The sequence below is a fragment of the Ochlerotatus camptorhynchus genome, unplaced genomic scaffold (assembly GCF_037179485.1).
Source record: "Ochlerotatus camptorhynchus isolate MF236.1 unplaced genomic scaffold, CSIRO-AGI_Acam_v1.1 ptg000411l, whole genome shotgun sequence".
Lineage (NCBI taxonomy): Eukaryota > Metazoa > Arthropoda > Insecta > Diptera > Culicidae > Ochlerotatus > Ochlerotatus camptorhynchus.
Window position 1 is genome coordinate 1 of NW_027040897.1, and position 72,089 is coordinate 72,089.

Genomic DNA, 72,089 nt, shown 5'->3' on the forward strand with positions numbered 1-72,089 from the left:
ATATATATATTAATATATATATATATATATATATATATATATATATATATATATAGTATATATATATATATATATATATATATATATATATATATATATATATAAATTAAAATGTTTTGGCTGTAAAATACCTCTGGATAGTTCTTTGAAAATTTGTAGTAGATGTCGTCTTCAAGTTTACCGTTTGCCATCAAACAAAACGCCTTCGAATGACGGAATGCAGCAAGATCTGGAACAACCTTCTACCAGTGGTGTACGCTCAACAGCACCCATAGATATCGAGAGTGAATCTATTGTGAATATCATCCCATCGGTTACGTCTCTGGCTTCATCGACTTCAGCAGATTCTGTTGTTAATAGAATCAGTTTGTCCCATAATATTGAGACATTCAACCAAGGCATCATGGGTATCCATGTATCACCGATTACGACAAAGAGGCTGAGAAGCGCGTGTTATCCTCAACAGAAACCAAAGAAATCATGGATGGGGTTAAGCGACACATATTCGATCTTTCGGAAGATGATGACCAAGGAATCCTCAACGCCAAGGCTAAGGATTACGATGAAATGATGAGCCAACTAAAGGAAAAATACGCAGATTCGGAATGCACTCGAGAAGAAAAGACACAAGTATTATCCGTATTACCGAAATCTTGGCCTGTACAAAGAATCATGGATGAATTCGGTGACAACAGATATAAAGGGTGATACGGTCAAAATTTGGTCAATATCAACTTGACGTATTTCTTTCAATTTTGCATTTAAAAAACCTGAACACCCCTCATTTTGAAGGTGTGTGTGTAGAATGTTGCTCCTATTTTGATTTTGGAATTCACTCTTCAGTTGTCAAAATGCCGTCCAAGCAAGAAGAGCAGCGTATCAAAATTTTGCTCGCGCATCGCGAAAATCCGAGCTACTCGCACGCAAAGTTGGCAAAATCGCTAAAAGTTGCCAAATCAACCGTTACAAATTTAATTAAAGTGTTTGGGGAACGTTTGTCGACAGCCAGGAAGTCTGGATCGGGGGGAAATCGAAAACCGGAAGCCGCTGAGACGACAAAGAGAGTTGCCGGTAGTTTCAAGCGAAACCCTAACCTCTCTCTCCGAGATGCCGCAAATAAGCTGGGTGTATCGTCTACAACCGTGCATCGAGCCAAAAAACGAGCCAGACTATCGTCTTACAAGAAGGTAGTGACTCCAAATCGCGATGATAAACAAAATACGACGGCCAAAGCGCGATCCCGGAGGCTGTACACGACAATGCTGACGAAGTTTGACTGCGTGGTAATGGACGACGAAACCTACGTCAAAGCCGACTACAAGCAGCTTCCGGGACAGGAGTTTTATACGGCAAAAGGAAGGGGAAAGGTAGCAGATGCTAATGAAGCACATGAAACTGTCAAAGTTCGCAAAGAAATATCTGGTTTGGCAAGCCATCTGTACCTGTGGCTTGAAAAGCAGCATTTTCATAGCTTACGGGACTGTCAACCAAGAAATTTACGTGAAAGAGTGTTTGAATAAACGTCTGCTGCCTTTCCTGAAGAAACACGGTTGTTCCGTACTGTTTTGGCCGGATTTGGCATCTTGCCATTACGGTAAAAAGGTCATGGAGTGGTACGCCGCCAACAACGTGCAGGTGGTTCCCAAGGACAAGAACCCTACCAACACGCCAGAGCTCCGCCCAATTGAGAAATACTGGGCTATTGTCAAGCGGAACCTAAAGAAGACCAAAAAAACTGCTAAGGGCGAGCAGCAGTTCAAGGCAAACTGGCTTTCTGCGGCGAAGAAGGTGGACAAGGTGGCTGTACAAAATCTGATGGCAGGGGTCAAGCGTAAGGCCCGGCAATTCGGATTTGGAAAAGCGGAAGCCTAACTGAATATTTTTCCTGAATTTTATACTAATTGAACTTGAAAAAGAAATTTAATTTGATTTTTTAAATAAACGATTTCACCGATTTACACGCGTTTTCCCTTGACCAAATTTTGACCGTATCACCCTTTAGTTACCGAGGGGCGATCAACTTCATAGCTGAATTGTAAATACACACTTCGGAAAATTCACAAAAAAAATATGTAAATGCGTACACGCTGAAACTAAAAAAACTCTAATAAAAATACTAAAAAATACCTCGAAAATACATTTCATAATGAATGTAATACACTTTAATACAAAAATACACAAAACTTAAAAATACATAAATACGAAAAAATGAATCGAAAATACTCAAGTGGACAGCCCCTCGATAGTTACTCATTAATGGGTAACAGATGTTCATTAATGGGTAAAAAATCTACTCATCAATGAGTTAAGCCACTTTTCTTCAAAAGTGACGAACCAGCCAGTGGCTGAAAGTCACTCTAATAAAGAAAAAAAAACTTTTCGTCAAAATGAATATTTTTTACCCATTGATGGGAACTTTCAAGTTAACGTGTAAACCTACTAAAATGGGTATACTAAGTTGGGAGTGACAAGTTGACAAATGGACAACATCGACTTGAATCTGATCGGTCTTGTTCAGGCCAGTGACAAGGCCTATACCAACAGCAGCGTTTGACAGTAGGCAGCATGTCCCGGGCTCAAATCATTTATTTTGCTGTGCTGGGCCCGCTGTCACTGTATAACATGTTGCCTATGCGCCTGCCACTGGGCTGGTCTTGTTCATTTGTCAACACGTCTCAATGATGCCATATATATTTGTTTATTTGTTTATTTGTTATGGTTGCATCAACAGACTAGAAATAGTCCCAATGATGTGTCTTCTGCACATGAAAAAAGTTGTCACTGCTTTTGAATTTTATCCAAAAAATATCAAATGAAGTATTTCGTGAAGCTACAATTAATGCAATTGTTAATATATGTAGGGTAGGTGTACCAGTTATGGCCATACGTTCCTATTATGGTGTGTTCCAGTTATGGCCTATGGAATTCCCATAGGCCATAATTGGAACACACCATAATAGGAACGTATAGCCATAACTGGTACATCTACCCCAACTATTTGTATATCTAATGGGATTAGAAAAATCGTTATTATAATTCAAGTTACTAGGGTTAAAAAAGATAGTTTCCACCTTTATCGTGTACAAAAGTCTGCAGACTTTTACATCACATCAGTGCTAACATTTGAAAACGGCACAAAAGCCATTTGTAAACAAATGGTGTGTGGGCCCTTTACTCACTACTTGAAGTACACCCACGCGACACAACAGCAACATCGGGTAGGGGAAATTTTCCCCTTCCTGTCGATGCTGTTGGTTTGCGTGGGCGTTGTTCGGGTAGCGAGTAAAGGGCCCACAAACCATTTGTTTACAAATGGCTTTTGCGCCGTTTTCAAATGTTAGCACTGACATGTACATTGTATCACGCTAACTTGAAAGTCCTCATTAATGAGTAAAAAAGACCTATTTTGAAGAAAAGTGGCTTAACTCATTAATGATATAACAATTTTACCCATTAATGAGTATCTGTTACCCATTAATGATTAACAATTACTCATTAATGGGTAACAGATACTCATTAATGGGTAAAAAATTTACTCATTTAATGAGTTACGCCACTTTTCTTCAAAATGGGTCTTTTTCAACCATTAATGGGTACTTTCAAGTTAGCGTGTATCTGGCATCGTTGACACCTGGGACGTTGACAACCCGCATAAGCGCGAACCATAAATTGACCTTACCGATAATGGTTATAAATTGTTTATAATCTCTGCTAAACTTCAACTGAAATGGTTATGGAACTTTACATGAACGTTTAATGATAAAGTTTTAACCTTAAGTATTATAGTTTTTTGGAAGTGGACCTTACAAATAATGGGTTGTTAAGAACCATTACCATTCAAAATTCTTGTTTTCTCCATACATTTTCGGAAAGAAAACTATACTAAAAGCTTTTAACTTATGGTTTGAGAACATTAATGGTAATGGTTATGGTAACCAGTAAGGTCCATGAACGGTTTTGTAACATCGATCAACTTTATGTGGAATATATCGCGAATTGGTTGCCGGTAAATTACTGATTACCAATTCACGATATATTTCACGTAAAGTTGAGCGATAATACAAAACCATTAATGGACCTTACTGACTACCATAACCATAACCATTAATGTTCTCAAACCATAAGTAAAACCGTTCTAATATAGTTCTTTTTCCGAAAATGTATGGAGAAAACAAGAATTTGGAATGGTAATGGTTCTTAACAACCCATTATTTGTAAGGTCCGCTTCCAAAAAACCATAATACATAAGGTTAAAACTTTATCACACAAACGTTCATGTAAAGTTCCATAACCATTTCAGTTGAAGTTTAGCAGGGATTATAAACAATTTATAACCATTATCGGTAAGGTCATGTGATGGTTCGCGTTTATGCGGGAAGTCTCTTCCAACTTATTGTACACGCTATTTCAATACTCCCAAATTTGGAAAGAATCCACCCAGATTGGTCAAAACTAAACCTACCCAACAATGGGTAAACTATGTTGGGAGTGACAAGTTGACAAATGAACAAAGTCGATCGGATTCATGTCAATGTTGTCCATTTGTCAACTTTTCACTGTCAACATAGTTTAACCATTTTTGGGTAGGTTCTGTTTTGATAGATCTGGGTGGATTCTACTCAAATTTTGGGGTTTTGAAATAGCGTGTATGCAACTTCGTTCCCCCGTTTCCTCGCTCGTTTCATTTCGATACCAGAATCCCACTCCACAGTCCCTGTGGAAACAAACCAACTGTCATTCGGGGGCCCTTTCTAGTACCCGTCTGTCACGGGAAACATGCACGCTCGTTCAAGAATACTCTAAATTGAGTGGAAAACCACTCAATTTCATTAAAACTGGATCTACCCCAATTTGAGTAACTTAGTCAGAACTCAATTTTGAGTGAAACTGGCGTATATTTATGTTCGAGCAATTTATACTCATTTCCATTAGATCAAAAATGTAGTAAAATGGGTGAAAAATAAGCAAATATGTAATAATAATTTCTTTTTTTCTTTTTGTGATTGTGAAGTAAAAACGAAAAACATTCTGTTAAATTAAAAAGAATCAGGTGACTTTATTTCATTCCATGCTCATGTAAGTAATGTGATATAACAGGTCACAGAAACAAAAAATCATCTCATTCTCGATCTTCAGTATGTGCTGCTTCTTTGAATGAGGCGGCGAGTCTGTTGACCGTCATTCGTGTGCTGTAATTCAGTGTCTTGTAGAGAACGATGGCCAGGGAATCGATCATCATAATAAGTCCAGTAGGAACTTTAATTCCGAAGACCGGAAAATTTTTAAACAAAAAATCGATGCCGTAAATGAACGATTTCGTTTCCACGTAAACTTGGTTGCTAGTCACCAAGTAAAGCTTTCCAGCACTCCTAGGATTGGCAATGCATACGATATGCGGGTGGGGAACACTATTGAGTGAGGACATGTGATCCATCAATGCGTTTTCTGAAGGCTGAAATGCCGTAAAGTAAATGTTCATTAAATTTCACAAATGCAATGAATATCTGAATGTTTCTTACCGCTACCCAATAGACCAAAGGATGAATCGTTCGTTCCTCGTCCATCGACGGATTCCATTTTACTGTTCGGTGGTTTCCACGAACTGGCATCTTGTCATTAAAACTCAGTAATGCCCGGATGTATTCTGAAATTTGAGTGGGATTAAATTAGTATGCAATTCAAATACAGCTAGGATGTGTACTTACCATCCTGAACCTGAGCGAATTTATAAGAGGCTTTGAATAAAATTCCTGTATAATCAGGTATTAGATCACATCAACCGTGGCTGCAATCTGCTCCAGTTTTCTTTCAAAATTGTAATTTTGGTTTTAGGTACCGGAAAGATGAACTTCGTGTTTATAACTTTTTCACAAACGCCATTTTGATTTTTGTTTTGAGTCAATTAACAAGCTGAAAACTCATAATTGAGATCCAAACTTATTTATTTTTTGTTGAGTTGATGTTACTCAAATTTATAAATCTAAACCACTCATTCGTTGACGTTTCAAATGAAGATATAAAAATGAGTAACTCCAACTCAGTTTTGAGTACCCTCGAACGAGCGTGTGTGTAATCGGATTCTCAGCCGTGCTCCTTCTTTAAAGTCTTTTCGTCTTGTCAAGCAAAGAGAGAAAATTTGCAGGTTTGTGGAAATTTCCTAAAAATTCGATTTTATTATTGTTTTTGGCCATTAATTGTTGGTTAACGGTACTCTGAACACAGATTTCATCGAAAGCTAACGCAGGCAAGTGTTTTTACCTCGATAAGCGTCGGAAAATGGCATTCAAGTGCGATGGAAAATTACTCGTGAAATTTCATTGTTCGCTACGCTATACCCTTTTGCACGATGCATTCACCATTCAGTGATTCAGTCAGTTTGTTCAGCTCAGCACTTCAATGCGCTTTCCAAAGAGGGAAGATAGAAAAAAAACGTGGAGTAAGAAGAATAATACCACATCGTCATTTGCGATTTGGCTCTCTTCTCTCGCTGGTGGCTGTTTTATGCGGAAATAGAACAGCTGCTTCGGTTAGCTAGCTGTAGTTTCCTCTTATGCGTTGCAATGAATAATGAAATACATATTATTGTGTTAAAATCGCTTTTCTCGTTGTAGTGTTTTTCAGCAACCATGGCTCCCGACAAGAAACAAAAAGGCCGCAACAAGAAGATTACCTTGGTTCAGACTGGCAAAAAAGATGAAAAGCCAGCGAATGGTGCTGCCAACGGGTCAGCCGAAATTACCGAGGAAGGTAAGTGTTGAACGTAAAATGTTGACCATCGAATTTTTATGAATATTTGGAAACATTTACAGAGGCACTTTGTGCCAAACTTGATGAGGAGGCAAAAATCAATGCAGAAGCGAGGTCGTGCACTGGCTCATTGGCCGTGCATCCACGGTCACGCGATATCAAGATTGCCAACTTTTCAATTACATTCTTCGGTTCTGAGATGCTGCAAGACACTATGCTCGAATTGAACTGTGGCCGTCGTTACGGTCTGCTCGGTGCCAATGGATGCGGCAAATCTTCTCTTCTAGCAGTGCTTGGTAATCGAGAGGTGCCGATTCCGGACCACATCGATATCTTCCACTTGACTCGTGAAATTCCGGCCAGCTCCAAGAGTGCTTTACAGTGCGTTATGGAAGTCGACGAGGAACGCATTAAGCTGGAGAAAATGGCTGACGAGTTGATTGAGCAAGACGATGACGAGTCCCAGGAACGGCTGATGGACATCTACGATCGACTGGATGAGATGTCTGCTGATCAGGCAGAAGCAAAAGCTTCCCGTATTCTGCACGGTCTTGGCTTTGACAAGCAGATGCAGGAGAAAGCAGCTAAAGAGTTCTCCGGAGGTTGGCGTATGCGAATTGCCCTGGCCAGGGCCCTGTTTGTCAAGCCTCATCTGCTACTACTGGACGAACCTACCAACCATCTCGATCTGGACGCTTGCGTATGGTTAGAAGAAGAACTTAAAACCTACAAACGAATTCTGGTAATCATTTCCCATTCGCAAGATTTCCTCAACGGAGTGTGCACCAACATCGTTCATTTGATTCAGAAACAGCTCAAATATTACACGGGTAACTACGAGCAGTTCGTCAAAACTCGTATGGAATTGCTGGAAAACCAAATGAAACAATACAACTGGGAACAGGATCAGATCGCTCATATGAAGAACTACATTGCTCGGTTCGGTCACGGTTCGGCCAAGTTGGCCCGTCAGGCACAGTCCAAGGAAAAGACTCTTGCCAAAATGGTGGCACAAGGTTTGACCGAGAAGGCCGTTGATGATAAGCAATTGAACTTCTGTTTCCCATCTTGCGGAACCATTCCACCGCCGGTCATTATGGTGCAGAACGTCAGCTTCCGATATAACGATAATTCGCCTTACATCTACAAAAATCTAGAATTCGGTATCGACTTGGACACTAGATTAGCCCTGGTAGGTCCCAACGGAGCCGGCAAGAGTACGCTGTTGAAACTTTTATTCGGAGACTTAGTGCCTACCGCGGGAATGATTCGTAAGAATTCCCATCTGCGCATAGCCAGATATCACCAGCACTTGCACGAATTGCTTGACATGGACATGAGTCCCTTGGACTACATGTTGAAATCCTTCCCGGAGGTCGTGGAACGGGAAGAGATGCGTAAGATCATCGGTCGCTACGGGCTGACCGGAAGACAACAGGTCTGCCCAATTCGGCAGCTTTCTGATGGACAGCGTTGCCGGGTAGTGTTTGCATATCTGGCCTGGAAGAAACCACATTTGCTGTTGCTTGATGAACCTACCAATCACTTGGACATGGAAACGATCGATGCTCTAGCCGAGGCCATCAACGACTTCGAGGGTGGTCTGGTACTCGTTAGTCACGATTTCCGACTGATTAATCAGGTTAGTTATAGATATTTATTGATTATAATCACCGTTCACGGTCATACCGTATTTAGTATTAAAAAAAGTATGGAAAATAAGCAATGTTTTGACGTAGACTACGCCTTACGGGAAGGTACTGGGGGTAAATCTAAAATTGCGACCGTCACGAAAAGGTGTAATTTTTTGAACGCTATAAGCTTTGTCATTTATAGATTAAATTAAAATCCGAATACACCAATCGATAGGAAATACCTTTCGTAAGCTGTTGCAATAAACTTCTTTTTTTTCAATTTTTCATAAAAAAAAAACTGTTTTAAAAATGGACAAATAAACAGTTAAGTTATTTATGAAAGTTCCCTTATCACAAAATGGGTTGGACATTTATGCGAAATTTCGGTATTGATATTCAATATTTCGCGATCAGAACATTTTAGCTTGAAATCCCTCCATTTAATTCTCGGTACATCTTTAATCTATTGATTGAGTTAAAAAATCTAATATGGTTTTTGAAGATTTCTTGCGTTTTGTGAACGCACATTCATTATTTTGCATTAAGAGGGAACGGGGTGTTTCTGTGGTGATAAAAAGGATTTTCCTACACAGATTACAGTTTTCTGTACCAAGCACTGAAATTATCAGACGATAACTCTATTTATGCTTCAGATTAGCTATGAAAGTCCCTCCTACTTGGAAAATTATGCTATAAAACGGTTTATACAACCCGTTTTTTTTTTCGCATAATTCTTCAAATAGGAGGGACTTGCAATGCTTATCTCTTAGCATAAATAGAGGTACCGTCGAGTTTTTTTTTAGTGCTAGTTTCTGAAATTCGAAAGTGAGCGTTCAAAAGGGCCTACTTCTAATGTTCGATTTTCTGTTTACAGCTAAGCGAAACAATTAATCATTTTGACAAGCTTCTGCATTCATGTTCCATCAGATGTCACTGCTGTTATTTGCAGTGACATGTATCGAAAACTGCACACAATCTGTTTTACGTTAATTGTTCACAGAGGACACTGCAGTGCAAAACATGTCTGGTACCTCTATATATCCATTTAGATATTCGATATTTTTAATATTCGAAGTCCCTCCTTTTTTACACATTCTGCACACAAAATAGCTCACCCCTCACAGAATTTCCCGCCATTTTTTATGAATGGGGCGGGGCAGAAAGTACCTTTTGCGGAGGATATGTAAAACAGTAGGGACTTCAAATGTTAAAGTAAATGCGTATATAGAGATACCAGACATGTTTTGTAGTGTCAGGTACTCTATTTTGTAATCTGTGAAAGGGAAATGACAAATCGAGTGTCATCAAAATACATGGCATGTTGAGAGATTGAGGTCGTGAGAGCAAATTTGCTCTCTCAAATTTGAATTTGTTGGCTCTCCGGGGACTGGTAGTAACGGAGGTAAAACTGTATGGGGAAAAATCGTTTTTTTTTAATTGTAGCTTGTTTAACAATAATTTCCGGGGAAAAAGTAAACGACAAAGTCCCTGACCAATTTCTTTAGATTGTCGTTCACTTTTTTTGAACTGAATATGCACCGAAAGCGAATTATTCCCACTTCTCTCAATTTCTATATGGGGATTTTTATCACTTCCTACCAGTGGAACAGCGCCATCTCTGTGGAAAGTGGTCGGACGAAATGATTAATTCAAGTTGAATTTGCATTAGGTCCTAAGTAACACTGACAAGATTTTCTTCGTCGACTTTCTACTTGAATCCACTCGGCCCAGGTATTTTCAGCACACATATCGATAAAAGAAGTTTTGACGTAGGACTACGTCTGTGATTTCTATATGGGGATACACTTTGTGAAAACCAAAAATGGAATATGTAACAAAATTATGAAAGATTTTGATCGTTAATAACTCAGCTGCCCCTGGACCAATTTCAATAATTGTTATTGCCAATCGATCAGAAATATTTCCACGCATCTGTTAAATTTAAGACTATCATTTTTCAAAGTGTCACTGTTGAAAATTGCACGAAGTTGCAACTGTTGCTTTGATATCTAAAATTATCACCGATTGCCTGCGAAAAACAATTTCCCTAACACAGATTTCAAAGATGAGTTCCTTCCGGTTTTACCAAACGATGTTTATTCAATCACCGCGTGGTGAGTGGTGGTTTTCTCCAATACACAACGAAATGCTGCCTGCAAGCAGCAAACTGCAGCCCACATGAGCATCCATAGAAGTAAGAAGAAGCCGCACCGCTATTGACCGGAATCAGTAGCTCTTCGTGAGTCGCTGTGGGCCATCTATGTCAAGCGCGTCATAATAAAGAGTATAAACAGAGAGAACCCCGCTCAAGATCCTATTCCTACACAAAACCCAAGCTCCTGCTGCAGTTAAAAAATAAAATTTACCTTTTATATAAGACCACGTTATCCTACGTCACCATTGCGTACAACCCCATAGGGCTGTCCCTTGTAGTTTTTATCTAGCATCTAATACGACAAACACAATAAGAAACGATTCTGTGCTCAAGTTATTAAGGCTGTGTTCCATTTGATGATTTTTTATTAAAATTTGACAGATGGAAAATTTTCAAACAACCCTGCTATTCCAGCAGACTTATTTCTGATAGACAAGAAATCAATTTGACAGACGCTTTCTCGAAAATCGGCCGATGTACAACAGAGGGATTTTCAAACATCTTTATTTATTTTCGAAGTGTCAAATCTTAGTATTTTTTTTATTTGTTCAATCGGTAGATAAAAGATGTACCGAGAACTTATTGGAGGGATTCATGGCTAATTGATATCATCTCGATCAACTATGAAATGTTGCATAACATTGATGCAAAATTGTGCACTCCGTTTTTGTGCGTGCATTTATTTTTAGTGTTTTGAAGTTGAATCGCTGAGGATCAATCTCATTACCATAGAAAAATTTCAAGAGTACAGATATCAGCTCTCACAAAACTTATAACAAAGAAACTGGAACTTCACGTTTGTTGAAGTCCACTACACAAGGAGTTTCAATTTCATGAGTGATGTCACAACCGTCCAAGATTTGTGTCCTAGAAATCTTGAAGTGATAGGGAATATCAGCCATCATGTAGGACGCTTCAATGAATCACTGATTGTAATTTAGGAACTAAATGAAATGGAATGTGTATTCGCATTTTTATGAGGTCCTAAAATTAACCAAGTTTTACTAAGTAGGAAATCCAAAATATGTACATTGGACCGAAATCATAGGTTACTTCTACTGTATTTTAAATCAATATCTAGAAAAAATGCACGAGAATTTCACTACACAGCTTAACGTAGTCGTGTCTTGTACACAACCCCACCAATTTTTTTGTTTTTTAAGACTTAGCGAGATTTTTAGCTTTTTGGCTAGATCATCTCGTAGCGTCTGCAATGGTGAATTGGCAGACGTTATCGACGGTTATTGGTTCGAACGAATACGAGAATATATATATATAGGTTGTGCGTGATAATTACAGAGTTTCGCGCGTTTTTATAACTCTATGGCGCGGATTTTACAGAAAGCTTATAAAAAATTAAACCCTAGACTTCTCTGCCACCTTTAATATTAGCACAAACTAACTGACGAAGAAATCAATTAAAATAATGTGGTTCGCTGTTATGGAATTTTCTTAGAAGCTTGCCAGATGGGCTAGTATTTTTGTTTTGATTTGAACAAAGTTGATTTTGTGTGCAATGATCTTTGACAGTGTGCAAAGAGTGTATCATCACAAACGAAGTGACAGACTCGAACACTTTGGCGACGAACCTGCTATTGCAATTTTTTAATGTACCACATGGCAACACTACTACTGGATTGTACTAGCAGTATTCACCAAATGTACTAGAATGTTTTGGTTCTATCTCTTTCACACTACTCAAAACTGAAATGCATAAAAAAAATTACAAAATGATACACTCTTTGCACAGTGTCAAAGACTGTCTATTGGTCCCAAGTACATATATAAGCGTACCCCATTCTAGTTGAAATTCTAGTAATACACTATGTTTGTTTTGATTCACTTTGGAACTTGACAGATAAAATAAGAGGTTCGTGGATTTTCCTATGTTTCGAGGGGTGCATCGATTAGCTTAGGACCGAAGATAGTACCAGAGCTGAGCCAAAAAGTTGAGCACGTTTCTTTAGGACCTTCTAGTCTTAGAGCTACCTGAACTATTCCACAAATGGTTTGGATTATACCCAGAACACGTCGTTAAGCAAAATAACCATAACTATTTTATTAGGGTTGCGTTTGATGTTCACATATTACCGCCATCTGTTCAGCATACCATAACGAATGATGAAAATACATAAAACAATACAATGTTGGGTTTTTCCTGCGATTTTTTAACTTTAACATTGCCTTAAATGAGCTAGGGTCAGGAGCCATGTCGGGATTCTTTTTTTTTTTACCTGGAAAAATGGAAAAAAAAACCGGGAATCTTTAAGCAAAACCAAGAAAAATCATAATGTATATTCAATACACTTTGATAATCGAGCAGCGCTTTCGTCGCTGCTGTCATGACAACGCAACTTCGAATTCTCCTGAAACAGCTAAAAATCGGTTGAATTTTTGTCTTGAACAACTAGTAGAGACGGATAATACGGTACGGCACGGTAGCGGACAAAATTAAGGTGGATTTAATGAGTTGTGCGATGCTCTTAGTTTCAAGGAAATTTTGAATAATTATCGTCGAATTGAGGAATGTTTGGACAGATTGTGAGGCAGCTCCCACACGTGGACCCTACATATCAAGTATCGACCCATCAACTCATGGACCGGGGGACCAACGGCTTTACTTCCCGAAGGAACGCGTGATCAGAGATTAATGCCTCAGAAAATCTCAGCAGCGCTGACTTGGATTGAACACAGGCCCTTTGGGGCGAGTGGCAATCACGCTTACCACTACATCACCGGAGCCGCTGCTTATGAATGTTGCTGGCAAAGATTTTCTAAACCTTATGGGTTTCGTCACGAAAATTCTTATATTGTCGAAAGTCGGAATCACGAAAAGTCTTGTGCAATATGCCAAAAATTCCTACCATCAGTACAAGGAAGCTATCAACTGGAAGAAACAGGAGACTAGCGATAGGGACAATAAATGGCGGAGCCAGTGCTGTGCATTATCATAACGGTTATTGTACCTTAACGGTCATCCTCGCATAACCGTCACATCTCAGAAATGACGGTCAACTAGCATATCACTTGGAAACACCTCTACCTCACTAGACCGTCTTCATAAAAGTCATCCTTGACAGTGAGATTAAATGACAAGGAGAGAGTAGCCAAATCATTCACTCACTGATCATTTCTGTTGGGCATTTATAAGTGGGAAGTGAGAATAATGCTCCCTCATTTTCCTGTTCTTGCTAAAAGTTGTTGGTGTTAGTGCTATTACGCTACAATGTCGAAAAATATCCGTTTATCTTCAAAAATTCCATTTCTTAACATGCAAATTAAAGCCACTTACTTTTTTTATGATCCATCGACAATAAGGCTGTCCACAAGACACTTGCGATCAGCTGACTTTTTTGTTTACCAAGAACTTTTGACAGATCACAGTTACTGGCAGTTTATTCTCATATGAATTTCTGCTTTGTTTATGATTACATTCAGTACCATTAACACCAGATCACTCACACACTAGATTTCTAGCTGTCAGTTCCACTGAGAAACGTCTCTTGAATCACCTTATATCAATTCTCTTTTACGTACGCGTCATTGTTTACGATGCTTAATAAATCTCAAAACTGGCACAACTCACAATTGACAAGCTCACGAGAGTTTTACTGTCAAAATAAATATCTTTTCAACGTTATTACGTTTCATGCGAAAAGTGAAGCGAAAAATCTTAAATTTTTGAATTGCTCCGAAAAATTGTAAGGACCATCATGGAACCAACAGGTGGAACTTCGACAAATCAGTGCGAAACCGAACTTTTTGTAAGTGTAAACATCAACCTGAGCTGGGTTTTAAAAGCAAACGATCAAACTGACGTTTGTCCGAGAACATGCAGGTCCAATCTTGATACCCGATCCATGTTGGAACTGAATAATAAACGAATTTGCTATTCATTTTAGCGAAGATATATTGAAATACATTGCGTTTCCTTACGGACTTCAAAGTAACGATTTGAAGTTTTCTTTGTTGATGGATACCAATGGTTGCTTTGATTCCTAGCCACAATTGCAATATTTAGAGGGGAATTCCTATTTACGCAAGGATTTTTTTATTGGTTTTGCTTTTTACGGATCCCTTGATACTTGGGCTTCGGTAATGTGGATACGATATGCGGTCAGCATCCTTATTCTTGGAGCTCAAGCGTCACGGTATCCGACAAAATGAGTAACTACAAAATCTCTATCCATGAATAAGCATTCGTGACTACAGGTAGTACGTGTTCTTGCAGATATGAATTATCACCATAATAATTACTGGTTATGATACGATTGTATAACGCAGGATAAGACTTTTTCCTTGATACATCACAGCTATAGCCGTGAGTTTGGAATGGGAATGATAGTCATAACCGTATTTATGCTCGAAATTAGATGACGGTCAATTTATATGTCTGTTTATTTTTCCTCGGTGAACCAAATTTAGCATGTAGAGGTATAAGGAGATGGTCATAGGGGGGAGCAACGTACGAAATATCATGCTTTTTTTTTAATCGGCGCATAAACTCAAGCTAATATTGAATCCAGAGCAAGGCCAGGTACACTCAGCTTGTGACATATAAATGCCAACATCGCTAAGAACCAATGTCCCTTTTAGTTATGTTAGGAGTTTAGGATTAAGGCTTGAGCGAAGGTCAAGAAATGGCCTTAAGCCGCTTGATTACAGTAGATGTTAGCTAAATAAAAACCTTGGACTGAAACAAATACTCAGTTAATGGTTGTTTATCTGTCAAAATTTAATTTCAATTTGTTGACATGAACCGGATGAGCACTGATGTATATAAAATATTTGTTTTATCTGGTTTGACACATGATATGCATTTTAGTCAGAGAATGCCCTTTGGTTGGTGAAAAGTCGACACAGCTCAGCGAACGTTGAATATATTTAATGATGAGCTTTTTAGTAGAATAATTGTATACATTGTACGTCTATTTTTCCTTTTCATTCTACTACTATTGTATCACATTCACTAATTCACTTTCACTATCACTTTGAACTATAACAGATACGTATTTCGTTTACTACTTGCAAACTTCTATGTCTAAGTCTATGACTATAGAAACTGAAAAAGTTTGCAAGTAGTAAACGAAATACGCATCTGTTATAGTTCAAAGTGATAGTGAAAGTTTATTATTTATACAATAGTATAAATTGAGAATTAAAACGACGTAATAAGTATACTTAAGGGAATAATTATTTTACTTCTGTTTTTTAAAACCAGTTTATTGTGCATGCGAAGCATATAATTTGAAGTATTGTACTAAATTCATATAATAAACTTCAGACATTTCTCTCATGTAGACGAATTATAGGAAATCTGCAAAACTGATAGATTTCGAAGCATTGTTCAAAAACCAGGATTTGTATAGAGGAAACCAGAAAAACCGGGAAAAATCTGAAATTCACTTTCCACTTTGTGAGCGGAAATTGGTACTCTGATGGTATGCATTTTCTAGGAAAATAATGGGACTACCCATGATATGAAAAGTTTTCTCTTTTAATAATTAGTCCCATTTCCCCTCGAAAATGCGTACTTTATAGCCATAATAGAGTATTCTGCGATTACGGTGTACGGTCTGAGGGTGACCCAAGATACACATGTAGGCCAGTCTCATGCTTCTCAGTGTAGTGTAGTTGCAAAATTACTTTTTTAGTTACGGGGAGTCTGAATGTGCATATGCATTATACATAATTTCCGGTAATGTTCATATTTTCTTACATTTTTTCCCCAGGTTGCTAACGAAATTTGGATTTGTGAACATGGAACCGTCACTAAATGGAAGGGCAATATCCTCGACTACAAGGAGCATCTAAAGAAAAACATCATTAAAGATTAAGGCACACAACGTGATCAAATTATCGTAATAACCGAATACTAAATAATACAATTAAACAGCATACAATATTCTAACTTATACGCTATAGACAAAAAAATCCGCACTAAAAGTATTTAGCCAAAACAGAGAACAATAGTGATAATCAAACTATAAAATTGATCCACCCAAATTCCAACCCAAATAAAGCCTGCTTAAACACCTCCTCTACTTAGCTCAAATAAAACGTGTAGGAAGAGGATCTCCATCGTCGTTCTCTAGAATCTGTGAAGACTTGTTGAAACTATCTTATCAGTATGATTGATACACTACTATCTTAAAACACTGGACAAAATAAAAAAAATAACATTATTTATCTGACCAAACGAAAACTGATATTGACCGACAAACTGTCGAAATGCGGATTCATAGATTCCGTTAGCAAGCAGTAGGATAACCCAGTGTGGTTTAAATGAATGTAATTTCGACTGCAAATAAATTGACGCACCGAAATTCGCGACGAACACTATTCTGCAATGAAACAAGTGGCATTGTTTTTGTTTCCTCTTTCAGTTATTCCACTTCAACAAAGAAGCAAAATGCAAGTTCAATAAAAAATAAGCCTCAACATCTTAGGCCAAAACTTTAGTGTTTCTTTTTATTATCCGAACTTAGGGGGTCATCCACAAGTTATGTAAGATGATTGGAAGGAGGAGAGTCTCAACATTTCATACAGTTGCTAACAGTGGGTCGAGATGGGTTGACTACATTTGCTTATAGCTAATTTGTAAACAGGTATGTCATTCCCCCTTATTCTGCGAGTCACGTGACTCTCCGTCACCGGTGAGGTGACAATTGTCACCTCGTGTGAGGTGACACTCCATGTAAATCAAATGGAGAGTCACCTCACACGAGGTGACTATTGAGCATTTCCAGCCCAAAACGCAAACCGGTTGGTCATGAGTGTTTCCGATTTGAATGAAACATTTCTCACGTGTTCGCTGCTACTAATGGTTGCATTTTTCATTTAAATATGATTTTTTCCTCCAGAGTAACTTTTGAAAAGGGCGTATAAAAAAATGGAATATTTTTTTTTTCAAAAAATCATAACTTGAAAACTATTGATCTGATCAAAATGGCATTTGAGAAGAAGTTTTAGGTAGTTAAATTATCTTTGCGGAAAAAAATACACTGAAAGAAAAACTTAGTAAATTAGTATCTAAAAAACGTAAAACGATGATTATCTCAAAACACCCCCCCTTCGATCTTTATAATTTTTTTTTTCAAGAAAAATGAAAAAATGCCCTAATATTTGGTGAAGATTGTATACTGGTAACTTTCTTAAAAAAAAATTTATAATTTTTGAAATTTTTGTTGGTTTTTACAAGTTGGTGAAATTGCATATTTTTTAGTAAAATAGTAATTTATTTGGATTCTACGCATAATTTTCAAAAACATTGCACATAGAAACTTTTTTTCTAAATCCAGCCGTTCTCAAGTTAGTGCAATTAAAAAAAATAATTATAATAATTTTCTACATTTTGGGCCATTTTCAAATGTTAGTCGTGATGTCCAGCAACGAGATGTTTTTCCATGAATATATATTAAAAAACAGACAATTCATTCTCAAATATGGTAGCTGTCAGACTTACCCGTTTCTATTTAGACGCAGCGGAAAAGAAACAAGTTTATAAGTAAATACTCTCAAATATACCCAAATAATCAACAAACCCACTCATGTGCCTTTTTTCTGTCCTCTATTAGTTGTATACCTGGATAGAATTGTGTATGTCATAACAGAGGCTCAAAACATAAACAGGTAAACAAATATGTTATTAAACCTGTAATTGAGATAAATTCTCTAGGTACTTCTCTGACGTATACCATATTGTGCCTTAAGAGCTCATCCCGCGATATCACAACTACATAAAAAGGCACTCCGTGGAGGCTTCTTACACTCACACTTAAAAAAGTTTGCTATAATCAATTGTACCTAATGAAGATAGGTATAATGTCAACATTGTAATTATTCTGCTACATATATATATATATTGGGACGATCTTCACCTGTTCCATTCAGTTCATCTCTCTTAGCGTTTCAAGTTAAAAAGCAAGTAGTTTTTTACGATGGATAACAATTTCAAGTGTTGTAAACCTCCACCTAAATCAATTTCAAAGCATGACACAGTAGCAGTTCAGTTGTTTATCTCAAAATTATTAAAATTTTTAAAGTTGCAAATAACAGTCCAAAAGTGTATTTTTATGTCAGATGGAGCAGCATCACAATACAAAAACATAAAAATTTTTGCTAGCATTTGTGGATTTAAAGATAAGCATAATGTAGAAATTGAATGGCATTTTTTTGCAACTTCACACGGCAAAGGTCATTGTTATGCGATTGGCGGTACCCTTAAGAGAATGGCAACCAGAGCAAGTTTAGCTAAGCAACACGAGCACCCTATAACGAACCCTTAACAACTGTACGACTGGGCAAATAGTCGTAAAGAAGATCTTCAAACAAAAATGTCATTTTGTTATGTTTCTACGGAAGAATACAAAAAGGCTGACACGGAATTTGATCCAATTTTTAAGAAAGTGAAACCAATTCCTGGAACTCGAAAATATCATTGCTATATTCCAGTTTCAAACAACCAAATTTCAGTAAAAATATTCTCTAATTCAAACGATACACCCAAATTATTCAATGTATTCAAATAATATGAGTTGTAAAATAAAATAATAAATATATACTGTTTTTTATCTCAACAAATCTTTCATTTGACCATATCAACGTGCTTCTCTTCCGCTGCCTCTAGATAGAAACGGGTAAGTCTGACAGCTACCATATCTGAGAATGAATTGTTTGTTTTTTAATATACAATCATGAAATAAAATCTCGTTGCTGGACATCTCGACAAACATTTGAAAATGGCCAATAATGTTGAAAATTGTTATAATTATATTTTTTTTAATTTGCATTAACTTGAGAACGGCTGGACTTAGGAAAAAAGTTTCTATATGCAAAGTTATCGAAAATTATGCGTAGAATCCAAATAAATTGTTATTTTTCAAAAAAATATGCATTTTCATCAACTTGTAAAAATCAACAAAAATTTAAAAAATTATAGATTTCTTTTTAAGGAAGTTACCAGCATACACTTTTCACGAAATTCAAGGGTATTCCATCAATTTTCTTGAAAAAAAAAATTTATAAAGATCGAAGGGGGGGTGTTTTGAGATAATCATCGTTTTACGTTTTTAAATACTAATTTACGAAGTTTTTTCTTTCAGTGTATTTTTTCCGCAAAAATAATTTAACTACCTAAAACTTCTTCTCATATGCCGTTTTGATCAGATCAATAGTTTTCAAGTTATGATTTTTTGAATAAAAAATAATCCATTTTTTTATACGCCCTTTTCAAAAGTTACTCTGGAGGAAAAAATGATATTTAAATGAAAAATGCAACCATTAGTAGCAGCGAACACGTGAGCAATGTTTCATTCAAATCAGAAGGGGTCGAGACAAAATTGACATTTTTTTTAACGATTTGAGCTAGAAATGCTCTATTGTCACCTCATCGGTGAGAGAGAGTCACGTGACTCGCAGAATAGGGGGGATTGTGTGATCGCGCACGGGTGGGATCCCTACGTTGTGTTGTGATAAGGATAAGTACGGAGACGAATGAATGAAATAAAACACATAGGGGAAATGTTGGCTTCGTCAATACCTTAACCTATTATCGTCAGGGGGGCAGTGTTGGAAAAGTTCGCGAGTCATAGTGATTTTTAGCGAACTTTTCCATCACTGCAGGGGGGTAAACAAAGTCCTAGAGCACTCAAATTTGGCCAATAGTTGCTCTGAAACACAATGTATCCACATGCCAAAATTGAGCTCTCAAGGACGTTGTTTACCCCCTGACGATAATAGGTTAAGGTATTGCTGAAGCCAACTTTTCCCCTAGATGTGCTTGGCCCGAGATGTTTTTAAGACAGGTGGGCAGGAACTCACGGTCTCCCAGTGTTGATGAGTTCTTTGCCGTTAATGTTCACGAAAAGATCACTATTTTGCAATACAGAAATTCATTTCATTTCATTTTCAAGCACAGAAGGGGGTCATAGGGCCAAGTCACCAGCGAAAAATCGCTGTCCATACTGCACCAGGGTAGAGGTATAGATTTGGCATCACAGAATAATAACCACAGGGGTCAAATGAATCCTGTTTACGATACCGGATAGTAAGGAAAGCTGTTGAACATAGGGGATAGTCAGAGTAACAGCAATAATAGTGTAGCTGAGTAGGTAGAGATGGTTGATTTGCAATGGCTATCGACTCTGTTATATGGCCTACCGTATCAGATTCAAATTTAATGTCGTTTAATATTGCGCTTATTACTTTTATCTTTATTCTAAGCAATCTCCTTTCATACTTGTTTGTTTTAAAGTGAACTGGATGAAATGAACAAAAAACGTTGCAGAAGTCCATACCATAACATATCTAACTTACTATCGACATTTTTTGACTAATACCTATATGTAATTTTTAATTTTATGACGATAAGTTGCTCTACTACTACTACTAAAATCTCAAAAAGATATTCTCACAAATGTATTTCACGCAACCAGGAATCTGAAAACCATTTGACGCTATAATATTACCTTGCACATGCTAGACACAAGAAGAGGCCAAAAGGCAAGCGTCCGACACACAAAACCCGTCAAATCAACCCACAATCAACGATTCTACGAATCACGAGCGCTCACGAATCATAAAACCGCCGACTGCGACACTCGGAAAGCGAAATTGACGGCTCTATGCGTCAAACACCGGCCCTCCAATCTCCTCCCGCATCCAACAAACACAAATCCCTTCTACAACATCTAACGAATTCAAAACTCCGAAAATAACTCATCTATAGCATGTGAATGGAAGAAACTCTGCATGCAACCATTCTTCATGATACACTTTTTCTGCCTATCTTTCTATTAAGCCTGTGGACATGCGTTAGCTTCGAAACTTCTTACCAAACTGGGAAATCTATCAGATCACAAAAACTTGAAAAATCTTTCAAAGGTATTATTGATTATTTTACACAAAAACCAGCAAGTAATATTACATCTTTTGTATCGTATGCTAATGCCAATTGACTGTAACAAAACTAATATGCTAAAATAAAATAAAATTTGAATAAAATTATATGCAAAATTTACTAGAAGATCATTACTTTATTGGTGAGAAGTTTCTAATAAGCCCTCCCAGTTCCTCTGTATACAGAACAAATCTGATACTACAATCAGAATTGCTCAGTCTGCATGAAGCAGCCGATTTCATCAAGGAAGTTCTATTAACAACCAAGAATTAATCGTTTGAGGTATACTGAAGCATTAAGAAGGTGATATGTGTCACTATAGGAAATCATCATCGTTGCAAATATAAAGAAATCAAACATGACATCGAAACGCAGTTTGGCAATGTACGGATAATGACGCCGCCAGAGAGCGACTTTTGAATACCCTCGAGGCCCAAGGAAGACAACCCTATGTTCCTATCAGAGACGTGTTGGCAACCCGTGATCTCTGCTATATGCAGTCCGTTTATGTTTTTCTTCAAATGTCTAGTATAAGAATTTAATTTCTTTTGTCTTTTGTCTCTCTTTATTAGTTTTTTTTTGTCTTGTCCCCCCGTCTCGATGAGTCTCATCGTCGCCCACTGGTCACCCACCATAGCCGGTCGAACTCCGGACGAAGCTAGAACAGCACTACCATAGAGGTAACTCTAAGACCACTGGGTCCCGAAGAAAATCATTATTATTTTTGGCTCACTCAGTACCAGAACAACGGTCCCAAGCAGTCCCAAGCTATTTCACTCACCCCTGCATGTTCTGCATGAATCCACACACCCCTGATGTTATCTGTCAAACTTTCATAGCGAATCAAAACAAACATAGTGTAGTAATAGAATTTCAACTAGAATAGGGTACGTTAATCGTTTGCTTGGGACCAATAGGCTACTAAAGTGGTGAGCCAATTTAAAATCGTTAGTTTCGTATTGATTGTTGGCACTACCGTTCATACTGGCGACAACGCTCTGATGAGACAACGAAACCCTACCCCAAGCTCCTCCCCTGATCCTATCCTTCGAAAATGTACCCTTCTAACCTCGAGTAAGCCGCGAGTAATCGGCCCAACTCCTACTAGACATAGAATTAAGTGAATTTTGTTACACACAGTGAACAATGAATTATCGGCTCCGTAAAGCTAACGCGATTGAGCCTTCCAAATAAACGAACTAGATAAAAAAAAAAAATCAAACATAACCCTTTGCTTCAGTACCGTCAACCTCCATGTCCTTGGGGAGGGCACTATTTTGCCATACAGAAATTCAAAACAAAAAAATTTATTTGCGGATTTGGACAGTTTTTGACCTGTTTTATACGACCGGTAGGTGTATGCTGGTCACAAATGCCGTGCCAAACTGATTTCCTACGCAATTAATCAATCTTGGATGTGAATTTCGCTAATAAACACGAGGAGCATTTCTTATAGCAAACTTGCCATAACAAAATGGGCATGGTTCATTTTAGTAAACAAACTAACACTTCTTCAGACTGTGGCACCTCTCTTACTCACCTGGTGCTTGGCCGTCCTGCCATGACGGAGGCATACGAATTACTGATATCAAGAGCAAATTTTCATTACGTCGAATGTAACAAAGGTAAAAAAAGTCGAGCTATCAGTGTCAATCGATTCTCCTGCTATTACACTATACACTGTCCGAATATAGGATCAAATCCCATATTTAAATTTATTTACCAGTCAAATTGCTTTTTGACGTAATCACCTTCCGATCAAAATAGTTTTCGATGTTACTTAAGTCACCCAATTTCTATGGAGATGCCGTTTGACTTAACTAACAGCGCTGAGAAACCCGTGAAAAGTGTACGTTCGTCGTTTCGCTTTCTCATTATTAAAGTGAATAAATCGAACTGTTTGTTGCTAAGATGATTTACGTGGTCCTAAAATGATGAATGGGCTGCACGTAAGGAGACGTAATTGATAATTCTCCCGAATATCCTGGTAAATACACTTTGACTTAAGTAACAATAGGGGCCACCAAATGACGTATAATAACTTTTGACTCAAAAACCAGTGTTTTTTAGCATGAAAGCTAGCGATTTGCATTTGTATGATTAAAACCCTGCTAAATATGTTAAACATTGCTATCACTATGAGATTATATGTGTTTACTTGGAAATAGGAATAACTTTTCGGTCATCAAAACAAAACTTTATTTTTCTCGGATTGGTGCGAATGTTACTTACGACATTATGAAAATTTGCTCTTGATCTATTGTTTATTTGTATTTGTTGCATAAACAATGGGTTGATGCATATATTATGTCACGCTATGGGGGGGGGAGGGTCTAAGATTTTGTTACAAGCAATGTATCAGGTATAGCAAAAATGCGACAATAGGGTGTTTCCTCGATTTAGCGTGACATAATTATTGTATGTGAATTCGTCGTCTCTTTCGTACTCTCGCTGTTTTAAATGGTTGACGGAGTGTGACGCCAAACTCCATCATCCGTGTAAACAGTGGAGGAACAACATCCCGCCCCGGAAAGCCATTTTGCAAAACAAGCGTTAAAAACTAAATACTTAGGATTCGGCTGCATTATGTATGCGCCTACCTAAATTTAATTTAAATTGAAAGAATTAATTTAAATTGAAAGAATTTTGAACGTTTTTTTTTCCTTTGATTTGTTTTCCGTCGATCTTGTTTTCCGTGCTGAGCACCAATGCTACCGACGCCAGTGAGGCAGCTCCTACACCTGGACCCTACCAATCGACCCATCAACTCATGAACCGGGGACCAACGGCTTTACTTCCCTTGCGAAGAAAGGCGTGATCAGAGATGTTATGTCTCAGAACATCCCGGTGGCGCCGACTGGGATTGAACTCAGGCCTGCTGGGATGAGAGGTAATCACGCTTACCACTTCACCATCGGCGCCGCTAGGTATGAACGTTTTAACAGTTTTGTTTCTCAGAGTTTCTATTGAAATTAGATCACATTTCTATAGGAATATAGGAGTCAAATTTCCCGAAAGTTTAAACCATTTCATTTTTTAAACATATAAGGGAAATGGCTCTAAGATTGGTTCCATCCCTTAAAATCTGCTATTTATCAATTTTATCTAGATGAACGCGTCATTGGGACGGTACAAATGGATATTTTTGGTCGCTATTGAAAATTTAGACAATTTATTGTTTTGAAAAAGATCTTGAAAGGTGAAGTGCTGCGCAGGGATTATGGTCCATTTCCAAATGGCGAAAATCACGACAATAGCGCCGTCGAGGAGAACCGAAGCGCTGCATTAAGAGAATAAATCCAGCCTTGGAATAGGTTGGTGTGTCGCTAAGCGGAAGTTTAATTGAACGCGTTATCCAATAGGGTCAAATGCTCCCTGTTTGGCATGATACGTCTGAGCGGAATTCTCGGTAGTTTAAAATAAAACAGCCTTGGAGTAGGTTGGTGCGTCAATAAGTGGAAGTCGTGTTGAACGCGTGATCTAATAGAGTAAAATGTCCTTGTATTGGCAAAATGCGTGTCTGAGTAGAATTCTCAGTAGACTTTAAGAAAAAATCCAGTCTTGGAATGGGTTGTTGAGTTAATAAGTGGAAGTCTTATTAAACGCCTGATCCGATAGGGTCAACTGCCTTTTTATGGGTAAAATGTGTCCCTGAATTTTCGCTAGACCTTAAAAAAAAATCCAGTCTTGGAATAGGTCTTGAATTTAAGTTGCATTTCCCCTGATATACATACATAAAGTAGACTCGCCAATGTTGTTGCTGTGTTTTGAATATGGCATTCTTTTTGGCTATCGTTTTAGTTCTCCATCAGAGGATACTAATGGCGAATGGCCATCTCTAGTGGAGAGCGAAGACGAAACGCGACGCTGACAACGAAACTAAGGCTGTGAACCATTTGGCGAGTTAAATTAAACTCGTGGTTAAAAGTGACATTTTGAAAGTTATTTGCTATGTTCGAAAATCCCCGTGCTGTCGATCGGCCGGTTTTCGAGCCACGGTTGTCAAAATTTAACTTCTTGTCTGTCAGAAATAACCATGCTCGGATAGCAGGGTTCATCGATAACTTTCCATCTGTCAAATTTTAACCAAAAGTTAAAATAATCCACCAAATGGTTCAGAGCCTAAGGCTGTGAACCATTTGCCGAGTTAAATTTAACTCGTGGTTAAAAGTGACATTTCGAAAGTTATTTTCTATGTTCGAAAATCCCCGTGCTGTCGATCGACCGGTTTTCGAGCAGAACTTAGCCAAGGTTGTCAAAATTTAACTTCTTGTCTGTCAGAAGTAACCACGCTCGGATAGCAGGGTTAATCGATAACTTTCCATCTGTCAAATTTTAACCAAAAGTTAAAATAATCCACCAAATGGTTCAGAGCCTAAGAAAGGAAAAAGCAAAAAGAGAAGGTATTCGATTCGGTGGAAATGAATCGCTTTCGGCCACTATGACCAACTTATCATTCGCGTCGCTGAACATAGCAGAGTAAACCAACTGACGGCGAAGACGAAATAGACAGAAGATCGTTTGGAAACTGGAGAGATTTGTTGGAAGCGTCGATGAAGCTAGTGGGGGCGATGGATGCAGAAACGAAGATGAGCATCTTCAGGATTAAAGCAGGGACGAACCTCCTTGACATCTTAGAAGCAACCGTGTCTTCACCCAGCAACCCAAGCGCAGAGGTTGCCCCATATTCGAACGCTATCCAAAGATTGGTGGATCATTGCGGATCATGGGACTATTGTTTGCTTCAGCGCCAGAAACTCCGTTCTGACCCAAAGCGCTAACGAAACGCATTTCCAATACGTGCAACGAGTTATTAACTCTGCAAAGCTGTGCAATTTCGCTGGAGATCAGTTTTTGGAAAACGTTGCAGATGTCATTCAGAGCCATGCTCTGAATTTAAAGGTACGTACAATGGGTCGGAAAATTCTTCGGAAAGGTGGAACTATTCCAGAGTTACTGGAGAAAGTTCGAGCTTTTGAGATCGGTTATTTGAATTGAGGAGTTATTCGCCAAGTCCCGTCATCCTCATCAGGCTCAGGTTGCAGTTGTTTCTACTGGTCACCCGTCGGCATCTAATCGAGATCATAATCCTCGTTTTGGGAATGATCGCGCTAGTGCGACCTACGAAGCCATGAATACATACAGAAGTCAGGACAGATTGCCAAACAATCAACAGCTAGGCGGAAATCGGGATCTGTTTCGCAGAGATGGAACTTTGAACACAAGGCAAAATCCATGCTGGTGGTGTCTCAGCAGATTTCACCCGCATTCCAGCTGCCCAATATCGGAGAAGGTTTGTCGAGATTGCCTACACAAGGGATACATCGCACGAGCATGCACTTGCATCAAGAGTTCCACAGAAGTGCAAGTCTACAATCGACAATGATCCGCAGGAAGGACCGGCACCAAAGAAGGTCGCAATGCTTTCGGAGGAAGAGCTAGTGGAGGAGACAAACCGTAAGTTTCCCTTCTACGAAATAAGTTTTATAACATTCTTGCTAACATTTTCTGAATCGACTAAAGCATAGTTGATTTATACTTCAAATGCCTTATTTTATATATCAAAACGTCCTGTGAATTCGATTTTTTTTTTGTTTTGTTATTATATTTTTCAACTGATTTTTAATTGATGATAAATAAAACATTGCAAAATACTATTTTATAAAATAGTAGTTATTGTAATGAAGTTAGCTGGTTAACTCCTTAACCAAGTTTAATGGAATAATCTGAAAATACCTAAGATTATTTGTTTCCTTCCGTTGTTTCAGGCAACGGAGGAAGCTGTCAATTGTCTACCTGGATCCCATGGACGTACTGATTCTGAGACATACATTCGGGGTTACATAGCAGGCCTACCCATTCAATTCTTGATAGATTCGGGGGCGGAGGTGAATACAGTCAATAGAGACATTTTCCGAGAATTGACGAACAACGATCGTTTTAAGGCAGAGGTTTTTAACGTGAGACAAGGTTCAGATAAGCCAAAAGCTTACGCTACTGATCACGATGTCCAAGTGCTGGGGACATTCGTCGCAGAACTTTTCATTTCCGATGATCGACCTCAATTGGTGGAAAAGTTTTACGCGGTTGATCACGCAAAATCCCTTTTGGGTAGAAGCACAGCAATTAGATATTGTGTCCTTCAAGTTGGGCTGGGTGTACCCGTCATAAATACAAGTATTTAACGATTTCAACCCGCTTCCTGGAGAAATTTGTTCGATGTCTGGCGCTAACGAATTTCCAAAGTTTAATGTTGAACCCGTAATTCTTACGTATGATCATGAAAAGCCTCCATCAAGAAACATATATACTAATATCAACAATCAATACGAAACTAACGATTTAAACTGGCTCACTACTTGACTAGCCTATTGGTACCAAGCAAACGATTAACGTACCCCATTCTAGTCGAAATGCTAGTACTACGCAATGTTTGTTTTGATTTGCTATGAAAGTTTGACAGATAAAATGAGGTGTTATTGGTTTTTCCTATGTTTCGAGGGGTGAATCGATTAGGTTGGGACCGAAGAGAGTACCAGAGCTGAGCCAAAAAGTCGAGCACGTTATTTCGGGACCTTCTAGTCTAGTCGATTTTTTTGTAGATGCGTCTCCCGTTGGACTTGGTGCAGTATTAGTTCAATACGATCAAGACGGCATGCCTAGAATTATTTGATGCGCTTCAAAAGCTTTGACAGACTCGGAGAAGAAGTACCTGCAGGCTCAAAAGGAGGCTTTGGCCATTGTGTGGGGAGTAGAGAGGTTTTCTTTTTATTTAACGAGTAAATCTTTTACCATTCGGACCGATTCCGTAGCGAATGAATTCATCTTTGGCGAGTGAAGAAAGGCTAGCAAACGTGCTATATCTAGGGCTGAAGCATGGGCGTTGAGGCTTCAACCTTTCGATTTTACAATGAAGCGAGTTCCGGTCCATTTAAATGTGGCGGATGCCTTATCTAGGCTGATCGACAAAGCACAAATAGATGCGCCCTTCGATGAGAGTGACGAGAAACACCTACTTTATGCTCTCGATGCAGGTTTGATGGATATCTCTTGGAGTGACATTGAAATAGCTTCAGAAAATGACAATGAGCTCTCTTCAGTTCGACAAGCGATGATATTTAACAAATGGCCGAGGTCTCTGCGCCAATATGAACCACATAAACTCGACTTTCGCTGCCTGGGATCGACAGTGTTCAAAAACCATAAAATAGTACTTCCAAAAAACTTACGGAACAGCGCCTTGGAATCAACACATCAGGGACATTTGGGCATAGCTGCAATGAAAAACATTATTCCCGAATACTTTTGGTGGCCTGGTATTAGCAGTGCAGTTGAACAGTTCGTTAAATCGTGCGAGACGTGTTTGATTATTACGAGACGAAACCCTCCGATTCCTCTTTCAAGTCGATCTCTTCCTGATGGACCGTGGGAAATCTTGCAGATAGATTTCCTTACAGTGCGCGGATGTGGCTCCGGTGAATTTATGATTGTGATTGACACTTACTCGAGATTCTTGGCAGTCGTGGAAGTAAGATCCATAGATGCAAAGTGCACTAATGCAGCTCTGTCAAAGGTTTTTGAAACGTGGGGCCTGCCAATGATCATGCAAAGCGACAATTGGCCAAGCAAATCGAATAACGTACCCCATTCTAGTCGAAATTCTAGTACTACACTATGTTTGTTTTGATTCCCTATGGAAATTAGACAGATAAAATTAGGTGTTCGTGAGTTTTCCTATGTTTCGAGGGGTGCATCGATTAGATTGGGACCGAAGAGAGTACCAGAGCTGAGCCAAAAAGTTGAACACGTTTCTTCGGTACCTTCTAGTCTTATAGTTACCTCTATGATACTAGCCCAACCCTGGTGACTGGTGGCACGAGCTTATAAGAAAATTCTATTACAGCGAACCACATTATTTTAATTTATTTCCTCGCCAGTTAGTCGTCTGTAACTTCGGTTGTGCTTCGACTGAACTCTGAGAAAGAGCAAAAGGTTTAAACTTGAGAAAATTTTCAAGCAGTTTTTCATTGGCTTGCAAAACAAAATCGATCGTCTCCGCAGTACCCAGATTAAACCTAGTTTGTGTTGCTCGTGTTGGTGTTCATTCAACCGAAACACAACCGAATGCGATGTGGTTGAAACAGTTCGCACTATTTAGTGCGAGTTAGTTCTACCACCAGGAAGTCGATAGAGATTTTGACATAATACAACGTGGATTTTACAGAAGAACAAGACGAAACGAATCTACATCTCATTAGTATTTTTATAGTCATTTCACCTCAAAAATAAAGAAAATTTAAGATCAGATCATATGGGTGTCCATTGAGACAACCAACCTGTAACACACGAAATACGGACGATAAAAAATCGCAAAAACAGAATTATGGCAAAATATTGAGAAAGCATGGAGCCTAGAAAACCGAATGAAATAAAAATTACGCATACGTTTTTTATAAAGTTTTTTTTTTGTGCTGATTAAAGTTTATCTCTTACCGACGCATAAGGCTTTTCTTTCAATTGCAAACGACAATCAATTGAAATAAACGCATTTATTAATCTACGACAGATACAATGAATACCACAAAGAAAATGCGTTACTTCTAAGAAGAAAAGATCTAATCTGCACGGATTTACATACCTACACCGGTAGAAATGCTATGGTAAGCTGTTATCCTACTTAATACGAACGCTAAACGTTTCTACGTCTTCCACGACGTCGACCTTTTGTAAGTGATTCATCTGGTGGAAGAAAAAATGTAACTAAAAGACGATTTTTAAAAGGTATATACAACTCACCTTCTTCCTCAGTGATCGTTTCCAGCTTGCCTTTCTTCGTTGGACTATCTGCTGCATCTGTGTCAACACTCTCGGCGTCGCTGTTGTCCCGCTTCGAGGCAGACGATCTCGTGGACCGTCCACTAGCACTAGCTGCCGGTTTAGCTTTGTCCCGGAGACTTGAAGGTTTTCCCGTGGATCGTTGGCTAGTCTTCGAACGCGTTGATCTTTTCGATACGTTGCTAATGTTGGACACTACGGATTCCGACTCACTATCTGCCTCTTCATGTGACATTGACGGACTAGCAGCGTCTTCGGACGATGTATTTAGTTTACGAACGATATCTAGTGATTTTTCTATTATTGCCGATTGATGGCGAGTGAGCCGACGGTTTGTAGTGTACTCTGCAAATGATTCCTCCGCGACCTTTGACGATGAGGATTTCAATTGTTTCGGAGAAGCGCCTTCTGTGGACTCTTCTGATATAGTCGATTGGAGAGGTAATTTTCTGGCTGCTGTTAAGCGGCGAGTACTTCGACGGCTGCTGGTGCTGGCATTAGAAACTTCTGATTTGTTATCGTCAACGATGCTATCGTTTGCCTCTTCGGGTGATACGTTTTTAGATCCCATTACATCCGTAGATGTTTCCGATGTGCAACGTTTTTTCCGCGAGGGAGTTTTCGTTAGTACTTCCTTGGCTAAAGATGACGCTCTTGTCGACCGTCTAGGTGTCGCCGAATTGTCAGGTGTGGAAAGGTTTGTCATCGAGGAATGTTTATTACTTTTTACGGATACAGTTTCCGGAGACCTACCCTCAGGAGCCAGCGAAGATGCTCTAGTAGCACGCTTTGTTGGCGTCTGTTCAAGTTGTTCTATGGCAGACATTCGTCTAGTCTTGATAGAGCTTCTGGGAGTCGAAGTATCCACACTTCCTGTTGACATTTTCCTCGTTCTTCTTGATGCTGTGTTCACTTCACTATCCGGAGATTTTGATGACACTTTTGAAGGGAGTTCGCTAGATGCTGGTGTTTCACTTGTCTTCTCCTTTGAATTGGCCTGCTTATCGGGTGTTCCTATTACACTGGACATTTCCTGTGTGTCATCTTGCTCACTACTGACCTCTGAGGACTTTAGCTGGATTACTCGGGAACTGGTACCCTCCATGGGGTCGTCAACATTAGCTTCCAGTTGTTTCTGTGATAGGCCACTTGTCTCTGCTTTCAGTTGAGCCTGCTCTTCAACATCTGCCGTCTCTGATTCCGATATCTCTTCATCTACTTGGGGTCTTTCGATAATCTGCCCGGTGGATAAATTAAGTGCAGCAGAGTCATCACTCTCGTCGCTTTTACTATTCTTTCTGTTCGCTTCATGTGCTACATCAGGCTTCACGGAAAGATTCATAGCAGGGACATCGACTTCATGGGCTTTTTTCGGTGGTCCGAGGAACTTATCTTCACTAGTGGTGTGCTTGAACGATTCCTCTCTTGTGGGCGAAACCAGTTTGATTTCGGCACTCAAGGGCACTGGTTCTTGGCGTTCGTTTCCTGTTACAGATAGATCCCTTGCTCGACTCACCGAACTTTCTGGTGTTTGTTCACGAGCTTCGCCTTCATCAACTATTTCTTCTTGTTGCAAAGATAAATCTTCGGCTTGGTGACCTTTACTGTTATCGTTTTCCTCATTATTGCTATTACGAATAGACGCTTCGGCTTGCGGTTGTTGTTCTCGCACACCGGAAGCACTGCCAATGTGCAATGTAGATGAAGTGGTTGTTGAAACTTGTACATCACATGACTCTTCATTTTTAGTTTCAGGTTCAGCTTCAGCCTTACCCTGATTCATTAAAAGTTCTGGAACAGTATCTGAATAGAAATCGGCATATTGCCTGTTATTGCTGGCTGGTTCCGTATCAGAGTAAGTTCGTTCGACGGCAGACTTTTTCTCTGTTGGATCTCCTTTGTCATCCGAGGATGATGACGATGATGACGACGATGATTCATCATCACTGTCACTTGCATCGTTCTTACTTTCAGACCCACTTGATATATTGATAACTTCGTCAATGGCTGAGCTATCGGATGCTTCACTGTTGTCGACATCGTCTTCGAGAACTTCTTCGACGTCTGATTCGATTTCTATGTTATCTTCTTCAACGAATGCTTCCTCTACAGCAAGATCCAAGTCTTCCTCGGTATGTGATCTGTAATATTTTGTAAATTGTAACTCCTTTAGGTATGTAGATTCTGAAACCCTAGATGAACATTTCAATAGGTCATATTATAGGAAGGTCAAAGTTATAAGAACAAGTTGTAAAGCATGTGTTTGACACGTAAAACCTTTCAATTTCACTCTCAGAGAATCACAATCAGCATTTTTGAAAAGTGAACATGCGATAGGCAGGATGGCAAGAAAATTTCCATTTTAAAATTCCATTATTTTTCAGACAGTTTATATTATTTAAATTTTAGCTGCAAGCTTGCGTGTGACAAAGAATTATCAACTTCCTTATTTACGCATAATTATAACATCTATGCTTATGAGTGATTAGTGACTGTGGTTCGAATGAGAAAGGAGCTCTTCAAATGATGGGCATGTGAGCATTCGTTTTCACAGAATTGATTGAATGGTTGTATTGGTTGATCTTCAATCGAATGATATGAAAATTAATAGCACTGATCTATGTATCTAAAACGACGTGGTTGCAAAAGACGCATTTTAATATATTTTGATTGAATGCAATTATGGATTAATTCATTAACTCGGACTAGCAGCAAAATAGCTGAACAAGTGTTAATTCTACCAAGCAGATCCCCTTGACTCGGAGCTGACAGTAGTAGAACGAAACTGGCGAGAAACTGAAGGAATATGAAAAACATTCTCAACTAGTGCGAACTGGAAAATTATAGATTGAAGACTGCACGATATGCATAAAATCAGCAAATGAGGTTCATCTGAACCATTTGCATTAATTTTATTGTTTAAGAAAATACAATTCTTATCTCCAAATCAATACCAATGTGTAATGGAAGCAAATTCGAAATTATTAGTTTTGATCTGCTTAAATTTATAAACTATTATATGTGATTTATTAGAACATGTCGTGCCACCTATGTGAATTCAGAACTTATTGCAACGAGATTAATTTTTTGGTGGATTTATTCGAATTCCCGAGTTTTTTCCCGGTTTTTCCTGGTGAAAATAAAATCTCGACTTTTCCCCGGTTTACCTGGTTGACGGTCGGGAGTTCCTCAAGGCTCACATTTAGGACACCTTTCATTTATTCTATTTGTCAATGACATCTTTTTCATTATTGTGGCGTACCGCGATTCGATTAAAATGAGTAACGTACTCAGTAAATGGGCTGAACCCATTCGACATACGATCATCAATCGTTCGGGGATTTTCAAACACAAACAAACAATATTGTACACTTTGACTATATGTTTAGTATTACTTCTGCGTGAAGTCAACGATTTACATAGTTGAAGATGCTAATTTCAAATAACAGACTAAAGTGGTAATTTTTATACGATAGATGAGGAGATGAAAGTATAGAATTGATAGTTCCGTCAGAGTACGGCAGTGTGAAAATTGCATATAGAGAGTAGAAAGCGAGCAAAGACAACTGTAGGAAGGTACAAATCGGTTTGATCATCTCTCTTTACCAAACTCCCCCGTTGGAGAAGGATAGTCAAAGTACATAACTCTGGATGGGAGCATACCATCAATTACTGTCATTGGTCGAAAGGTACAGTAGCAGCACCTACCCTACCCGTGTCCCCTCGAGATCGTCAAGTCGACGATGACAGGAGCACATACCGTGGTAGAGGTAACAATAGCTGCAATTTACAAACCTACGACTGGATGCCTTCCTTCAAATAACAACTGGAGTACGGTAAAAATCGGTAGAACTGTTTCAAACACATCGTTGGTATTTTAGCGTGTCGGTGATCATCTCTTTTTGCCAGTGGTGGCGGAGGGGGGGGGGGGAATACCTTTTTCAAAAATCTTAAAACAACCAAAAACCCTTCTTAAGTCTCTAATTGTTATAAACAGGACTAATGCAATGAAAATAGATCATCATACTTACTCCGGATTCGAGTCCTCGGATTCTGCACGCATCTCCTCCACGTCATCATCATCTTCATCTAATATGATTGCCGGATCACTAACGGATCCATAGGTAACTTTACTATCAGTATACAATCCTTCAGTAGCGGTACCCTGCCCCACTTCGAGAAAATATACTTCCTCTGATTCTGCAGTACCGCATATCACTAAGGCCGGTTCGTCTTGGCGTCCGTCGTCGTTCTCAGGTAACAACGAATCTATGTCAGCAATTTCTGATTCCGCAACATCAGCTGCTATTTCAGCAACAACCGCTTTACGAGTGTTGGCCTCCAATTCTAACCGCTCTAATGATTTCCCGGCAATCGATTCACTCAATTTCGATGGCAACGCTTGCATACGATGTTCGTCTGAAAGTGTATCACCGAATTCCATTGGTAAGACCAACTGACTTTCCACCTGCTTGGCGGAAGAATCATCGTCGACGTCTTCAATGATTATGGCGATGCTGTTTTCGTCAGGAGTCACCGATCGCGAATAACTATGAACTGACCTTCGACTTTGGGGTCCAGCAGAAAGAATATTCTGTTGATCATCGGCTACATTAGTATCTTCTTCAACCGTTTTCGCTTCAGCTTCCGACATCGCAGCTGCCATATCAGCAACAAGTGCTTTGCGAATATTTGCCTCTAATACCAACCGCTCCAATGATTTCCCAGCACTCGGTCCAGTCAGAATCGGCATTGTTGGTGTGGAAGCTTCGTCTGAAACCATCTCACCAAAATCCATGGATTCTTCCAACTGACTTCCGGCTTGTTTGCTGGAAGAATCATCGTCGACATCTTCAATGATAATGGCGATGTTGTTTTCGACAGGACTTGCCGATCGCGAACGGCTATGGATTGATCGACGGCCTTTCGGTCCAGAGGAAAAAATATTCTTCATGTCCTCATCGTCCAGAGTAGCAACTGATGCCTCGGGTGAGAAAAACTCATCATTCGACACCATGGACTCATTTTGAAGCTCATGCTGTGCGGATGCCGTAACGAAACTTGGTTCTGCTTTCTCTGCTTGTGGTGACTCAGGAAGGTCAAATCTAAGAATCTTCTCTTCTCCATCACTAACTCGGTGCACTGGCAAACTTATCGGCGTAGGAGAAATGCTTTTCCGATTAAAGAAGCTTTGAACCGAAGCCGTTGATTTGAGAATACCATGCGGTGTGTATGAACTTACACTTTCCGGTGATGGTGGATTGTAATTGGCCATCTTCTTTACCACTGGAGTCGAAAGTTGAGCTGATGGGGAACGACTAAACGATTTACCTGAACTACATTCGGAGTTGCGGCTACTGAATTTGAACCATGGTTTCATGGGTCTAAACTCTGTGAGCACACTTTTAGGAGCTACAAACGAGTACGGATTTTCAGATTCAATCTTCCTACGCTTGGTAGGTTTTTCGTAATCAATGAAGATGTCTGCTCCCTTATCTTTGGTTCCGGTGAGATCATCATCCAGCTTTCTTTTGGAAACCTTTGCAACAAGCTTAATTGGATAACACACATTACTACTTTTGGTTTGGGTATGAAACTGGAACATACCCAGGCCAGGTTTTTCGAGGAAAGGTTGAACATGGTCCAATGGTGCTGCTGCTTCTTTGATCGCTAGAATCGATTTATGGTAGATGCGATTGCGAAAATCAGCCCGGCTTCGAATCAATCGCGAGCTAAGCGGTTCGGCGTATGAGGATTTCGATGGTTTCAGATCTTTTTGCTCTGCGTATGCCAAATAAGATAAATGCTGCGTCGTTGGTTCCAATGCTGCATGGTATAGAGTGAGTGCTTCTTTCGGTGCTTCCAAGTTGTATTCAGAGGTACGTTTCCTTCCCAATCTATCTACCATATGCACCGCTTCAACGAAATCCAACTTTTGTAGCAGATGTATGAAATGTACATTGTCGGCCATTGCCTGTTGAGTCGTTGTCAAATACTCCCTCAATGTCCGTGTTTCGTCTTCCGACATGGCCAGATCTAGCAGCACTTCGTATTTTGCAGATTTCAGTGTCCCTTCGAAAAAGCACCTGAGCAAGTTTCTATCATGCTTCGAGCGTTGTAACTTGAAAGCTTCCGAAATAAGATTGTTCTCTAGTAATGTTTTCAGCTCAAGAAAGGGAGATATCGGCATTCCAGGTACACGAAGAGCCCGAAGCGCCAAATGTGCTGCATCGTACCGCAATAAGGTAGAAATGAGAAATTCCCGCTGCCAGTGAGGAAACTGCTCGCTTTGGGACATTGGTGATAGCAGTTCTTCGATAGCGCCCTGAAATGGGAAGCACCATATGATCATTATCATAGAATACTCTTCAAGTGCCTAAATACTTACATCGATGTGCCCGTGATCCAGGAACCAGAATGCCTGGGTGCGTTTGATCAGTGCTGAACTAAGCTTGAACACCGCGGGAAACTTGATCAAGTTCTGGACAATACCACCATACCTAAGGAGAGCAAGAAAATGAAATATTACACTGAGGCGAAAGTAAGTGGGAATAACAGCATTATTTAACACTTTAGCAAATATTTTGCTTGGTATGTAGGTACCTAATATCTACGCAAATAAAATGACTGTCAATTGCACGGGCATTACCCCAATAAAAAAAATAACCATAAGGAAGAGCTTAACGACGTATTCGGGGTTTCGTCCAAATCATTTGTGGGATAGTTCAACCCTCAGGGTTATCGTTCGTTTATTGTATTTGTTTATTAGGGTATAGCACCAAAAAACTGGCACACTTAAACTCTAAAAAATCTTTGACCTGTATTACACGTCATGTTCACTAAAAATGTTTGTAAAGTCGACCGTATATTCACGTAAACAGATTTAGTGTATTTGTGTTAGTGTGTTTGGGACTTCAATATTTCCGCGAAACGAGATTATTTACGTGATTTTAAGGTATGCAAAAAAAATACAAAAGCGTCACCCGCTCGGAGTGGGAGTGGAAGAACTCCTTAAAGATTTAAAATTTCACAGCAGCTTGTTGCAAATATTGGACGTTAATTTGATTCTTTTACATTAATTTGTATTTATGATTATACAATGTAGCTAACTGTGCCTTTTTCTATTTTTATAGGTTCTGGGTGGCATCTGGATTTTGAGTCTGCTAGCAGTTGTTAATATTTTGTCAGAAATTCAGGGGAAACATGTCAGAAGGGTATAACTCGAAACATAAACAATGACTTTGAACGTCGATTTCTCTTGAATGACCACACACCCACGAAATCTGACTAAACCAGCTCATAGAACAAACATTGCTCTGTCAGATGATTTAGTTAGTTTGAGTAGGTGTGTTGTCATTCGTAAGAAACTGACGATCCAAGTCATTATTTACGTTTCGAGTTAGACCCTTCTGACATGTTTCCTCTGAATTAAACACTAATTTCTATCTCATAATGATCAATAATTTGCAAATTGTATGAGCAGATATTATAACACGTGTAATTTATATCTACCCGATAAATTTGCACGAAATTGACTGCTTCTATATATACGTGTCTACAATACTCGGGAATTCGGGAGTGAAACTAGGGCTAATAAAAAGCACGTTTGTTTTTCTCGTTCACAACAACTCGACTCCCTTTTATTCATTGTGCATTGGGCGATATCATATTTAGAGCAATGGGCGCTTCTGCGCAAATTATCGATTATTATTATCAACATCTTCCCCCCAGTTGGCACGCAGTGTCCAACCAAACCCCTAGATGGAGCTGTCTTCAATAGGCAAAACGGCGATCCTTCCAATCGCTCTCTTCACTTCGCCGTTTGCTGTCTGTATGCTGACTACTCGAACGATGTTGTCTGAGCCGGGGTGAGTCTGCACAATCCGACCCATTCGCCATTGCTGCGGTGCCATGTTCTCCTCTCGCAAGACCACCAGCATTCCCGGTTTGATGATCAACTTCTCCTTGTACCATTTACCTCTAGGCTGAAGTTCATTGAGGTATTCCGATGACCATCTCGCCCAAAACACCTGCTTCTGCCTTCGGAGATATTGCCAACGGGATAGCGACGAAACTCTAACTTCATCATAGCTCGGTTCAGGAGGCGCAGTGAGCTCGCGGCCCACCAAAAAGTGAGCTGGGGTCAATGCAGTCAAATCATTCGGATCGCTCGTCAACTGAGTCATCGGCCGCGAATTGAGTATGGCCTCAATCTGTACGACCACTGTTGTTAACTCTTCGTACGTCAACGATGTTTCGCATAGCACCTTCTTCAGTAATGATTTGGCTGCCTTCACTCCAGCCTCCCAGATCCCGCCGAAGTTCGGAGAGCGGGGCGGAATGAAAGACCACTGTATCTCTTTCACCTCACAGAATTGGTTGATTTTCATGGTAGTCTGCTGCGCTTTAAAAAGTTCGTACAGCTCTCCCAACTCGGACTTGGCTCCACGGAAATTTGTAGCGTTATCCGAATGAAGCTGCTCGAGTGTACCTCTCCTGCCGACAAACCGCTGCAAGACAGCCAGAAATGCTTCTGTTGTAAGGTCAGAGGCCACCTCCAAATGTACGGCTTTTGTGCACATACAAACGAAGAGCGCGACATATGCCTTCACGCGACTCTGGCGACGACCTTGCTTGATGTAAATGGGACCTGCATAATCAATTCCGGTTCTAGCAAATGCCGGAGCGGGCGTAACACGGTAATCCGGCAAGTTTCCCATGAACTGCTGAATTTCTGGAGGCTTCATCCTGAAACATCGCACACACCTCTTCACAACTTGACGCACAACGTTCTTACCTCTAATCGGCCAGTAACGGTGCCGAACGATGGCGAGCAGTCCTTGCTGTCCCACGTGCAAATGTTCCTTATGCAGCGACTCAATCAGTATTCTCGTGACATGATGACCGGATGGAAGCAGTAGCTGATGTTTTCGTTGAAACGGAACCTTTGCATGCTTCAGTCGACCACCAACTCTCAGCAAACCGTCGGTGTCAAGAAACGGTGCTAATTGTAGCAGCTTACTCTTCTTTGTCTTGTTATTCTGCAGCATGCTTAGTTCATCGGCAAACTCTTCCCGCTGTATCTTCCAGATGATCTTCGACGTAGCACTTCGCAGTTCAGACACCTTAAGAGGCCCAGTTGTTCGTTGGACCTTCTCCTTCATCCGGCAGTTGTTTGCGAATCGGTACAGGTAGGCAACAACTCTCTGCAGTTTTCTGAAGCTGCTGTACCTTGTTAGCAGCTCGTACGGTTCAGTGCAGACGACTACTTCGCAATAAATGGGACTCTTCAACTCCAGTTCCTCGTGGCTGAATGTGGGTGGTTCGGGAGGCACGTAACAATCTTCATTCCGCTGGAGCATCACAGGACCGTTCCACCAGAGGTTCGAATGCTGTAGATCCGATGGTGTAACTCCTCGGGAAGCCAAATCAGCGGGATTGTGGTTCGTGCTGACGTAGCGCCACTCGTACTCATGCGTCAATTGATTAATCTCTCGAACTCTGCTGCCTACGAAGACTTCCAGACTGGCATGCGACTTATTGAGCCAACACAAGACGATTTGGGAGTCACACCACAAAACTACCTTATCGACCTCCATATCGATAGCCTTCAACACACTCGTCACAAGCCGTGACAACAGGAGGGCGCCGCATAGCTCAGCTCTTGGTGCAGTATAGGGCCTTCTTGCTTTTTTGCTCCCAGGTTTAGTAGGCAATGGGGTTACACGAGTCTTGCTGCTGAGTAGATGGATTTCAGAGGTACCGCCGCTTTTCAAGCTCCGCAAGTACACACAAGCTCCATAAGCCTTCTTACTAGCATCCGAGAACCCGTGCACCTCGAACGATTCGGCATCAGCTGCTACTATTCTGCGTGGGACTCTGATCTCGTTGATTTGCTGCAGTTGATCCTTGAACCGCCTCCATGCTGCCTCTAGCTCAGTAGGAAGGGGATCATCCCAATTCAACTCCAACGACCACAGCTGCTGAATGAAAAGCTTCGCTAATACCGTGACCGGCTCCAGTAGACCAAGGGGGTCAAATATCTTCGCAGTATCTGACAGTACGATCCGCTTCGTGTAGTTTTCTGGAGATTCACTGTTGCTCTGCATCCGAAAGAGGAACACGTCAGCCGACGGATCCCACAGGAGTCCCAGGGTCTTTATTACATCGTTGAACTCTTGGTCTTCAATTCTTACTTGCTGCTCCCTGTGCTTCTCCGGAATACGTTGCAGCAGTTCAGGAGCATTTGCGCACCACTTGTGGAGCTCAAAGCCTCCCCGTTGCAGTAGTGCAATGAGCTGCGACTGGCACTCCAATGCTTCTTCAAGACTGTCTGCTCCGGTTATTACGTCGTCCATATAAAAATCCTTTTTCGCCACTCGGGCTCCAAGCGGGAACTCCTCTTCTTCGTCTATGGCGAGCTGCCTCAGGCAAGCGGTCGCACAGAACGGTGCACATGACGTGCCGTATGTCACGGTCTTCAACTCGAAAACATCCAGCTTTGCCTGTGGATCTTCTCGATACAACACCTTCAAATAGCACGTATCTCTATCATCCATCCGCACCTGCCGAAACATCTTGATCACGTCCGCAGAGAACAGAAACTTGTACTTCCGGGAACGTAGCACTATCGCTGCTATGGTATCTTGAATCGTAGGTCCGATCATCAGCACGTCGTTCAAAGAGACGTTGGTATCCGATCGTGCCGACGCATCGAAGACTACACGCAATTTGGTTGTCGAACTCGAGGGCTTCACGATAGCATGATGTGGTATGTAGAATCCAGTGCTACCGATGTCTTCGACTTTGACGCAGTGTCCCAAACTTATATACTCGCGTATAAAGGCGGAATACTGCTGCTTGAGGTCGGCGTTCAAGTTCAGCTTCTTCTCTAACTGATAGAACCGCCTTTCCGCCATGGCACGTGATTCTCCAAGCTGATCCAAGTTGTCCCGAAAAGGTAGTCGCACTACGAAACGGCCTTCTTCACGTCGGTGGGTCTTGGCGAAATGCTCCAAACATTGCTGATCTTCCATGTTGCCTTGCGCTGATTCCATGACTTCCTCCTGATCCCAAAATCGCTGCACCAACTTTTCCAGGTTCGACTCCGATGATTCCAGGCGAGCTATATTGGATACCGCTACTGTACGCTGAATGCTCGTAAATGCACCGCTCACGATCCATCCTAGCTTGGTGTTCCACAGCACAGCTTGACAATCCTTGACCTTCAGACGCTCCGTCAGCAGCAGCTCGAAAAACAGTTCAGCTCCTATGAGCATATCCACCCTTGCTGGAACGTTGAATCTTGGATCTGCGAGACACACTTCCGAAGAAATATGCCACTGGGAAACGTCAAACTTCCGAGAGGGTAGGCAACCAGTAACTTGTTTAACCACCAGAAATTCGAGAGCCCAGGATGAATCCTGCTGCATTGACTTCACTCGTGCAACAGCTTGGTGCGTTACAACACGCTTATCTCCACTTATTCCAATTACAGGAGCTCGAACTCGTTCACGCTGCAGTCGTAGTTGACGGACGATGCTCTCGGTGAGAAAATTGGACTGAGAGCCGGAGTCCAACAATGCACGGCACAGATGATACGATCCACTGGAATCTTGTAGCTCTACAATCGCTGTTGAAAGCAGCACTTGCTTCTCACAGACTCTTTGCGACGACATCACTGTGCTGACGTTGGAACTAACAGGACTCGACGTGACACTGCGTTCTGACTGTGGAGCCTCTTTCTGGTCAACCGCCGTTCTAATAGGAACCGGTTGCTCCGACGAAACATCCTCAAAATGCAATAGAGTGTGATGTCTCTTTCCGCATCCACTAACTGTGCAGGCTCGTGATTTGCATTGTCCAACTCGATGGCCACGTTTCAGGCAATTGAAACACAAATGCCGCTCCTTTACCTTCGTCATCCTATCGGACATTGACATCTGCTTCAACACTTCGCACTTGATCGCAATATGGGAACCGTCGCAAATGGAACACTCATCATCAGCAGCTTGATGAACTGCATGAACCTTCTGCATGGGTTTCGCTACAGGTACCAGAGACCTCGGCTTACTCGATTCCAGCATCTTGCACTTAAATTTCGTCTCACAACGCTCAAGGACGAAGCTACGATTTTGTAGGAACTCAAGGGTCTCCTTATATTTCGGAAGTTCCTTCGGTTTCACGCTGTTCTCCCACAAGGCCACGGTCGCATTGTCGAGTTTGGAGGTTAGGAGTGAAATCACAAGTTGTTCTGACATTCCTTCCATCGGTAGAGCATGAAATTTCAGTGCCTCTACGTTCCGATTGCAATCGTCGACCAGCTGCCGTAGTTCGACAGAACTTTCCCTCGACATCTTCCGCAAATTCAGCAATCCTCCAACATGCACGTCGATAATGGTCCTTTTATTTTCAAAGCGCTCCTCAAGAACATTCCAGGCAATCTGAAAGTTGTTCTCGTTGACGATCTGGTCACTCAATACGCTCTCTGCCTTCCCTTTCAGGCACTGCTGCAGATAGTGCAGCTTTGTAGCATCCGAGAGTAGAGGATGCTTTTGCATGAGATCCTCAAACAGCTGTTTGAAGCGGTACCACTTCTCGTACGCTCCGTCGAAAACCGGTAGGGGCACGTTTGGCAATCCGGGTACATGGTTCACAACGTTTGGTTGCTGATAAGGTTGGACGATTTCTGCTACTGCCTGCTTAGTGGGATCGTTCTGCTTCCGTAGGCCTTCGATTGCCTGGCAAAGTTCAACTCGTAGCTCCTCGTAGCCGATTTCAAAATCGATGAAATACTCCTCTTGCTGCAATCGTTGGTCGGGAAACTCCGAGTACACCTCGTTCTGGATGGTGTTATATTCGTCATAGCACGAATCCACACGTCGCAAATACGTTTCCAAATGGTAAACACTGTTGTTCGCAGCCTGGCCCAACATATCCTTTACACGCTGGAGCTTCGCAACCACGGCGTCCCGTCTAGCCATCAGAGCTTGTATCTTCATTTCCGCCACCGATTGCTGCCGACGTTGCTCTTGTTTCTTCTTCTGCTCGTCCACCGGGGAATGTAGAACACCTCCTCTACCTCTTCCCACCGGTGTATACAAAAATTCATTTTCTTCGGTCATCTCAGCTCACTTTGTTTACACTTTTTCTTCTCACTTCGACCGCGCTTCGAGCGGTGCAAGCTTCTCACTTCTCACTCTGTTCGACCGGCTTCCAGTCCAACCGGTGCCTTTCTCTCACTAATGTTCGACCAGTCCCACGGAGGGTGGTGCTTTTTCACTCACACAAAATGTCCGACCGGCTTTCACGGAAGTCGGTGCTTCTTCTCACTCTGCCACAGACCGGACTTCCGCGAAAGTCGATGCGTTCCACACTCGTTGTGGAAGCGAACGAATTGAGGTTAGGAACCTCAAACACAATGAAAATCGCGTCCGGATGCAGCTCTTTGCCATGCGCGAACACGAAATCGCATTTCCCGCAGGATCAATACGATCTTCTCAACTTTTTCCGGCCACTACGCGCGGAGAACACTCCCGGGGGTAATCCGGTTCGAAATTAGGACCAAAAATGTCTACAATACTCGGGAATTCGGGAGTGAAACTAGGGCTAATAAAAAGCACGTTTGTTTTTCTCGTTCACAACAACTCGACTCCCTTTTATTCATTGTGCATTGGGCGATATCATATTTAGAGCAATGGGCGCTTCTGCGCAAATTATCGATTATTATTATCAACAATACGTTTTATTATTCCATTCACGTACAAATAACGTGAAAAGCATTTTATACAAAACGAAGTATCACGTAAAACTTACCAGTTTTCCAGTAGTTTTCACCCAAATTTCATGTAAGCAGTTAAAATTAACATATTTTAACAGGTAAAAATAGGATGATTTGCCAATTATTACACACTACCCAATTGTTGCCCTTATTCACTTCATCCATTTTATCGAGCAGTATTTATCTATGGCCATAACCAGGCTTGCCTAAACTCCTCGAACTCAGATTATGCCGTATAGATGCTCATTCATCGTGAGCTAGTTCATCCCTCACATATAAAGAGCAATGGTGTCAAATCCAAAGAGCGCAAAAGAGCTCGATGCTCAAGCTGGACTTCCACAAACACGCGTCACGATGAGTGATGCGGGGTTCGTTCTTGAGTGAGGCGTGATTTACATCGGCTCTGCTTACCAAACAACATTTTGAACTTCGGGATGGACTCGGTGAAACCGTAAATATAGAGCTTCGTTATGTATTCGGAGAGAGCTCGCACGGCCTTTGATTTATGCACGGTTCTTCCATTCAATATTATACAATGGCCTATAGGATCATTCCCAGAAAACGTAACATTTCTAGAGATTGATGATTTTTTTTTAACTCGGGGACCACTTTTTGGGTTACTCAAACTCAGTCACAAAAATCTTTGATCGCTTTTTCCGCTAAGTGCTTTATGAGTGGATAAACGAAATTATATTTCTGATTTAGAATGTACGAGGGAAAAACTAGTAAAGGCACTAATTACTCCGTTTATGGATTATCCCTTGGTGCTGTCTTCGTATTCTCCGTATTCTCCCGTTGCCTTTTAACATGTTCATTCATTCAATTCGCTACCCTCGCTGCAAACACGGTAGCTCGGAAACCTTTCTGGACCAACAATTGAAATAGGCAGAACAACCAAACGTAAGCAATGGCTTTAAACACAAACTTCTTGAGAATCAAAACACTAACACGTAAACTAAAATTTCCATTTGATGATACTCTATCAGATGATGGCGTTAGATTGTTTGGATGTGCTTTGATTTTCGAAGAATTTATGTTTTAAGCCATTGTTTACATTTTGTTGTTCCGCCTATTTCAATTGTTGGTCTAGCGTTGTTTAAATCAGGTGAGGTCTGAATCGATTAATTCTAGAGAACATTTCAAAAGGTCTTATCTGCATTGATCGATTCTCTTCATCGACTTTCTCTTTCGTCAATAACTCAGCTGAAAAACCTTTTCCTGTTGTATTTGACGTTTTTGACGCTAGATAAGAACCTCCTTTATCAAACTATGTGGTTGAATTAGCGCGAAATTTGTTTGCATAACAGTGGTTATGAAAAGAGAAATTCGATGAAGAGAATCGATCAAAGCAGATAGGACCATTTGAAATGTTCATCGAGAATTCATAGCCTTCACTTGGTTGCAAGTTGTCGCAGAAACACAAATCAAATTTTGATACGGCTCTGTTCTTCAGCAAGTTAGAAGATTCAGCAGATGGTGAATTAAAGTGTAAATCTTGTGAGAAAAAATTTAAAACAAAACGCAACTCTAAACATATGAATTATGCAAAGTAAATTGAAAGTATGTTTTAAACTAAATATTTTATGTTTGAATTAAATTCAAAAGCATGTTTAGTTCAACAATATAGGATTTGGGTAAACGGTTTTTAGCGTGTCATGCCTTTTTATTTTCTTCTTGTTTACATTCGGAAAAAGTTGCCCCTACTTTGCTCAACTTAACAGAAAACGGCCCGAAAGTGGCAAAACCGAATATGGATCCGGAAACCAACTTGACAAAACCGGCGAAACCCCACTGTATCAATTTCACCCCGACGGGTCCCCGCATCCCGAACAAGGACCCCAATACCCACAGCTCACTCTTAATCGCACCCCAAAATAAGCAGGGATTTAGATGCCCTGCCCGAAGATCTTTTTTATTTTCATTTCTTTGCAATCCGTTTTATTTTGCTTTACCCTGCACTCAAATACCTACTAAAATTATTTCAAAATATGTTTATTTTGTTCGCATAGTTGTCGAACCAAACAAAAACAAGTCCATTTATTTTCAACACGAATATATAGAATAGAATATAGACAGCTACCCTATGAATACAATTGCCACTTTGGCGAATGCATACGTTCCATAATGTTTTTTTTTTTTATTTCTTGGTTGTGCACTTCTTTCTCGAATACAATACAAAATCACTCATTCATGCGCGCTGGGAGAAGGCATCAAGAGCCAAGCTCTCTACGAATACATCACGAAGCTCCAAGTTTACTGCTTTGCTCGAGCGCATAACGAAGTAAAAATTTCTGCTCGGCAGGCAGAGTCGATGTACATACGAGAACGAGCTCCGCATCCCTCACCAAGATGCGGGTTGGCAAGAGCCCAGCTTGAGCATCAAGTATAGATCCGTGAGAGCAAATTATTTCATCATCAAAATATGCTGGAGCTCAGCTTATTGATGATTCTTGATGGAGCTTTTGGCAAGCCTGGTTACGACAAGGTGATAGACTTTCATGTCTGCTAATTAACATTGCGTCAGAAGGTGTGATAAGAAGAGCTTTGAGACGATGACGGAAACGTACATCACACTGAAGGCTGAAGCTACACACTTAGAAATTTTCGCCGACTTCGGTAATTTTTACCGAAATCTGAACAGCTGAACTGCTGAACTGTTCGGTAAAATTTATGCAATTTAATTCAATTGCTTTTCAGTTACTTTCAAACTAAATCTACACTAAAATGACAATATTTAATCGTTTAAGCAACGTTGAACATGTTTATTTAAATTATTTTTTTAATTCAATTGACTTGAAAATGAAGGTCAAAGTTTTACCGAACGTTCAGCTGTTCTGATTTCGGTAAAAATTACCGAACACGAAAACAAAATCTTAGTGTGTAGGCGGATTGGACTATCCATCAACGCATAGAACAGGAGTTTGTGTATTTGGGCTCACTGGCGACCACCGTAAATGATACCAGAAGAAAAATTCAAAAACGCATTATAGCAGGGAATCGTGCCTACTTTGGACTCCGGAGGACGCTCCGGTCGAATAAAATAGGCCGCCGTACGAGGTTGATTATCTCTACAAGACGCTGATTAGACCGGTGGTTCTCTACAGTCACGAGAACTGAACTATGCTCGGGGAGGAACAACGCGTCCTTGGTATTTTCTAACGGAAGGTATTGCGTACCATCTGGAGTGGAGTGGAGTGCAGATGCATGACGGAACGTGAAGCCAAAATGTGCCATAGGCAGTTTTGGCAAAATATATAAAAAATCAAATCTCATCAATGACTGACAAACTGTGGTTTTGCGCATGTCTACGGCCCATACAAATTAAAAAAAAATGTGTGTGGACGATTGTCTACGCGGGGGGAGGGGGATTCTAAAACATCTCAAAATCGGCCTATGTAGTTAATGAACAGCTCCATAGCTGCGTGTCACCGGGTTTGAACGATCGTTGTTGATAATGGTTTGCTGTGATGTAAGGGACTCGCTGGCCTAGTGACGACCGTTTTTGCTTACAGAAAATTTTAGTTAGCATATAAATGCATTAAATATCCCCGCGCTATGCCGGAGGTATTCGAAAAGTATATAATATACCAAAACCACGATCGCATCACTGAGCAAGGTCCTAATCCTAATGCAACGAACCCTACCTACTAACTTCGTTTAAATCAATAACATATTTGATAGCAACAAAGTTACGTTAAATCGTTTAAAAGAGCAACTGAATGAATTAATTACTAACATTGCATTCTATTAATTGCGTGCAGCAATTGTGATTCTGACGCACATTGGGATTGCATTCTTGTGACTTTCAAACGCGAAATACCTATGATTTAAACCTCGCGTTGACGTCTAAGTGACTTCGATAGAAGAAAATCTATAATTCTTACCTTCCTTCGCCGAGCACGGCTGTCATATCCATGAATGTGTAGCACAGCAAAACGTATTTCACCTCTGCACTGATGTTCGGCACCAGCAAAGCTCTCAGCAGGTTTTGCATCGAATTTGGCGGGTACACACCGGAGGAATTGTTCTCGATCCACATCTTTCTCAAAACATCATTTGGAAACTCACGTTCTATGAAGTTATCGATGAATAAATATTTACAACTGAGCTCTTCTACGCTCGCTGGATTTCCCTTCTCGGGACGTTTATCATGCAGCATGGTTCTTTGAGACGCATAGTAGGAACAAATCGCTTGATATGGAAACGGTACCAGCAGAAACTCGTCCGACAAGTTTACACCGTCGATGTTCCCCTCTGGCAGTAGCCCTACATTCAGTAACCATTGGACGACTTCTTGATAATCGGCTGCCAGTTGAATCGAGTTTCGTTGAGATTGAAGATTTTTTAAAACTAAGAAAAAATCAAAAAGCTAGTGGGAAATTGAAACCAAATTTGCATTTAAAAACGTCTCACCTTTGCTAGGAATGTACTGCTTGCATTTCGTCAAAATTACATCGTACAGCTTGGTGAGCTGCCGCAGCTGTCGAGAACAGTGCAGCAAGGTTTTCTGCGTGCCACAATCAATCCTCCTGCCAGATAAATCGAACAACGGAATACACATGCTATTGCTTAGCTCTTTCAATGCCTTGGCACGACTCCAGATCCACTCGGTCAGTGTGGACAGCGAAACGCCCTCCTCCGGGTTCTGGCCCAGATGACTCCCATCAGCCCAATTTATGGCACATTCCTGTAGCAAGGAATAGGAATTATATTCCAAGGCTACTGAAAGCAAATACTCTCGCTGGACATCTAAAGGAGTCTCCGAGGTGAAGTTGTAATCCACGAATTGAGGCATTAGGGCAGCTCGCAGCATTATGTTGTAAATTTTGCCCGGATCCATGATGCATGCAGAACCGCTTTTTTCAAAATAGTCTAGGATTTTATTTTGCAATCCTGCCCAGTGATATCGAGTGCAATTATCGTTGTTTAACGCAATAATATCTGGAAGAAAAATATTGATGATTTTCAATCAAAAAAAAATCAATTAGGTAACAAATACTCACCAAAACTCAAAGAATTTGGATAGAAATGCTCCTCTGGTCGCTGAATAGAATTGAACGGAACCAAGGAATCCGTTACTAAACAAACATTTACAGCAAAATCCTTAATACTAAACACAACGGTGTGATTTAGATCGTGTCGCCAGTTACAAGTATGGGGCATTTCTGCCTTATACCACTGATTTAGATCAAACACTACGATGTTGGTTGATTTATCCGATCCGACCCAACTTAACACGCACAGGGTCAGAACCTCTTCCTCCTGGCTCACGGTTTTCATGATGGACTGCACATTGAGAGGAAAACTTCCCTTATCATGACATGGGATTGTTAAACGTGGACTACAGGAAATGAACCCCTCGTAAACGTGGCCATGTGATTCAACATATTTCTCTTCGTACATTAGGGTATGCATGACAGCAAACGCCCCATCTTCACCGGCGTGGAACGCCCAAATATAGACACAAGCTTTGGGATCATCAGTTGGTTCTACTAAATTCATGCTGACCACCGGAGAATCTTCCACAGCCGGATAAGTCACATGAATGATGCGTAGTTCCAGAAGGTCATATATAACGATTCGACCATCCGCAAAACCCACAGCAATAGCCATCAACGCAGGCAGATCGATCAAGCTTATCACTGGACTGTCTTCTTCTCCTACCGTATCCAACTGCAAACCGAAATAAACATCCCTATCCCTTACTAACGCATGAATCGCTGCAATCTGCTCGATATCGATGCTGGAAAACTCTATGTGACATTGGTTTTTTTGTAGTTTGTTCATCACTAAACGTCGTCCGAATATAACTGAAATATACCAAATTAATGAAATTGAAATGAAAAGTACGCCATAGCTAAACTTACGGTTATCCTCGAATTTTAAACAAGCATCGATGAGCAAAACCTTTCCACTCGCAGTGCCAACCGCTAGACATCCATTATAACCGGCTATTCGACCCCTGCTGTACGACAATTTGCTGATCGGTTTCAAGCAGGTCAGCTTTTCATTGACGTCAATACGTCCCAAGATTCGAGATCCCTGCACAGTCAACAAGGTTACCACACTCGAATCACTTTCAAGTTGAATTACCACTGCCACAACACAGCAGCTGGTCTCATTAAGCTGCATTTCTTCGGCACTACAAATGACACAATTTCGAGTTCTGTGAAAGAACATAACAAATTAAAATGCAAATTTAAAACAGGGTAATTACAAAAATAAACCTACTTAGAATCTTGATCAAAACTATGGGACACCAGTTTTGCGCCACTTTTGGTACAAAAAACCTCAAGTAATGATCCCCTGGCATTCCAGCCTAACGATCCATCTCTGAAAAATCCTCCGATACCTAGATAGAAAACCAAACATTTGCACCATTCGAAAAAAGAAACAAAATTTGCCCAAAAATTAACTCACTTCCTTGTGGAGCCGCCGCTGCATCTTCTAGAGAGCTGTCGGTGCTTCTGCTGTGTCGTTCCTCTTGATGATGGATTTCCACGACGTTTTTTAAAGCTAAATGTATCTCGTTCGACCACATGATTTGTACAGTATTTAACGACAGATACTATTTTTCCAATAGGTGAATCTACACTACTATTTTTTTATTAGATTTGTAAACGAGAAAATAAACACAAAACGCGGCTACCGCCGGTGAACAGCCATGAATATTGAATAAATGTCAAAGGCAAGGGTGCCAGCAGGATTTTCTGCAGATTCGGTGCGTGTGCGACACTGAAACAAGAGTTCATGCAAGTTTTCATTATGTTTTCATTGAAAACACATATTGATGAAACTAAAGAGCCTGAATTTATAAAGACATGTCAAAATTGGAACAATCGATTATCTGTCAAAGTCATAGGGAAAGTCATTCCAATCGAGCAGAAGACCTGTCAAATGAATAAGATGTCGCCTCTTTATAAATTCAGGCTCTTTACATGAAACCAATGGAACAATTTGCTCGACAATTTGCCTAGCCCAATATTGCATATTTTGCCCCCAATTAAACCATAGACTAGAAGCACAAACGAAGTGACAGACGACTAACTGGCGAAGAAATCCATTAAAATAATGTGGTTCACTGTAATAGAATTTTCTTGGAAGCTTGTCCCGAAAAAAAAATTACAGTGAAATTTTCAGTGGAAACAATGCTCTAACATTAATATTTATTGTCGACAATAAAAATGATTGTTATAATGTTGCGAGGGGCACGCAATAGCCTTTTTGACTGCGTTGGATTTAAAGTACAAGGTGTTCAACTATGTAATTAAGTAATTAAAAATGAAAATTAAGTATTTCATGTAATTAAATTTAATTTCACGTAATCAAAGCAGTGCCAGTGTAATTACTGTAATAAAAACACGTACTTCAATTTGATTACGTAATTAATGTAATTAAAAATTAATTTTCTGTAATTAATGTAATTAAAGTTACACAAATGTAATTAAAAACGTACCCAAATCCTTATTCTTGAACAATTTAAAAAAAATTGAAGAAAACCCTTAACACATACTCGAATGAATCAATTTATTCAAAAACTCTTCTTAACCCCCTGAGATACGCATATTAATGTTTTACTAGACTAACATGACCAATTCTGCTAATACTTATACTAAATTTATTGGAGAACCATACTAGAGTTGGAAACTGAAATAATCCACTCGCGACAATCGATTCCACTTTCGTTTTGTACGTTCAACATAATGTCGTATCTAGTGCACTGTATTCGTTGAATAATGCGCTTTAATGCAGAACTAGAATAAAATCAATTGTCGCGAGTGGGTTATATCGGTTTACAATTCTAGCGACAATATACAGTGAAAAGGAAGTGATACTCATAATGAGAGCCGTGATTGCCATACAAATGAAATGGGAATCACTTAGTTGTGACGACAAGTCTTCAAATGTTACATTTTCTTAAATTCAAGCAATGCCTCGAGCAAATTTCCTCCCGATCAAAAAATGTTCGAATGATAAGCCATGCTCGCAGCACAGTTCGACAGATGATGATATTAGCTTGTGCCTGAACTAACAGATTCAATGGAAGATGTATTTGCATTTGCATTAATTTTCTGATGTTACGCATGAATTCTTCGATTATTTCAATATTTCTTTCAAACTTAATATTATTATACTAATAATAAATAACAGATTTAAGGCAGAGTTCATTAACAAAAAAAAAAAAAATTATAATCAGGTTTTGGTTGCAGACACTAAGATGATTCAAACCAATTGTGTGCTTTTATTTGTATTATCGCCATCATATGATCACATTCCTATTCAGAATTGACGCGATAGCACTTATGAAATTCGCCTCCCCATTGTTCGTCTTTTCATGGATCAACTAAACAATACTATGGACAGAACTCCAAACCGATAGGAAACGCTGAGTCCCATGTGCACAGGACACGAAATGATCGTTACCGATCAACTTGACACACTCAAGTTATCCGTACTGGGAAGACAATTGCATACTAGCTGCGATTTTTTCCTGGAAGTAGGGCAGCGTGTGAATGTCCAAAGTATTCACCAGCTCCAGTGTCCGTTCAGCTATTTCTCTTAGGGGGGGAGGAGGGGGGTGACAATTATGCACGGACCATACAAATTTAAAAAAAAAATGTATGAATAATTGTCTACGCAGGGGGAGGGGGGACAATAATAAAAAAAAAATGTCTACGTAGTTTCTGAACATCCCCTTATCGGCCTAAAAAAAACATCTGATCCTGCGAAATGGTCAGCGAAAGAACTACCGCCTTCTGCGCCTTTGTTACCGTTCCCTCTTGATCAGGTACCTGACGTCGGTAGCATTGGTGCTCAGCACGGAAAACAAGACCGACGGAAAACAAATCCACAAAAAATATATATAACTATATATCTACATTGTGATTTTACTGTATTTTTTTTAAATGTAGGACTGATTGAAGAAAAATTTAATCAAGCTGAAAATAGTACAGTTGTACAACAGATTGAAAGGAGGAGTGGATACACTAGATAAAGTGACCGCGGGATACGCTTGCAAATGGCGAACGTTAATGTTAATGGGACTGTGGACTGTCTAAGACCATTATTAGCCGTGCAGAATCATGAAGTTTGATATGTCGCACGAAGGATTTTGGTTCTTGTCGATAATTGAAAATATACCCGGGAGCACCGGAACATGCCAGGGAGGGCCAATGGGATCGTGGGCTCTCAAAAAGACCATTACTGGCCGAGTTCAGCAGAATCATAAAGTTTGATATGTCGCATGACGTGTTTTGGTTCTTGTGGAGAATCGGTCACTTGCCCGGGGACACAGGTACATGCCCGAGAGGGCTAGTGTGACCGTCGAGTCTCATTAAGGCCATTACCAGCCAAAATTTGGAAAATCATGAATTTTGATATGTCACACGATGGGTTTTGGTTCTTGTTGAGAATTTTCCACTTCTCCGGGGGCACCGGAACATGTCTGGGAGGGCTAGTGTGACCATGGACTCTCAATAAGACCATTACTGGCCAAGATTGGTAAAATCATGAAGTTTGATATGTCACACGATGGGTTTTGTTCTTGTTGAGAATTGGCCACTTCCCCGGGGGCACCAGAACATTCCCGGAGGTGCTAGTGTGACCATGGACTTTCAATAAGGCCATTACTGGCCAAGATTTGTAAAATCATGTTGTTTGATGTGTCGCATGATGTGTTTTGGTTCTTGTTGAGAATTGGCCACTTCCCCGGGGGCACCGGAACATGTCTGGGAGGGCTAGTGTGACCATGAACTCTCAATAAGGCCATTACTGGCCAAAATTTGTAAAATCATAAAGTTTGATATGTCGCATGATGGGTTTTGGTTCTTGTTGAGAATTGGCCACTTCCCCGGGGTACCGGAACATTTCCGGGATGCCCAATGTGATTGTGAACCGTCGGAATAGCTGCCACTGTTCCAATTACATCGTTTGAGAGAAAAAAACGTGATGTTCATCGTGTGTATACTTATTACAGAACAATAAAGCCGAATGCCGACCAAAAGTGACCCCAACGTGAACCAAAATAACTACGGAACCATGAATTGATCAAAATATTTACAGATGTATTCAGAAATTTCAATGGATTTCCGACAAAATGCAATTTGTTGTAATTAAAATATTTAGAAATTATGTTTTAGAGCTAATTGAATTTTGAAATCTATGCAAATTTAGACGTTAGGCACGCAAAGGTTAACATAATTTTCTATTGTAATTCTGCTTTCGTTCACATCCACCAAATTAAATTAGTTATTTCTTAGGTTGAACCAGTTAGCACAAACAAACATTCCTTTCATTGTCGCATTCTCCGGTGCTTTGGCAGGGGCGTGATCCAGGGTATAGGTTTTTGCCCTGCCAACACCTCGGCAGTATTGATATCCAACTACATTTCCAATCACCAACGTAGATTTCCTCGTAGGTCCCGGGAGATGTACACAGAAATTCAAAACAACCCAAAATTAAGTTCTTTTCACTCATCTCCCATGTTCCGTACAATAAGCCAAATTTGGGTAAACCGGCTCAAAGTAGTTTGCATTTAAGCACGGCAAAAAAATTACCCATCGCTAAGTTATTTTCAATTTTTTCTACCCAAAATTAAGTTCAATTAACTCAAACTTGGGTATATCGCATATCACTCAATTTTGGCTTCTCGTACGGAACTAGACGGTTGAGTCGAATCTTTCGTTCTATTTTTGACAACAATAGCGAGAGAAAATGAAACGGGCTGAGGTCAAATAACTCAAATTTGAGTTTAAAAAACCCAAGCGGTGGGTACTTTTGTTTTTCTGTGTATGTTTATAGGGTCTATTCTGAAGTCATAACAGCGGTAGCGATACAATCTATCAGAGATGACATTATCCTACGTAGCAAAAGGACCTGTGAAATTTTTGTTTCATGGGCCTATAACGAAAGGGTCTAACGGTACGCTGGGGGTAATTTAAGTACATTTCTCGCTGTACATGAATGGAGTTAATGTACTTAATTTATGCGACTTGTAATTAAAGCTGAAATTTGTACTTAAAAGTAATTAAATCAAAAAGTTTCCGACGCTCGTAATTAAAGTAATTAATCATGTAGTTAACTGTAATTATTGTACTTAAAAAGGCTTGCGTAGGAGTTAAAGGTTATTGCGTGCCCCTCGTAATGTTGTACCACAAACGAAGTGACAGACGACTTACTGGTGAAGAAATCCATTTAAATAATGTGGTTCACTGTAATAGAATTTTCTTGGAAGCTTTTGCCATCATCCACCAGATGGGTTAGTTTTTTTGTTTTGATTTGAACAAAGTTGATTTTGTGTACAATGATTCTTTGACAGTGTGCAAAGAGTGCGTATCATTTTGTCATTTTTTTATGCATTTCAGTTTTGAGTAGAGTGAAAGAGATAGAACCAAAACATTCTAGTACATTTGGTGAAAATGCTAGTTCAATCTAGTAGTAGTGTTGCCATGTGGTACAATCCAGTAGTAGTGGTGTTGCCATGTGGTACACTGAAAAATTGCAACAGCAGGTTAGTCACCAAAGTTTTCGAGCCGCTCCGTCTGTCACTTCGTTTGTGGTTGTACTCTTCCGAAAACGGCAAAACTGCTACCTAGATGTACAATGAATGTACATAATAAAATGTTGTTACAATGATTTTTATCGTATTTTTCATTTATTTTATTGTTAACATGATTCGATCATGAACAATAATGAACAACTCTATTACAATAAAAATTATTGGTGTATTTTCATTGTGGGTTACTTCACGAACAATAAAAATAAATCTGATTGAAGCATGCCGACTATGAGAGGGTCAGCAACACTGCCAATGTAATTAAGATAGGCGCTGCTCGCACGGTAATTCTAGAATACTCCTTTTATGACTATGTTTTACACATTTTCGAGAATACGGTTTATACGTCAAAAAATGTTTAGATTTTAGTTATAAATGAAGAGTACTTTTTATGCATTTCCGAGTATGTCAACGACGAACAAAAATGTGTAAAAAGTAGTCCCCGCTGAGAAAAGAAAATTTATGCCGCGACGTGCCGCCATTTTCAAAACAGCTTTCATTGGAAAAGCAGCGTTTTAATTCAGTTCCCGGTCCCGGATTATTTCTGCGGTGGGTCAGCGGAAAATGGAGGAATTTTCCACTTTGGAACAGGACGTATTCACGACACTGGCAGGTAATTAAAGCATTTACTTTTATTGTTAACCAAATACAAATTTTTAATCGAATAAAAAAGGACATCGAGTATTCATTACGTGTTAAATTTAATTTTCATCTAAATGTAGATCATGTCTGCGGATGCCTCCGAATCATGGGACAACTGTCCAGAAAAGGCGTTAAAAAACCGCCAAATGTGATGCCATTGGGAGTCAAGGAGGAGTTGGCAGCACCGCTGATTGGATGGATTGGTGTAAGTGTTTTGACGATTGATGCGAATAAAATCTAGAAAGGATTTATTCCATTTAATTAAATAAATAAATAAATAAATATTACTGTTAAAATTCTTATGCATTTTCATTCAATATTTGAAACGAACTTGAAATACAAAATTTGTTTTATCGTAGGTAATTTTTTTCAATGTAAAAACTATGCATTTAACTATGCATGTGGGAGTATAAATTACGCATTTATACTTTGTTCGGGGTGTCAAAACTACGCATTTTTAAGTTTACTATGTGGTGTAAAAAGTATGCAGATTCTGACGTACATTCAATTTACGCAAAAGAGAGTAAAAACAGTATACTCCTTTATTGGGTAGTCCCATTTTCCAAAGAAAGAGCGTACTTTATAGTCATAAGAGAGTTTGTTGTGATTACCGTGCGTATGGCTCTGGCTTTGACAGTTCGTTTGGCTCAAAACCAGGCAGTCCGCGTCCGCTCATATCTTATCCTAGGCCCTCTCTAAAGCTTAATGGAGACCTTGTCCGTGCAGTCAATAATCATACAATAATAATAAAAAATTCCACCACTTGAAGATGTCAGGAAGGAACTCTCAGGTGGAAGCATATTTCATGGGTGATTCTCTCCAGTCGAATGCATTAACTTATCAACGACGCTCAACCACCAAGGAGACGTGACCTAGGGATATCGAGCGCAGGGGAGTTGGCCTGCATTTCTCACAAGTTCCGGATCGAATCTCGATCCATAACCAGTAAAAAAAGGACCACCCGTAACATATACCACCCCCTTCCCTTCCCGGGGCAAAGTTTTATTTTTTCGATTTATTTTTAAAGTCGATAAAGTAGATCTGTCAAGCCAACACATACACTCTAAAGTACACTGTTATTTTTTTTAATAAATAAATTCGCCAACCAACAGTAAAATAACAATAATATATGTTATTGAAAAAAAATTATATGGGAAAATCACGAAAATTTCATTGTTAAGATACTTAACAACCCCCCTTTTTTATTGTAAATTTTCCATTTACCATGAAATTTATTGTTTTGTACAACATAAATCAAGGTAAATTTATTGTAGACGTAACAATATAAATCATTGTTAAGACAATAATTTTCGTCTTATTGTTACATTGTTTTTTAATGTATTTTTGTTGTTATTTTTTTTCGGGGTGCCATCATCCACCAGATGGGTTAGTATTTTTGTTTTGATTTGAACAAAGTTGATTTTGTGTACAATGATTATTTGACAGTGCAAAGAGTGTATCATTTTGTCATTTTTTTGCGAGTTTTTTTGTGCATTTCAGTTTTGAGTAGAGTGAAAGAGATAGAACCAAAACATTCTAGTACATTTGGTGAATATGCTAGTTCAATCTAGTAGTAGCACAAACGAAGTGACAGACGGAGCGGCTCGAAATTTGATTTGACGCACTTTCATTTGAAATTTTCGAGTGTACCTCACGGCAACACTATCTACTCATATACTAGCTTAAAGTAGTTGATGCTATTGGGGCACCGCCTGTTATCTCTTTTTCTCTAACGAAAATTGAAAGGGAAAGCCTGTTGTCAAACAGCATGTCACTATGTTGTGTTCATTCCCGCATAAACAATAACTCCGTCTGTCACACAGCAAAAAAAAAATGTAATATCGATCAACGTAATTCAAGCTGATGTATGAAATTATGATGTAATAGCATCTTTTATTTTAACAGGCCCGATGTTTCTGATTCATCTTGCCCCTTAAATGCTGCACAGTAGGCCTGGCCGTTTTGATATATTTTGCGCATCTCTGATTTGCAAAATATACCGAATAGACAAGAGAAAGGATGCTTTGTTCTAATCTAATCTTATCTAACACCAACACAGCCAGTTGGTGTTAGATAAGATTAGATTAGATAACCACTTCAGTTAAAGTTTAGCAGGGATTATAAACAATGTTTAACCATTTTTGGTAAGGTCAAGTAATGGTTCGCATTTGTGCGTGAGCCAATTTAAAATCGTTAGTTAGTTTTAAGTTTTAGTTGGTTTGGTTCGGAGTATAGTCGGCTTAAAACGTTTTTTTGTGAAGGTATCTGCTTTGCGGCATCGGTGTAAGACTTCTGTACGAGCAGTTTTTTTATTCTACACGCAAGTAGCCCCGATATGGATGTATTCGCGGCAGTGTCGGTATGTTTGTAGCTACCCGAAATACGATATATTCGTCACGTTGCCATCGATGGTGACCTACCACTCGATGTTTCGATTCACTTTCATTTTCGCTCTGCGGACACCGGTCGAAATACCAGGGAAATCGATACTGATATGACGTCACCATACCTTCCGACAAAATCGAAGAACCTCACCTCCACTGCTCCATCCTCAAGCGTGATCCTTAGCGGATATTTTTTTCCGTCGACTGTATTGTCGTGTTGGTTGTCATGTTCCTCGCAAATCCGTTGCGCCAACTCTAGGTCGACGACTTTCACGAACGAAACACCGAGGGCGCTGCTGTTCTGTATTCGTAGCACTTCACCTTGCTTCAGACCAAGAACGGTCGCACAGAATGTGTGAACTTTGGCAAGGTGGTTTCTTCGGTACATTCTAAAAATCTATTTTTTTTTTCCTTTGGTTTGTTTTTTCCGTCGATCTTGTTTTCCGTGCTGAGCACCAATGCTACCGACGTGCCAGGAAGGCAGCTCCCACACCTGGACCCTACCTATCGACCCATCAACTCATGAACCGGGGACCAACGGCTTTACTTCCCATCCGAAGGAAGGCGTGATCAGAGATGTTATGCCTCAGAACATCCCGGCGGCGCCGACTGGGATTGAACCCAGGCCTGCTGGGGTGAGAGGTAATCACGCTTACCACTACACCACCGGCGCCGTTGACGAAAAATCTATTCGAAATGTATTTTCGCGATTGCTCATTGCGGAGTTGTTTGGACGCCCAGCGACACGGAAAAACGACTCAGCAATGGCAGAATACGAAAACACACAGTTAACACTGAAAATTAGTTTTTGTTCGACTTCCACGGAACGATATAAAAAATCACGTCTGTTCAGTCAGTCCGCTCCGCATCGTGCTCTCTTGCCGTGCGGATCTATTTGCTTTTTGCTGAAGGAAGTGTTACCATAGAGGTAACTCTAAAACGATGTCCAGACTGGAGAGTTATAACATGTTATAACCATAGAGGTAACTCTAAGACCAGAAGGTCCCGAAGCAACGTGCTCAACTTTTTGGCTCAGTTTTGGTAATCTCTTCGGTCCCAAGCTAATCGATTCACCCCTCGAAACATAGGAAAATGGAAATTTTACTGATAATACTGATATTCTTAAATCTAACTCCATGTTTGATGCTATTCAAACTGGAAATTCAGTAATGGATTTTAAAGCATTAAATATTTTAAATTGGAATGCTCGATCTCTTAAAGTTAATGAAGACTAGCTATTTAACTTTTTGAGAGTTCATAACGGGCATATTGCCGTTATAACTGAAACGTTCCTTAAACCTGACCAAAAGGTTAAAAGGGACGCAAATTATTTCATTTATAGAAATGATAGTCTTGATGGAGCCTATGGTGGCGTTGCGATCATTGTTTATAGACGAATCAAACACAAAATTCTTTCTTTCTTCGAAACCAAAGTTTTTGAAACTTTGGGAGTTTCTATTGAAACAAAATAAGGACAACTTATGTTTATAGCTGCCTATTTGCCATTCCAATGCGTAGGCCAGCAAAAGAATTTTCTCAAGGGTGAAAAACTTACCCGTCATATGTCTAATTTTATTATTATTGGTGATTTTAACGCAAAATAATGCTCAAAGCAATTCCAATGGTAATATTCTGTGTGATGATTGTTCTGCAGGTTATTACACTATTCAATATACAAACAGCCCAACATGCTTTTCTTCAGTAAGAAATCCCTCAACTATTGATTTGATCTTAACTAATTCATGTCAACTTTGAAGTCAATTGGTTACCCATGCTGACTTCGGTTCTGATCACCTTCCAGTAACTTTTGAGTTATCCCAAGAAATAATTTCCAATCCCAACAACTCTACTTTCAATTACCATAGAGCTGATTGGGAGCAATAACGAACATTTATGGAATATAGCTTTGAAAAAAAAAAATGAAATTAATTATGCTCTTGAATCTCTGACTACTTCTATAGTTGAAGCAAGAGCTGCTTTAGTACCAAAATGCGAGGTTAAATTCGATTCAATTATAATAAGCTCTTGCTCCGTGTTTAAAATGTCCGTTGGAGACAATATCAAAGAACACGCGACCCTGCCATGAAAGTTATCTGGCGGGATTTTCAAAAACAAATTAAAAAGCGATTCTCTGCCCTGAGGAACAAAACTTTCTAAATTAGACCCGAGTTCCAAACCTTTTTGGAAACTCACAAAAATTTTGAAAAATTCTCAAAAGCCTGTTCCAGCGCTTATAGAAGGTGGTAAAATTTTGATCACAAATTTGGAAAAAGCTCAGAAACTTGCTAAGCAATTCGAGAGTTCCCATAATGTCAGTTTGGGGCTTACTAGTCCTATTGAGAATCAGGTTGCTCGGGATTATCTGAATATTTTCTCTCTGGGGCTTATATTGTAAAGGGTGATACGGTCAAAATTTGGTCAATATCAACTTGACGTATTTCTTTCAATTTTGCATTTAAAAAACCTGAACACCCCTCATTTTGAAGGTGTGTGTGTGTAGAATGTTGCTCCTATTTTGATTTTGGAATTCACTCTTCAGTTGTCAAAATGCCGTCCAAGCAAGAAGAACAGCGTATCAAAATTTTGCTCGCGCATCGCGAAAATCCGAGCTACTCGCACGCAAAGTTGGCAAAATCGCTAAAAGTTGCCAAATCAACCGTTACAAATGTAATTAAAGTGAACGTTTGTCGACAGCCAGGAAGTCTGAATCGGGGGGAAATCGAAAACCGGAAGCCGCTGAGACGACAAAGAGAGTTGCCGGTAGTTTCAAGCGAAACCCTAACCTCTCTCTCCGAGATGCCGCAAATAAGCTGGGTGTATCGTCTACAACCGTGCATCGAGCCAAAAAACGAGCCGGACTATCGACTTACAAGAAGGTATACTATACTAAGGTACTATACTATACTAAGGTACTATAGTGACTCCAAATCGCGATGATAAACAAAATACGACGGCCAAAGCGCGATCCCGAAAGCTGTACACGACGATGCTGACGAAGTTTGACTGCGTGGTAATGGACGACGAAACCTACGTCAAAGCCGACTACAAGCAGCTTCCGGGACAGGAGTTTTATACGGCAAAAGGAAGGGGAAAGGTAGCAGATGTTTTCAAGCACATGAAACTGTCAAAGTTCGCAAAGAAATATCTGGTTTGGCAAGCCATCTGTACCTGTGGCTTGAAAAGCAGCATTTTCATAGCTTCCGGGACTGTCAACCAAGAAATTTACGTGAAAGAGTGTTTGAATAAACGTCTGCTGCCTTTCCTGAAGAAACACGGTTGTTCCGTACTGTTTTGGCCGGATTTGGCATCTTGCCATTACGGTAAAAAGGCCATGGAGTGGTACGCCGCCAACAACGTGCAGGTGGTTCCCAAGGACAAGAACCCTCCCAACACGCCAGAGCTCCGCCCAATTGAGAAATACTGGGCTATTGTCAAGCGGAACCTAAAGAAGACCAAAAAAACTGCTAAGGGCGAGCAGCAGTTCAAGGCAAACTGGCTTTCTGCGGCGAAGAAGGTGGACAAGGTGGCTGTACAAAATCTGATGGCAGGGGTCAAGCGTAAGGCCCGGCAATTCGGATTTGGAAAAGCGGAAGCCTAACTGAATATTTTTCCTGAATTTTATACTAATTGAACTTGAAAAAGAAATTTAATTTGATTTTTTTTTTTTTTTTTTTTTTTTGTTTATTAATTTATTTGATAAGGCTCAACCGAATTAACTTTACAGAGCCAAGGATTCTTGGTCACTATACAATACATCTTAAAACTATAGTCAAAAGGTACAACACAATAAACACTTTATCTTCCGCTATCCAAAAAGCCTTCTGCATCAGAACTAGAGCCGCTTCCAGTGGTTTCATTGTATGGCAAATTGTTGTACGCCAACGAGGGTCAGAGCGCGTCCATTGCAGCAATGGACGCAAAACGTGGTCAGCACTCACACACTCATCACGAAACGGTTGCTTTCCAAAGTCGACGACGCATCGACCGAAAGAACTGCTGATGAAGAACAATGAGGAGGACCACACAATGGTTGCTGCCGAGAAAACAGACGATCGCGCAGCACACATCGAGAGTGGCCTGCTTTTGTCGACAGCCGAGTGAACACTGATAATTTGATTTTTTAAATAAACGATTTCACCGATTTACACGCGTTTTCCCTTGACCAAATTTTGACCGTATCACCCTTTATAACATTTTCCCTGATTTGGCACAAGGTTGCCACAAATCTTTGTTCGCAGGCTGCAGAAAAGTGTAGATATTTTCTCTTCTTATTTACAAAAATGGAAGATTTCTCCCAACGCTTCCAAAACTCAACTTAAGCCAACCTAATAGTAATCACATGCATAGTCACTATGAACTGAGTTCCAATTTCCTGGTCAAACCAAGTGAAATATCTTGGATTAGTACTTGACCAAAAACTAACTTTTAAAGATCACAGGCATTCAAGCCAAATGTAACAAATATATTAAATGTTTATATCCTCATATAAACAGGATATCCAAACTTCACCAGACGAATAAACTTCTCATATATAAACAAGTTTTCAGACCGGCCATGTTTAACGCTGTGCCAATATGGTCTAGTTTTTGCACTACCAGGAAAAAAGTACGTCAAAGGATTCAGAACAAAATTCTGAAGATGATTTTGAAGTTGCCTCCCTGGTACAGTAATACCAACAATCAATACGAAACTCACGATTTTAAATTGGCTCACCACTTTAGTAGCCTATTGGTCCCAAGCAAACGATTAACGTACCCTATTCTAGTTGAAATTCTATTATTACACTATGTTTGTTTTGATTCGCTATGAAAGTTTGACAGATAACATCAGGGGTGTGTGGATTCATGCAGAACATGCAGGGGTGAGTGAAATAGCTTGGGACTGCTTGGGACCGTTGTTCTGGTACTACGTGAGCCAAAAATAATAATGATTTTCTTCGGGACCCAGTGGTCTTAGAGTTACCTCTATGGTAATACCAACAATCAATACGAAACTAACGATTTTAAATTGGCTCACTACTTGACTAGCCTATTGGTCCCAAGCAAGAGATTAACGTATCCCATTCTAGTCGAAATTCTAGTACTACGCAATATTTGTTTTGATTCGCTATGAAAGTTTGACAGATAAAATGAGGGGTTATCGGTTTTTCCTATGTTTCGAGGGGTGAATCGATCAGCTTGGGACCGAAGAGAGTACCAGAGCTGAGCCAAAAAGTTGAGCACGTTATTTCGGGACCTTCTAGTCTTAGAGTTACCTCTATGGTAATACCATAGAGGTAACTCTAAGACCAGAAGGTCCCGAAGAAACGAGCTCAACTTTTTGGCTCAGCTCTGGTACTCTCTTCGGTCCCAAGCTGATCGATTCACCCCTCGAAACATAGGAAAATCCACGAACCCCTCATTTTATCTGTCAAACTTTCATAGATAATCAAAACAAACATAGTGTAGTACTAGAATTTCCACTAGAATGGGGTACGTTAATCGATTTGCTTGGGACCAATAGGCTAGTCAAGTAGTGAGCCAATTTGAAATCGTTAGTTTCGTATTGATTGTTGGTAATACCACAAACGAAGTGACAGACGGAGCGGCTCGAAAACTTTGGTGACTAACCTGCTATTGCAATTTTTCAGTGTACCACATGGCAACACCACTACTACTGGAATGTACCACATGGCAACACTACTACTAGATTGAACTAGCATTTTCACCAAATGTACTAGAATGTTTTGGTTCTATCTCTTTCTCTCTACTCAAAACTGAAATGCATAAAAAAAATGACAAAATGATACGCACTCTTTGCACACTGTCAAAGAATCATTGTACACAAAATCAACTTTGTTCAAATGAAAACAAAAAAACTAACCCATCTGGTGGATGATGGCACAAGCTTCCAAGAAAATTCTATTACAGTGAACCACATTATTTTAATGGATTTCTTCGCCAGTTAGTCGTCTGTCACTTCGTTTGTGGTAATACCGAGGTAGATAGAATTTCGAATGTTGAGACTTTAGAACAAATGTCCAACAAAATAATTAATAATTTCAGGCAAAAATCGTTGCAATCCTCAATGGCAGCGATAAATTCCCTTTATACTTAGATAGGATTTAGCTTTAGTTTTTTATTTTAAGATTTCAATTGTTGTACTGACATGCAGGTTTAAAAAACCTGTTTAAAATACTGAATTGCCAAGACAGGAATAATTTAAAAACACTTAGATATATATATCATAACAATTAAGGCTGGTAAGTAACTGTAGTAACTGGAGTTCCTAGATTAAAATGTAATTTATTTTGAATTTGGAACTAATAAAGAGTTAAAAATGTCTGTTCAGCTCGGAAGTTGAGCGATCACTATACCATTGAAACATTAATACCACCTTCTCACTAAAATTCTAAACAAAAGATAGATCCATCAATATAAGAACACTCTTTTTCCAGGCAATCTGGCTACATCGAATTTATTGTACAGATTCATTATCAATCAAAGTTCTTATTTTATTGCATGACATTATTGCTGCTGATTTTCCAACTCATGAACTTTGACAGGAGGCAGTTAACTAACGGATGTTAAAAGCAACAACAATCAATATCAACAAATTCTGTCAGGCAATCTGGATCCTGTCATTTATTAAAATAGTCTACACGCAAAACATATTTTTCTTACATCCAATAAAGTGGGATTCACTACATCCTCTGCATATGTTTCATACAACAAATGTAATGGCGGTTATTGCAAATTTTTCCTGAATGAATTTTTTTGTTTAAAATTTTTACGAGATGATTTTTTAGGCACAATGCATTTGATTATTTTAAAAACCTTCCAGCGACCAAATCTGGAATACAATCTTACCATTTCCAAATGGGGTGTATAAGCGACTACCATCGATTAATTTCAAATGGATGACACGTTGATAACTTTTTCAGCATCACACGGAAATTGAACTCGACATTTTTTTTCAAAATTATGTATCTTGGATGCTATTTATTTCTCCGTTTTTAAATGTTTTCAAACCGTTGAAACAGCTATTTCCTCCACTTTTCATAATTATGCTGGTCACATTATCACCCCTATTCTGTATTTCGTTTCGAACGAAATTCTCATACAAAAAAATATTTTTTTGTATGAGAATTTCGTTCGAAACGAAATACAGAATAGGGGTGTATACCTGTTTTTGTCATTTCACCGTAAAAACCGGATTATTTTTTTAACGATATTTTACAGAGGTAAAGTAGTTAACGCTGCCGGTGGTGTAGTGGCAAGCGTGATTACCTCTCACCCCAGCAGGCCTGGGTTCAATCCCAGTCGGCGCCGCCGGGATGTTCTGAGGCATAACATCTCTGATCACGCCTTCCTTCGGATGGGAAGTAAAGCCGTTGGTCCCCGGTTCATGAGTTGATGGGTCGATAGGTAGGGTCCAGGTGTGGGAGCTGCCTTCCTGGCACGTCGGTAGCATTGGTGCTCAGCACGGAAAACAAGATCGACGGAAAAAACAAACCAAGGGAAAAAAAGAGGTAAAGTAAGTAAAGGCGCAGCTACAAAGCAAGACCATGCTGGAGGTGGCTGGGTTCGAATCTCGGTCCGTTCTAGGAATTTTTCGGGTTGGAAAATTTCTCGACTTTGGTTTAGTGCTCGAAGAGTTATGTACTTTTGCATGGTACTTTTGTGATAAACTCGGGTTTCACGGTTCAAATCAGATAATTCAACTCGTCCCCGATCTGGTAGTCGATGTCCAAGTAACTTGAAAGCGAATACAAAAAGATGAACACCAACTAACTTCTGGACGTTCGATTCGCAGTTAACGAAAGACAAATCAAACAAACCTGTCAAAATTTAATGTTCGTTGCTAAATAATCAGTTGTTTGTGTCAGTCGAATCTACATTTTTTAATTTAGCTTTTTTTAAAAAGCTACACTAAAAAATGTAGATTCGACTTCCTTAGAGTAATGTAGCTTTTTTAATGTTTAAAAAATCATCTATTAGGCAAATATGACCACTTATGACTTAACCGTACGTTTATGCATCCGCAAAACAAAATTCACCGTCACTTGGTTAGTGATCAAAAGACTTGTTCGATTTTCTTGTAGCATAGACTACGAACCCCGTTTTGAAGGAAGTCTACTTGCAATGGTATGAACATATTTGATTCATATGCGGCGGCATTCCACCACCACCCAGAAAGTATGGTACATAAATGCGACACCTTCCACATCACATACACAGTCGACCATTTGTTTATGAATCATTTGAAGGAATACGCCAAAACAAGAAAGGTCACACTCGCTCATTACATAAAAGTCACAGTTTTGATCGCATGACTCACTCAAAGTTATGATACATAAGCATCTTAAATGAATCTCAAATTGATTTTTTTGTAGATAGAAATCTATTAAATGATTTGTTTAATGTAACATAATATGTCTTAAAATTGCGATACTACTCTTTGAAAAACATTTTTCGGCTTTGTGAGTATTATGCTACACCTATACAGAACGACGTGATCACGCATACGTCAATCTCAAAACCACCCATCCTATTTTATAGTACCACGTACTAGTATACGATCGAATGCTGTTCTTCGTTTCGCACGAAAAGAAGTGTAGTTGGAACATTTTGTGAAAAATGTAATAAAATATTGAATCTATTGGTTATTTGAAACCATATTGGTGCTATTAAGTGTAGAAAAATATGAATCAGCTCTTCCGAAGACATGTGATTAGCATAAAAAAATAACGATTTCAGTCAATCTGAATGTTATCCTGAGTAGATCAATGATATCATCGACTTTTAATCCTGAAATCTAGAGTGGTCTTTAACAGTGGAAAATAAAACAAAAAGTGCATCATGCCGAGAAAACTGTTGAAGTTTCTTATCCTTTTTGATAATTCATCACTGCTGTATTTCCCTGGTCAATTCCTATCCGGAAGGGTTTTACTTGAGCTGCAAGAGAATACACCCGTACTAGGTATGGTCGCTGTAATTAATTCAACATACAACCAAAAACCATTCTCGCATTTGATATTGATTACGCCATCATGAAAACATGTTATAACCATAATCCAATTCCAAATTAATACTACATCAGGTAATCACTGAAATATTGATTTCCAATTTCTTAGTCGCTATTTTTTTTTATGGGACGGAAAAATCTCTTCTTGGCGAATATATGAGTCCATGTATTCGCTCACTTGAAATAATATATACGTCACAGCTCATCTCAATGTTACTACATGCACAACACTGTAGTGTATGGAAGTACATTCATTAAAAGGCAGCGCTTGAATGGCCTTCGCTTCAAGATCTGATACTTTTTTTTTTGCTCTTCCGCACATTGTCACATTTATTCAACATGACGTGATCGATGGAGTATTTGAATTGATCAACCAAAATCTTCAAAACCATATTTCTGATAACGCTTGTGTCTAATGTTACACAGCTTGATGCTTATTTTAATTTATGTTCACGTTATGCAATTAAAGCATTCATGTCAGAAATAGCAGTAGAGGTCTGCTAAAATGGCTATGACCAAACGTAGAATAGTTGATACTTGCCAATTTTGGAGAGCCTCTTTCTAGGTGATCTGACATAAGGCGTTATGTTTGTGGGTTTCTTATTACAGCAATGAATCGTTAATCACCCCAACGCATCTAAATATTTTTTTTTTCGAATTGCACGCAATAACTAAATAAACTTGGCCTAGAGAGCCCATTTGAACCCTTAATAAGAATTAATTCTTCTTCATGGCTGAAATCGTTGTACTGTAACTGCTTTCAAGGTATACTGTTTAAAACTCTTCCACAGTTATCAATGGACTGCCTTCTAATACCTTTTTCAGACAACATATTTATAACATGTTATAGTAATTATCTAATTATAAATATAATAATTAACGACAAGAAAAATCTCCTCAAGATAGCCTCATAACCCTTCTATGAATCAGAGCAAAAAAGTAGAAGAGTATGTGTGTAGGGGCACGAACGGAAGGTTGACGTAGAACCGCGATTAATCGATAAATTGTTTGCGCTTAGTTCTTTTGGTTGATTCTATCTATAAATTTAAAACTCTTCAAACATTGGAAATGATGGCTGGTTGGTACCTAAACCTGATATGGTTCTTCCCTGTGAATTCACGATGTTTTTCCATGACAGCCATTATTTGGTAAGATTTCTTCATTGAAAATAATAGTTATTTAAACAAATATTGAAAACATGGTAATCGTGGCAAAACAGACTAAAATTGTACACACTAAGATTTTGTTGCCGAGATGGACACCACCGAGCAGCTCTGCATTTTATTTTGCTGAAAATTCAGAAAAAAAATATGTTTGTTAGCTGAGATCTCGGCAAAATTCCCGTTTGTTAGCTGAATCTCGGCAAGTTTTTCACTGAGATCCAGCAAAATAAAATGCCGAGCTGCTCGGTGGTGCCCATCTCGGCGAAAAAATCTAAGTGTGTAGATTACAAGTTGAAACCATTTTTATTTGATCCCTGAGGCTGTTTCCAATTGATGGAAAGTTATCAATTGGGTTCTTTAATTTATGAAAAATATATCGGTTTCTATACATCATCTGAAAGGGCTTCGTTTTCTGAGCACAACGATATTTTTTTCGATCCCATTTACTGCCCTGTGCGGCATAACAGTCCCATTAGCATTTTTGGCGATTATGAGTTATACATTGGAATCTATTGTCAAGTACCATCACTTTACAATGTACACGAAAAAAATCCTACTTTGTTCAGAAAATGTCGCGAAAAATAACAAAACTACCGTTCCGATTCAAATTTCGGACGATTCAAATTTCGGACACTTTCATTTTGAATTAAATATTACATCCAGTTAGAAACAAAGTAATAATGTTAGATGATCGTGGAGGGCACTAGTCAAAAAAATTTAAAATTTACAAGACATGTGGATCATATTCGACCGAGATAATCAACTTTTAAAAGTGTCCGAAATTCGAGTTTAAGTGTCCGAAATTTGAATCGGCACGGTATGTTGTCCCATCCATAAGAGCCCATGGAGAAAAAAATCTTCAACAGCGTTTTTCTCAGCTTGCTGTTTTAACGAATGGGACAACTATGCTGAAAAGGGCAGTTTACTTCTACATTGATTTTTAAATCAAGATTTAAAGCAAACTAATCACTTAACTGTTTGACACAAAACTAACATATTGACAGCTCACTCCCATACAAAGTACCACTTATTTAAAACAGTTGCAGTGCTCCAAAATTGATGAAATTTTGGATTTCGGTTCCATTTGTGATGTAGATTACGAATATCCAATTACCTTGAAACCCCTAAAGAACCCAATTAACCCTGATATCCGAGCGTGATTATTTATAACTGACAGACAAAAGAAAAGATTTTAACAACTATGCACGAAAACTGATCGATCAATGCCTGTGTATTTTCTAACATGAATAAAATCTTTCAACATGTAACTTTTACTTCCGAGTTGAATTTAACGTGCCAAAAGGGAATTGAAAAAACAATTATTAAAAGGTTTGAGAGATATTTAAAATTGCCAACTTTTATAAACAAAACGTCGATTATTCTTTCCTCGCCGATCGAACGCAAATTACCAGCATCATGGAATAGGGGAAACTTTCCCCAACCTAAAGATGGTGTTAGTTTGCGTAGGCGAGCCTTGAGTCACTAGAAAAGGGTTTCCGAAGTTTTTAACGCAATAACTGATGTGTTCTTTTCTGTTGTTGGTCGTGATTTGCTCGATTAGTTCCGCTATTTGACAGCTCTATTGGTAGTTATGCTGAAAATAAGTGTTTTCTGCAAAATAGTATTTCTAACTATGGTCTTAGTTTCAGTGTACGTTAGTAGAAAACTTAAGGACAATAGACATATAATATAGAATAAATAATTTTTTTTCAGATTTTTATGTGTATACATAGATTTCAGCTTTTCTACCACTGTACCAGATTTAAATAAAATGTCCCATTTACAAAATAAAAGCATTTTAAGATTGTACTCGTATACTTTTCCGTGGAAAATTTTGAAACCATCATCACTTTTATAGTTCGTCTATTATCCACGAGTGCCAACTTTGATTTGCCAATATTATTCGCCGATCATTCATAGAAGGTATGCAGCACCTTCCTGTCGAAAATACCACTGTTATATCTGTCAGCAAATTTCTTTCCCGGTCATCACACATGGCGAGATGAAAGAGATGTTTTTGTTACTCCCCCACACCATTGACAGTTTTAAGTAACATCAAATATTTATTGATTTTGTGTGAATATTGATTCCAGGATTGCACTTCCACGTCGTTGGAGAATGCGTAGTACGCGTTAGATCAGGACGTCATGAACGTTCCTATGATAAAGAGAACTACATTGACTTTAGGATGCGATTGCTAGGTGACGCAGAACATCAAGGTCCAACTGTGCTGTCCCCTGGAATTCACAGTTTTCCGTTCAAACTTGGCCTGCCGGTTGATCTACCATCCACGTTTTTAGGTCGCTATGGATGGGTACAGTATTATTGCAAAGCTGCTCTGCGTGAACCGTCAGGGTTAATCCATAAGAACCACCAGGTCTTCATCGTCATGAATCCAATAGACTTAAACACGGAACAACCATATTTGGCGGTATGTATCAATCCCTCTCTATTAAAGTATGTTTCTGTTAAAATAAATTCGGTCTGATCTATGTACCTTTCAGGATCCATTCAAATGCAATATTGAGCATAATTTAGGGGTTGCATGTGTTGGAGGAGGCATTGTAAAATGTAGAATTATTCTGGACAGAGGGGGATATGTCCCTGGTGAATCGATTATGATTACGGCGACAGTTACAAATTCTAGTGGCGTTACAATAAAGAGTACCAAGGCCGCGTTAACTGAGGTATAATCAAGTTAGAATAGCTTTACTAAGATAGTTATTTACAACCACTTACTTTTCTAATTGCAAGACCATTCAATATTTTGCTCATGAAAAATTGATTCAAACGGAAAAACGCGAACTAGCGGTTATTTCACGAGGAAAAATTCGCCCGGGAGGTCGGGATGAATGGCAAAATGAATCTCTTTATGTGCCACCCCTTCCACCAACCAATCTACGAGGATGCCATCTGATTCGGATACAATATGATGTTTGTGTAAGTAATTTAATAAAACATTTAAACAATATATGTAAGTATATTACGAATTGCGTAAATCTTATATTTCTTATGTGGCAGTAATAAGGTTTTAGATTCCTGCGCCTAAAATAAGTACAGAGTAATATTGTCGCACTGGGTATAAAATTTATATATTAAACTTCTCAAAGTTATTTACAGCTAGTATTCAATCATATAGCTTGCCAATACTCATCTTAAGGTGCAAAAGGCCGCATAACATGTTTAAAAAAATCAAAAGCTTCGTTAAAAATTGAATTTCTGTTTCTGAAAATGTGTTCATTGTATTCTACTTGCCTAGCGGATCACAGTGAACACATTTTCATAAACA

At 39.6% G+C, this 72,089-nt stretch overlaps 4 protein-coding genes across 5 annotated transcripts in view; 2 read left to right on the forward strand and 2 right to left on the reverse strand.

Moving 5' to 3' along the window:
- The first annotated feature begins 6,066 nt into the window (after positions 1-6,066).
- Positions 6,067-16,977, forward strand: LOC135710968 (ATP-binding cassette sub-family F member 2). Of its 2 annotated transcripts, none has more exons than XM_065233701.1 (4): positions 6,067-6,142; positions 6,612-6,747; positions 6,810-8,389; positions 16,269-16,977. In XM_065233701.1, the coding sequence occupies exons 2-4, from the start codon at positions 6,627-6,629 to the stop codon at positions 16,371-16,373; spliced, it is 1,806 nt and encodes a 601-aa protein (XP_065089773.1). In that variant the 5' UTR covers positions 6,067-6,142; positions 6,612-6,626; the 3' UTR covers positions 16,374-16,977. The 2 variants fall into 2 exon arrangements, with proteins under 2 accessions (XP_065089773.1, XP_065089774.1); XM_065233702.1 differs by lacking the exon at positions 6,067-6,142 and adding an exon at positions 6,164-6,244.
- A 12,955-nt stretch (positions 16,978-29,932) lies between these two features.
- Positions 29,933-50,702, reverse strand: Elys (elys). Its single transcript, XM_065233703.1, has 10 exons — positions 50,472-50,702; positions 50,283-50,403; positions 49,919-50,217; positions 49,055-49,861; positions 48,465-48,992; positions 47,936-48,401; positions 36,660-36,771; positions 34,303-36,596; positions 30,233-32,412; positions 29,933-30,175 (listed from the first exon to the last, which is right to left on the reverse strand). The coding sequence occupies exons 1-10, from the start codon at positions 50,590-50,592 to the stop codon at positions 30,126-30,128; spliced, it is 6,978 nt and encodes a 2,325-aa protein (XP_065089775.1). The 5' UTR covers positions 50,593-50,702; the 3' UTR covers positions 29,933-30,125.
- Positions 38,029-43,395, reverse strand: LOC135710976 (uncharacterized). Its single transcript, XM_065233712.1, has 2 exons — positions 39,397-43,395; positions 38,029-38,538 (listed from the first exon to the last, which is right to left on the reverse strand). The coding sequence occupies exons 1-2, from the start codon at positions 43,393-43,395 to the stop codon at positions 38,029-38,031; spliced, it is 4,509 nt and encodes a 1,502-aa protein (XP_065089784.1).
- Positions 50,703-67,170: 16,468 nt separating the features above from the next.
- Positions 67,171-72,089, forward strand: part of Vdup1 (arrestin family protein Vdup1) — a 9,849-nt gene continuing 4,930 nt past the window's right edge. Inside the window, exons 1-4 of the mRNA XM_065233705.1 lie at positions 67,171-67,592; positions 70,894-71,231; positions 71,305-71,487; positions 71,555-71,740. Of these exons, the coding sequence (XP_065089777.1) occupies positions 67,472-67,592; positions 70,894-71,231; positions 71,305-71,487; positions 71,555-71,740 (828 nt within the window). The 5' untranslated portion in view covers positions 67,171-67,471. The remainder of the gene's footprint in view (positions 67,593-70,893; positions 71,232-71,304; positions 71,488-71,554; positions 71,741-72,089) is intronic.

Excerpts from the sequence above, each read along its gene's own strand:
- LOC135710976 (XM_065233712.1), bottom strand. The coding sequence starts at position 43,395 with ATGACCGAAGAAAATGAATTTTTGTATACACCGGTGGGAAGAGGTAGA. Across the intron at positions 38,539-39,396 it reads GAACAACTGGGCCTCTTAAG|GTGCTATGCGAAACATCGTT; the intron begins GTGTCTGAACTG and ends TTACTGAAGAAG.
- LOC135710968 (XM_065233701.1), top strand. The coding sequence starts at position 6,627 with ATGGCTCCCGACAAGAAACAAAAAGGCCGCAACAAGAAGATTACCTTG. Across the intron at positions 6,748-6,809 it reads AGCCGAAATTACCGAGGAAG|AGGCACTTTGTGCCAAACTT; the intron begins GTAAGTGTTGAA and ends AAACATTTACAG. Across the intron at positions 8,390-16,268 it reads ATTTCCGACTGATTAATCAG|GTTGCTAACGAAATTTGGAT; the intron begins GTTAGTTATAGA and ends TTTTTTCCCCAG.
- Elys (XM_065233703.1), bottom strand. The coding sequence starts at position 50,592 with ATGTGGTCGAACGAGATACATTTAGCTTTAAAAAACGTCGTGGAAATC. Across the intron at positions 36,597-36,659 it reads TGGATCACGGGCACATCGAT|GGCGCTATCGAAGAACTGCT; the intron begins GTAAGTATTTAG and ends TTCCCATTTCAG. Across the intron at positions 30,176-30,232 it reads AACGATCACTGAGGAAGAAG|ATGAATCACTTACAAAAGGT; the intron begins GTGAGTTGTATA and ends TTCTTCCACCAG.